This window comes from Triticum aestivum, chromosome 1D (assembly GCF_018294505.1).
Source record: "Triticum aestivum cultivar Chinese Spring chromosome 1D, IWGSC CS RefSeq v2.1, whole genome shotgun sequence".
In the NCBI taxonomy this organism is placed as follows: domain Eukaryota; kingdom Viridiplantae; phylum Streptophyta; class Magnoliopsida; order Poales; family Poaceae; genus Triticum; species Triticum aestivum.
The window spans coordinates 393,575,039-393,647,127 of NC_057796.1; the positions used below are offsets into that span (position 1 = coordinate 393,575,039).

At 48.0% G+C, this 72,089-nt stretch overlaps 1 protein-coding gene and 1 long non-coding RNA gene across 2 annotated transcripts; both read right to left on the reverse strand.

Annotated features, from left to right (window-relative positions):
• Window positions 1–28,719: 28,719 nt before the first annotated feature.
• On the reverse strand, window positions 28,720–32,444 carry LOC123182321 (uncharacterized). The gene is made up of 3 exons (XM_044594846.1): window positions 32,269–32,444; window positions 31,010–32,136; window positions 28,720–28,984 (listed from the first exon to the last, which is right to left on the reverse strand). The coding sequence occupies exon 2, from the start codon at window positions 32,114–32,116 to the stop codon at window positions 31,034–31,036; it is 1,083 nt and encodes a 360-aa protein (XP_044450781.1). The 5' UTR covers window positions 32,117–32,136; window positions 32,269–32,444; the 3' UTR covers window positions 28,720–28,984; window positions 31,010–31,033.
• Window positions 32,445–50,584: 18,140 nt separating this feature from the next.
• LOC123170780 (uncharacterized) lies at window positions 50,585–51,559 on the reverse strand. Its single transcript, XR_006485260.1, has 2 exons — window positions 51,174–51,559; window positions 50,585–51,008 (listed from the first exon to the last, which is right to left on the reverse strand). It is a non-coding gene; the product is annotated as an uncharacterized lncRNA (long non-coding RNA).
• Window positions 51,560–72,089: the final 20,530 nt, after the last annotated feature.

A 72,089-nucleotide genomic window follows, 5' to 3' on the forward strand; every position in this document is an offset into this window, starting at 1 on the left:
ATCTTTGTAAAGACCAAGAACATACAAGACTAGATGTGGACCAAAAGACGGAAATCCCTCGTCGAGCTCCTTCCGGGGACGCTCACGAGACCCCCGGCAAGGCCCTTGCCGGGGACATCTGCGGGGCCGCAGCCAGGCCCCCACCTGCCAAGGCTTGATACGTCCATTTTGCATCATGCTTTTATATCAATATTTATTGCATTATGGGCTGTTATTACACGTTATGTCACAATACTTATGTCTATTCTCTCTTATTTTATAAGGTTTACATAAGGAGGGAGAATGCCGGCAGCTGGAATTCTGGGCTGGAAAAGGAGCAAATATTAGAGACCTATTCTGCACAACTCCAAAAGTCCTGAAACTCCACGAAAGTTATTTTTGGAAATAATAAAAAATACTAAGCGGAAGAAATACGTCAGGGGGGGCACCACCTGTCCACGAGGGTGGGGGCGCGCCCTACCCCCCAAGGCGCGCCCCCTGCCTCGTGGGCCCCCTGTTGGTCCTTCAGTGGCCTTCTTCTGCTATATGAAGTCTTTCGTCCAGAAAAAAAAATCATAAGCAACCTTTCGGGACGAGACTCCGCCGCCACGATGCGAAACCTTGGCGGAACCAATCTAGGGCTCCGGCAGAGCTGTTCTGCCGGGGACACTTCCCTCCGGGAGGGGGGAATCATCGCCATCGTCATCACCAACGCTCCTCTCATCGGGAGAGGGCAATCTCCATCAACATCTTCACCAGCACCATCTCCTCTCAAAACCCTAGTTCATCTCTTGTATCCAATTCTTGTCTCTAAGTCCGGGATTGGTACCTGTAGGTTGCTAGTAGTGTTGATTACTCCTTGTAGTTGATGCTAGTTGGTTTATTTGGTGGAAGATCATATGTTCAGATTCTTTATGCATATTAATACCCCTCTGATTATGAACATGAATATGCTTTGTGAGTAGTTACGTTTGTTCCTGAGGACATGGGAGAAGTCTTGCTATTAGTAGTCATGTGAATTTGGTATTCGTTCAATATTTTGATGAGATGTATGTTGTCTATCCTCTAGTGGTGTTATGTGAACGTTGACTACATGACACTTCACCATTATTTGGGCCTAGAGGAAGGCATTGGGAAGTAATAAGTAGATGATGGGTTGCTATAGTGACAGAAGCTTAAACCCTAGTTTATGCGTTGCTTCGTAAGGGGCTGATTTGGATCCATATGTTTCATGCTATGGTTAGGTTTACCTTAATACTTCTTTTGTAGTTGCGGATGCTTGCAATAGAGGTTAATCATAAGTGGGATGCTTGTTCAAGTAAGAACAGCATCCAAGCACCGGTCCACCCACATATCAAATTATCAAAGTAACGAACGCAAATAATATGAACGTGATGAAAACTAGCTTGACGATAATTCCCATGTGTCCTCGGGAGCGCTTTTCTCTATATAAGAGTTTGTCCAGGCTTGTCCTTTGCTACAAAAAGGATTGGGCCACCTTGCTGCACTTTATTTACTTTTGTTACTTGTCGCTCGTTACAAATTATCCTATCACAAAACTATCTGTTACCTATAATTTCAGTACTTGCAGAGAATACCTTGCTGAAAACCGCTTATCATTTCCTACTGCTCCTCGTTGGGTTCGACACTCTTACTTATCGAAAGGACTACGATAGATCCCCTATACTTGTGGGTCATCAAGACTCTTTGCTGGCGCCGTTGCCGGGGAGTGAAGCGCCTTTGGTATGTGGAATTTGGTAAGGAAAAATTTATATAGTGTGCTGAAATTTACTGTCACTTGTTACTATGGAAAGTAATCCTCTGAGGGGCTTGTTTGGGGTATCTTCACCCCGACCAGTAGAGCAAAGAGTTGCTCCTCAACCTACTGAACCTACTAAAAATGAAAATGTCTACTTTGAAATTCCTTCGGGTATGGTAGAAAAACTGCTATCTAATCCTTTTGCAGGAGATGGAACATTACATCCTGATGAGCACCTAATCTATGTGGATGAGGTTTGTGGATTATTTAAGCTTGCAGGTATGCCCGATGATGTTTTTAAGAAGAAGGTCTTCCCTTTATCTTTGAAGGGAGATGCATTGACATGGTATAGGCTATGTGATGATATGGGATCATGGAACTACAAACGATTGAAATTGGAATTTCATCAGAAGTTTTATCCTATGCATCTTGTTCATCGTGATCGTAATTATATATATAATTTTTGGGCTCGCGAAGGAGAAAGCATCGCTCAAGCTTGGGGGAGGCTTAAATCAATGTTATATTCATGCCCCAATCATGAGCTCTCAAGAGAAATGATTATTCAAAAATTTTATGCTCGGCTTTCTAATAACAATCGCACCATGCTCGATACTTCTTGAGCTGGCTCTTTTATGATGAAGACTGTTGAATTCAAATGGGATTTATTGGAAATAATTAAACGCAACTCTGAAGATTGGGACCTCGACAAAGGTAAAGAGTCAGGTATGACACCTAAGTTTGATTGTGTTAAATATTTTATGGGTACCGATGTTTTTCCGTAAATTTAGCACTAAATATGGACTTGACTCTGAGATAGTAGCTTCTTTCTATGAATCTTTTGCTACTCATGTTGATCTCCCTAAGGAGAAGTGGTTTCAATATGATCCTCCCATAGAATTAAAAGTAGTTGCACCTATTAAAGTTGAAGAAAAGACTATCACTTATAATGATCCTATTGTTCCTACTGCTTATGTTGAGAAACCACCTTTCCCTGTTAGAATAAAGGATCATGCTAAAGCTTCAACTGTGGTTCATGAAAGCAATATTAGAACTTATACACCTCCTGAGCAAGTTAAAGTTGAACCTAATATTGCTATTGTTAAAGATCTCTTGGCTGATAATATTGATGGGCATGTTATTTATTTCTGTGATGAAACTGCTAGAATTGCTAAACCTTGTGCTAAAGATAAACCTAGACCTGTGGTAGGCATGCCTGTTATTTCTGTTAAAATAGGAGATCATTGTTATCATGGCTTATGTGATATGGGTTCTAGTGCTAGTGCAATACCTATTGACTTATACAAAGAAATTATGCATGATATTGCACCTGCTGAGTTAGAAGAAATTGATGTTACAATTAAACTTGCTAATAGAGATACTATTTCACCAATGGGAATTGTTAGAGATGTTGAAGTCTTGTGTGGGAAAACTAAATATCCTACTGATTTTCTTGTTCTTGGTTCCCCACAAGATAGCTTTTGTCCCATTATATTTGGTAGACCCTTCTTGAACACTGTTAATGCTAAGATAGACTACGAAAAGGATGTTGTTACTATTGGTCTAGGTGATATGTCTCATGAGTTTAATTTCTCTAAATTTCGTAGACAACACCGTGAAGAGGAATTGCCTAGTAAAGATGAAATTATTGGTCTTGCTTCTATTGTCGTGCCTCCTAGTGATCCTTTAGAACAATATTTGCTAGACCATGAAAATGAGATGTTTATGAATGAAAGAAGGGAAATGGATGAAGTGTTCTTTAAACAGGGTCCTATTCTGAAAAACAACTTGCCTGTTGAAATCCTAGGGGATCCTCCTCCACCCAAGGGTGATCCCGTGTTTGAGCTTAAACCATTACCTAATACTCTTAAATATGCCTATCTTGATGAAAAGAAGATATATCCTGTTATTATTAGTGCTAACCTTTCAGAGAAGGAGGAACAAAAATTATTGAAAACTCTGAAGAAGCACCGTGCTGCTATTGGATATACTCTTGATGATCTTAAGGGCATTAGTCCCACTCTATGCCAACACAAAATAAATTTGGAGAAAGATGCCAAACCAGTTATTGATCACCAACGACGACTGAATCCTAAGATGAAAGAAGTGGTGAGAAAAGAAATACTAAAGCTCCTTGAGGCAGGTATAATCTATCTCGTTGCTGATAGTCAGTGGGTAAGTCCTGTCCATTGTGTTCCTAAGAAGGGAGGTATTACTGTCGTTCCTAATGATAAAGATGAATTGATTCCGCAAAGAATTATTACAGGTTATAGGATGGTAATTGATTTCCGCAAATTAAATAAAGCTACCAAAAAGATCATTACCCCTTACCTTTTATTGATCAAATGCTAGAAAGATTATCCAAACATACACATTTTTGCTTTCTAGATGGTTATTTTGGTTTCTCTCAAATACCTGTGTCAGTTGATGATCAAGCTAAGACCACTTTTACTTGCTCTTTCGGTACTTTTGCTTATAGACGTATGCCTTTTGGTTTATGTAATGCACCTGCTACCTTTCAAAGATGCATGATGGCTATATTCTCTGACTTTTGTGAAAATATTTGTGAGGTTTTCATGGACGATTTCTCCGTTTATGGATCCTCTTTTGATGATTGCTTGAGCAACCTTGATCGAGTTTTGCAGAGATGTGAAGAAACTAATCTTGTCTTGCATTGGGAAAAGTGCCACTTTATAGTTAATGAAGGTATTGTCTTGGGGCATAAAATTTCTTAAAGAGGTATTGAAGTTGATAAAGCTAAAGTTGATGCTATTGAAAAGATGCCTTGTCCCAAGGACATCAAAGGTATAAGAAGTTTCCTTGGTCATGCCCGGTTTTATAGGAGGTTCATTAAGGACTTCTCAAAAATCTCTCGGCCTCTGACTAATCTATTACAAAAAGATATACCATTTGTCTTTGATGATGATTGTGTAGAAGCATTTGAAATACTTAAGAAAGCATTGATCTCTGCACCTATTGTTCATCCACCTAATTGGAATTTACCTTTTGAGATTATGTGTGATGCTAGTGATTATGCTGTAGGTGTTGTTCTAGGGCAAAGAGTTGATAAGAAATTAAATGTTATTCAATATGCTAGTAAAACTCTAGACAATGCCCAGAGAAATTATGCTACTACTGAAAAAGAATTCTTAGCAGTTGTATTTGCTTGTGATAAGTTCAGAACTTATATTGTAGATTCTAAAGTAACTATTCACACTGATCATGCTGCTATTAAATACCTTATGGAAAAGAAAGATGCTAAACCTAGACTTATTAGATGGGTTCTCTTGCTACAAGTATTTGATTTGCATATTATTGATAGAAAGGGAGCTGAGAACCCCGTTGCAGATAACTTGTCTAGGTTAGAAAACGTTCTTGATGACCCACTACCTATTGATGATAGCTTTCCTGATGAGCAATTAAATGTCATAAATGCTTCTCGTACTGCTCCATGGTATGCTGATTATGATAATTACATTGTTGCTAAATTTATACCACCTACAAATTATCAAAGTACCGAACGCAAATCATATGACCGTGATGAAAACTAGCTTGACGATAATTCCCATGTGTCCTCGGGAGCGCTTTTCTCTATATAAGAGTTTGTCCAGGCTTGTCCTTTGCTACAAAAAGGATTGGGCCACCTTTTTGCACTTTATTTACTTTTGTTACTTGTTGCTCGTTACAAATTATCTTATCACAAAACTATCTGTTACCTATAATTTCAGTGCTTGCAGAGAATACCTTGCTGAAAACCGCTTATCATTTCCTTCTGCTCCTCATTGGGTTCGACACTCTTACTTATCGAAAGGACTACGATAGATCCCCTATACTTGTGGGTCATCAAGTTCTCGAACCCGTAGGGTCCGCACGCTTAAAGTTCGGTGACGATCGGTATTATGAGTTTTTGTGTTTCGATGTACCGAAGGTAGTTCGAAGTCCCGGATATGATCACGGACATGATGAGGAGTCTCGAAATGCTCGAGACATAAAGATCGATATATTGGACGACTATATTCGGACACCGGAAGTGTTCCGGGTGATTTCGGTGAAAACCGGAGTGCCGGAGGGTTACCGGAACCCCCCCCCCCCCTCGGAGAAATAATGGGCCTTATGGGCCTTAGTGGAGAGAGAGAGAGGGCTGGCCTATGGCAGGCGGCGCACCCCTCCCCCTCTGGTCCGAATTGGACTAGGAGAGAGGGGCGGCGCCCCCCTTTCCTTCTCCCTCTCCCCCTTCCTTTCCCCCTCCTAGTAGGAGTAGGAAAGAGGGGAGTCCTACTCCTACTAGGACGAGGACTCCTCCTCCTGGCGCGCAATAGAGGGCCGGCCTCCCTCCCCCCTTGCTCCTTTATATACGAGGGCAGGGGGCACCTCTAGACACACAAGTTGATCATTGATCCCTTAGCCATGTGCGGTGCCCCCCTCCACCATAATCCACCTCGATCATATCGTAGCAGTGCTTAGGCGAAGCCCTGTGTCGGTAGCAACATCATCACCGTCAACACGTCGTCGTGCTGATGGAACTCTCCCGTGAAGCTCTGCTGGATCGGAGTTCGTGGGACGTCATCGAGCTGAACGTGTGCTGAACTCGGAGGTGCCGTGCGTTCGGTACTTGGATCGGTCGGATCGTGAAGACATTCGACTACATCAACCGCGTTCTCATAATGCTTCCGCTTATGGTCTAAGAGGGTACGTGGACAATACTCTTCCCTCTCGTTGCTATGCATCACCATGATCTTGCGTAGGAAATTTTTTGAAATTACTATGTTCCCCAACAGTGGCATCCGAGCCAGGTTTATGCGTAGATGTTATATGCACGAGTAGAACACAAGTGAGTTGTGGGCGATACAAGTCATACTGCTTATTAGCATGTCATACTTTGGTTTGGCGGTATTGTTGGATGAAGCGGCCCGGACCGACATTACGCGTATGCTTACGCGAGACTGGTTCTACCGACGTGCTTTGCACACAGGTGGCTGGCGGGTGTCAGTTTCTCCAACTTTAGTTGAACCTAGTGTGGCTACGCCCGGTCCTTGAGAAGGTTAAAACAGCACTAACTTGACAAACTATCGTTGTGGTTTTGATGCGTAGGTAAGAACGGTTCTTGCTCAGCCCATAGCCGCCATGTAAAACATGCAACAACAAAGTAGAGGACGTCTAACTTGTTTTTGCAGGGCATGTTGTGATGTGATATGGTCAAGACATGATGCTATATTTTGTTGTATGAGATGATCATGTTTTGTAACCGAGTTATCGGCAACTGGCAGGAGCCATATGGTTGTCGCTTTATTGTATGCGATGCAATCGCCCTGTAATTGCTTTACTTTATCACTAAGCGGTAGCAATAGTCGTAGAAGCAATAGTTGGCGAGACGACAACGATGCTACGATGGAGATCAAGGTGTCGCGTCGGTGACAATGGTGATCATGACGGTGCTTCGGAGATGGAGATCAAAAGCACAAGATGATGATGGGCATATCATATCACTTATATTGATTGCATGTGATGTTTATCTTTTATGCATCTTATTTTGCTTAGATCGACGGTAGCATTCTAAGATGATCTCTCACTAAATTTCAAGGTACAAGTGTTCTCCCTGAGTATGCACCGTTGCGAAAGTTCGTCGTGCCGAGACACCACGTGATGAGCGGGTGTGATAAGCTCTACGTTCACATACAATGGGTGCAAGCCAGTTTTGCACATGCAGAATACTCGGGTTAAACTTGACGAGCCTAGCATATGCAGATATGGCCTCGGAACACTGGAGACCGAAAGGTCGAGCGTGAATCATATAGAAGATATGATCAACATATTGATCTTCACCATTGAAAACTACTCCATCTCACGTGATGATCGGACATGGTTTAGTTGATATGGATCACGGGATCACTTAGATGATTAGAGGGATGTCTATCTAAGTGGGAGTACTTTAATAATTTGATTAACTGAACCTCAATTTATCATGAACTTAGTACCTGATAGTATTTTGCATGTCTATGTTGTTGTAGATAGATGGCCCGTGTTGTTGTTCCGTTGAATTTTAATACGTTCCTTGAGAAAGCAAAGTTGAAAGATGATGGTAGCAATTACACGGACTGGGTCCGTAACTTGAGGATTATCCTCATTGCTGCACAGAAGAATTACGTCCTAGAAGCACCGCTAAGTGCCAAACCTGCTGCGGGAGCAACACCAGATGTTACGAACGTCTGGCAGAGCAAAGCTGATGACTACTCGATAGTTCAGTGTGCCATGCTTTACGGCTTAGAACCGGGACTTCAACGGCGTTTTGAACGTCATGGAGCATATGAGATGTTCCAGGAGTTGAAGTTAATATTTCAAGCAAATGCCTGGATTGAGAGATATGAAGTCTCCAATAAGTTCTACAGCTGCAAGATGGAGGAGAATAGTTCTGTCAGTGAACATATACTCAGAATGTCTGGGTACCATAACCACTTGACTCAACTGGGAGTTAATCTTCCTGTTGATAGTGTCATTGACAGAGTTCTTCAATCACTGCCACCAAGCTAAAAGAGCTTCATGATGAACTATAACATGCAAGGGATGAATAAAACAATTCCCGAGCTCTTCGCAATGCTAAAGGCTGCGGAGGTAGAAATCAAGAAGGAGCATCAAGTGTTGATGGTTAACAAGACCACCAGTTTCAAAAAAAGGGTAAAGGGAAGAAGAAAGGGAACTTCAAGAAGAACAACAAACAAGTTGCTGCTCAAGAGAAGAAACCCAAGTCTGGACCTAAGCCCGAGACTGAGTGCTTCTACTGCAAACAGACTGGTCACTGGAAGCAGAACTGCCCCAAGTATTTGGCGGATAAGAAGGATGGCAAGGTGAACAAAGGTATATGTGATATACATGTTATTGATGTGTACCTTACTAATTCTCGCAGTAGTGCCTGGGTATTTGATACTGGTTCTGTTGCTAATATTTGCAACTCGAAACAGGGACTACAGATTAAGCAAAGATTGGCAAAGGACGAGGTGACGATGCGCGTGGGAAATGGCTCCAAAGTCGATGTGATCGCAGTCGGCACGCTACCTCTACATCTACCTTCGGGATTAGTATTAGACCTGAATAATTGTTATTTGGTGCCAGCGTTAAGCATGAACATTATATCTGGATCTTGTTTGATGCGAGACGGTTATTCATTTAAATCAGAGAATAATGGTTGTTCTATTTATATGAGTAATATCTTTTATGGTCATGCACCCTCAAAGAGTGGTCTATTCTTTTTGAATTCGATAGTGGAGATACACATATTCATAGTATTGAAGCTAAAAGATGCAGAGTTGATAATGATAGTGCAACTTATTTGTGGCACTGTCGTTTAGGTCATATTGGTATAAAGCGCATGAAGAAACTCCATTCTGATGGACTTTTGGAATCACTTGATTATGAATCACTTGGTACTTGCGAACTGTGCCTCATGGGCAAGATGACTAAAACGGCGTTCTCCGGAACTATGGAGCGAGCAACAGATTTGTTGGAAATCATACATACTGATGTATGTGGTCCGATGAATATTGAGGCTCGCGGCGGGTATCGTTATTTTCTCACCTTCACAGATGATTTGAGCAGATATGGGTATATCTACTTGATGAAACATAAGTCTAGAACATTTGAAAAGTTCAAAGAATTTCAGAGTGAAGTGGAAAATCATCGTAACAAGAAAATAAAGTTTCTACGATCTGATCGTGGAGGAGAATATTTGAGTTACGAGTTTGGTCTTCATTTGAAACAATGCAGAATAGTTTCGCAACTCACGCCACCCGGAACACCATAGTGTAATGGTGTGTCCGAACGTCGTAATCGTACTTTACTAGATATGGTGCGATCTATGATGTCTCTTACTGATTTACCGCTATCATTTTGGGGTTATGCTTTAGAGACGGCTGCATTCACGTTAAATAGGGCACCATCTAAATCCGTTGAGACGACTCCTTATGAACTGTGGTTTGGCAAGAAACCAAAGTTGTCATTTCTTAAAGTTTGGGGCTGCGATGCTTATGTGAAAAAGCTTCAACCTGATAAGCTCGAACCCAAATCAGAGAAATGTGTCTTCATAGGATACCCAAAAGAGACACTTGGTTACACCTTCTATCACAGATCCGAAGGCAAGACTTCTGTTGCTAAGAATGGATCCTTTCTAGAGAAGGAGTTTCTCTCGAAAGAAGTGAGTGGGAGGAAAGTAGAACTTGATGAGGTAACTATACCTGCTCCCTTATTGGAAAGTAGTTCATCACAGAAATCGGTTTCTATGACACCTACACCAATTAGTGAGGAAGCTAATGATGATGATCATGAAACTTCAGATCAAGTTACTACCGAACCTCATAGATCAACCAGAGTAAGATCCGCACCAGAGTGGTACGGTAATCTTGTTCTGGAAGTCATGTTACTAGACCATGACGAACCTACGAACTATGAGGAAGCAATGATGGGCCCAGATTCCGCAAAATGGCTTGAGGCCATCAAATCTGAGATGGGATCCATGTATGAGAACAAAGTGTGGACTTTGGTTGACTGGCCCGATGATCGGCAAGCCATCGAGAATAAATGGATCTTCAAGAAGAAGACAGACGCTGATGGTAATGTTACTGTCTACAAAGCTCGACTTGTTGCGAAAGGTTTTTGACAAGTTCAAGGAGTTGACTACGATGAGACCTTCTCACCCGTAGCGATGCTTAAGTCCGTCCGAATCATGTTAGTGTGACACCCAAAATTTTGGCCTTGTTTTATTTAAAATATTGCCAGGAAATAAAACTTTTCCAATTGTCAAGTTTTACCTTTTTTGATTTTGGATTTTTGCCTCTAGTGGGAGAAACCTTCAAGGGTATTGTTGGACTTGATTTCTCTCTATAAAAAAAACCATTATTTATCAGTGGATTTAAATGTTGCAAGATTCATTTATTCAAAAAGCTTTCTTTCTTTAAAATAATTTCCTTTTTGCATTTGGGGCCTATTTGCACTACAACCATTTGATAAATGCTCCTAAAAATTCCACCAAAATTTGGGGATGTCATGTGATGTTTCCACATCACTTTTATGCAAAGATACCTTCTGGCCATTGGAGATTTTGAGCTCTACACCAATTTTTCCAATCTGGTCCAGTAGGCACTTTTGCACTGCAACCCATTTAAATGTTTCTTCAAAAATTCTTCCAAGTGTTTGGAGATGACAGTGGATGCATGCAATTCATCTTCAAGCAAAAACCCAATGATGTTCTTTGGAAAATTTGAGTGGATCAACCTCTTTTGCATTCTGGTCCAATTTGATGATTTGTACTACAACCATATTTTTCCTTGCTCTAGTAACCCTGAGCTTTCTCCTGCTTGTAGCCCTCCCTACAAAACTCTTAAGTCCAGGAGATTGGGCTCATTGGAGATTTTTAAGTGCATGTTCTAAACCCCTTTTCTTTCTGCCCAAAACTGGAGTTTTGCAAAGCTTGCACTATCAACTTTCTGTGTTTTCCAAACTAACCTTGCCATCATCTCCTGCACCTAGAGAGACACTGATCTGGAGTTTTTGGCCACTCCAAGAATTGCCTATGTGCATCTGGCATTCTGTCGAACACCTGGAGTGCACAGCCACTTTTGGCAAGCTTTCTGGTTTGCACTGTGGACTTAAACCCCTGACCTTTCCACCTTGTCCACAGAGTGCCTTGCTACCCCTACCTCCATCCCGTGCAGCGCCAGCTCCACCCTCGAGCTCTAGAGCGCGCTGGCATTGCGTCGAACAGGTGCCGTGCGTGCTCTGGGCGCGCCCAGAGCGCACGTTTTGCACGCGCGCGCACTACGCCGACACGCCGCACTGCCGCACGCGACGCGACCCGACCCTGGCTCCCTCTGCATCGCTGAGCCGCGCACTAGCCGCCCCCCTGCTCCACGATCCCTCTGGCGTCCTGCTGCACCGCTGGCCGCGCCCTTGGCGGCACGCCGGCGTCGGCAGCGGATTCCGCCGCGGACGACGCCGCCCAAGCCACCAGCGCACGACAGCTGCCCCGGAGCACAGGCCGTGCTTATCCTCCTGCCTGTCGGAACGCGTTCGTCGCCGCCAAGATGCCCTGCACCTACAGCAACGGCTGTCGCCGGCGATCCTATCCTCTGCCACCGCGGGAACCTGCCTCGAGCGCTATATAAAGGGTCCCCGAGCCCCTCCGAGCACTCACGCGCCTTCAGACACTCCTCGTAGAGCTTCCCGCGTAGTGAATCGAGCTGTAGTGGCCGTCTCCCTCAACTCCGGCCAGCTCGGCCGCCGCTAAGCCCCAGCGCGATTCGTCGCCGCCGGCCACCCTTTTGCCAATCCAGCGCCACCAAGATCTTCCCCGTAGTCTTGCGGAGCTGCCCAGCTGCCCAAGCTCGATCGGAGGCCACCGGAGCAACAATGTCACTTCACCACCGTAGCTTTCCCCCGCCGCGGAGCTCGCCGCCGGCGATTCCTGCCACCTCCGTCGACCCAACCACCACCTAAAGGACCACCTCGGTCTAGCCGTTCCATCCCCGCCCTTGGATGCCCGTGAGGCGCCGCCGTTCGTCGCCGGCGATCGCCGGAGCCCCGCTCCCGTCGGGAAGAAGAGAAGAGAAGGAGGGAAGGAACGGTCAAACCTGACCAGTAGGCCCTCTGGACCCACTGTCAGTGACCCGCGCAGCGCCCCCTCTCTGTTTAAGTGGAGGCGCAAAACCCCGAATGCGCTTTCCCTGCTGCGTAAGCGTATTTCCCTCGAAGCGTTTTCCTTTTTCTGGTTTTATTTAAAAACAGATTTGACAAAACTTTGACTGGCTATAACTTTTAAAATAAAACTCCAAATGAGTTGATTCTTTTTCCTACCTCTCTCAAATTTCATCTAGTTTATTTTAAGATTTATTTCAAAAATATTTGAGACAGGTTTTGGTACTGTGTTTGAAATATTTGTATTTGTGTATTTTGCAAAATAGGATTTTTGGAGGAAGAGGAAAGCTTCCAATAAGTGCATCCTTTGCATACTCTTGAAGGCAAGCATTTCTGAACTCTGGCATAATATTTGCTGTGGTGTTTGGATACGATCACAGCACCTTTTGTCTTGGAGTATAAGTGACAGTTTATGTATCGATGTAGTCTCGTGCATGAGTGCACTTTGGAGTTGTTTGTGGCCAGCAATGGATACCCTGAGGATTTGGATCGCCCTCGTGAGCTTCTCTTGCACACCGGTAGGAAGCGGGAAAGTCGTGGTCTTGGGTAGACACGAGCTTGTCCCTAATCCCTCGTTGTGACGAGTATGCCCGGCATAGCATGGTGAGGCTCGAGGAGTGGTGATTTATTTCACTAGTGGTAATATTGTTGGTGGATACTTGGATCACCTGAGTCGGTTGTAGACCGAGTCTTGTTCAGTAGCTTCCTTTTGTCGGTACCACCACTTGTCCCTGCAGGGGACAGGGTATGGTTCAGTAGGTTGTCAACCCCTTTCCAAAGCACACACTGTACAGAGAGGCCGTGATGAAGGTCCCGTGGCCACGGATTAAAGCCTGTCATTCGGTCCGGGGGCATGGGTGTTTTCGGTTGTAGCTGAAGGGGATAGCTTCCCCAGTTTGCGCGCGGTATAAATTTTGTGATCCCATGCTACGTCGAGGTTGTAGCCTCCCCACTTAGAGTTTTGCTTGGCAGGTGTCGTGGGTGATTCCAGACACTGGTGAGTTAAGCTGGTGTGTGCAGGTCAGGCGTGTTTTCAATCAAAAGACCGTAGACGGAATTAGTCCCGAGGGACTGAGTAATCCCGTTACTCGTGGAAAATGGTACTCCCTCTGCAGAGGATGCATCCTGTTGGATAGTCATGTTCTTGAGTAGGACCACAATCTGAGTTAAATCTTTGTAACGGTATTCGGATGGAGATACGGCTTGAGTAAATCATCGGTTTTCGGAGGGAGAAACGACTGTACTAAATATTGTTTATGATTATGGCACATATGTATTGTGATCTTTATTGTTTTGGACTAACCATTTATATCTTGCATTTTTATTGAGTATCCCTGGGATGGTTCTACCTCCTGGATATTCACTGTGATTATTCTCGTATAAGCCCTTTCTGTGGTGTCGCTCAGACGCCCGACTGCGGCATGCTTGTTGTTCATTTATCTTTTATAAGCCCTTTATGTGGTGTCGCCCCGACGCCCGACTGCGGCATTATCAATTCTGCATTTTCCGCTCGAGTCATTCAGACACTCGTTTGGCACCAGTATTCTTATTTCTGCATTTTTCGCTCGAGGAGTCATTCAGACACTCGTTTGGCACCCAGTATTTTATTTTGGTATATTTTTATCCATATGCGTGCATCATGGCTTCTCGTATATTTTCGTGACGGATGTATGGTCGACTATTAAATCTGGAGTATGTTGGATATATTATACCCGTGTTCTTAATGTTTGCGAGTACATTCAAATGTACTCACTGGCTTGTCCCTGGCTATTGTCTTGGCCAGATTGCCTTGCGTGGAGGTATGCATCGCGGTGACACCCTCGGAGCCTACGTGTTGACGTGTGCAGCCTCGCGAAGATAGGAGTTATCCTGGTCAGCTGTTCTTGTGGGAAATGGAGTCCCATAGACGCAGATGTTTTCAATCGCTTCCGCCCTCAACCATTAGAAATCAAGTGTTGTACTCCCAGGCCTAGATGGTCTTGTACTACATATTTTTGTTCCTTGCTTGGAATCCTTGTATCAAGTTGGTACCTCATCAGCTAACAGTAATCCTGGGGCTGGTGAGCACACAGGCCGTTTTTCTGGGAACTTGTATCCCAAAAATCGGGTCGTGACAGTTAGCTATTGCCGCATTTTATGATTATGAAATTTGGCAAATCGATGTAAAGACTGCATTCCTGAATGGATTTCTGGAAGAAGAGTTGTATATGATGCAACCTGAAGGTTTTACCGATCCAAAGGGTGCTAACAAAGTCTGCAAGCTCCAGCGATCCATTTATGGACTGGTGCAAGCCTCTCGGATTTGGAATAAACGTTTTGATAGTGTGATCAAATCATATGGTTTTATACAGACTTTTGGAGAAGCCTGTATTTACAAGAAAGCGAGTGGGAGCTCTGTAGCATTTCTAATATTATATGTGGATGACATATTGTTAATTGTAAATTATATAGAATTTCTGGATAGCATAAAATGATACTTGAATAAGAGTTTTTCAATGAAAGACCTCGGTGAAGCTACTTACATATTGGGCATCAAGATCTATAGAGCTAGATCAAGACGCTTAATTGGACTTTCACAGAGCACATACCTTGACAAAGTTTTGAAGAAGTTCAAAATGGATCAGGCAAAGAAAGGATTCTTGCCTGTGTTACAAGGTGTGAAGTTGAGTAAGACTCAACGCCCGACCACTGCAGAAGATAGAGAGAAAATGAAAGATGTTCCCTATGCTTCAGCCATAGGCTCTATCATGTATGCAATGCTGTGTACCAGACCTGATGTGTGCCTTGCTATTAGTTTAGCAGGGAGGTACCAAAGTAATCCAGGAGTGGATCACTGGATAGCGGTCAAGAACATCCTGAAATACCTAAAAAGGACTAAGGATATGTTTCTCGTTTATAGAGGTGACAAACAGCTCATCGTAAATGGTTACGTTGATGCCAGCTTTGACACTGATCCGGACGATTCTAAATCGCAAACCGGATACGTGTTTATATTGAACGGTGGAGCTGTCAGTTGGAGCAGTTCTAAACAAAGCGTCGTGGCGGGATCTACGTGTGAAGCGGAGTACATTGCTGCTTCGGAAGCAGCAAATGAAGGAGTCTGGATGAAGGAGTTCATATCTGGTCTAGGTGTCATACCTAGTAAATCGGGTCCAATGAAAATCTTTTGTGACAATACTGGTGCAATTGCCTTGGCAAAGGAATCCAGATTTCACAAGAGAACCAAGCACATCAAGAGACGCTTCAATTCCATCTGCGATCAAGTCCAGGTGGGATACATAGAGATTTGCAAGATACATACGGATCTGAATGTTCCAGACCCGTTGACTAAGCCTCTCTCACGAGCAAAACATGATCAACACCAAGACTCCATGGGTGTTAGAATCATTACTATGTAATCTAGATTATTGACTCTAGTGCAAGTGGGAGACTGAAGGAAATATGCCCTAGAGGCACTAATAAAGTTATTATTTATTTCCTCATATCATGATAAATGTTTATTATTCATGCTAGAATTGTATTAACCGGAAACATGATACATGTGTGAATACATAGACAAACAGATTGTCACTAGTATGCCTCTACTTGACTAGCTCGTTGATCAAAGATGGTTATGTTTCCTAACCATAGACATGAGTTGTCATTTGATAAATGGGATCACATCTTTAGGAGAATGATGTGATTGACTTGACCCATTTCGTCAGCTTAGCACTTGATCGTTTTAGTTTACTGCTATTGCTTTCTTCATGACTTATACATGTTCCTATGACTATGAGATTATGTAACTCCCGATTACCGAAGGAACACTTTGTGTTCTACCAAACGTCACAACATAACTGGGTGATTATAAAGGTGCTCTACAGGTGTCTCCGAAGGTACTTGTTGGGTTGGCATATTTCGAGATTAGGATTTGTCACTCCGATTGTCGGAGAGGTATCTCTGGGCCCACTCGGTAATGCACATCACTATAAGCCTTGCAAGCATTGTAACTAATGAGTTAGTTGCGAGATGATGTATTACGGAACGAGTAAAGAGACTTGCCGGTAACGAGATTGAACTAGGTATTGAGATACCGACGATCGAATCCCGGGCAAGTAACATACCGATGACAAAGGGAACAACGTATGCTGTTATGCGGTTTGACTGATAAAGATCTTCATAGAATATGTGGGAGCCAATATGAATATCCAGGTTCCACTATTGGTTATTTACCGGAGACGTGTCTCGGTCATGTCTACATAGTTCTCGAACCCGTAGGGTCCGCACGCTTAAAGTTCGGTGACGATCGGTATTATGAATTTTTGTGTTTTGATGTACCGAAGGTAGTTCGGAGTCCCGGATATGATCACGGACATGACGAGGAGTCTCGAAATGGTCGAGGCATAAAGATCGATATATTGGATGACTATATTCGGACACCGGAAGTGTTCTGGGTGATTTCGGAGAAAACCGGAGTGCCGGAAGGTTACCGGAACCCCCCCCCCCCCCGGAGAAATAATGGGCCTTATGGGCCTTAGTGGAGAGAGAGAGAGGGTTGGCCTAGGGCAGGCCGTGCGCCCCTCCCCCTCTGGTCCGAATTGGACTAGGAGAGGGGGCGGCGCCCCCCTTTCCTTCTCCCTCTCCCCCTTCCTTTCCCCCTCCTAGTAGGAGTAGGAAAGAGGGGAGTCCTACTCCTACTAGGAGGAGGACTCCTCCTCCTGACGTGCCATAGAGGGCCGGCCGGCCTCCCCCCTTCCTCCTTTATATACGGGGGCAGGGGGCACCTCTAGACACACAAGTTGATCATTGATCCCTTAGCCGTGTGTGGTGCCCCCCTCCACCATAATCCACCTCGATCATATCATAGCAGTGCTTAGGCGAAGCCCTGCGTCGGTAGCAATATCATCACCGTCAACACGCCGTCGTGCTGACGGAACTTTCCCGTGAAGCTCTGCTAGATCAGAGTTCGTGGGACGTCATCGAGCTGAACGTGTGCTGAACGCGGAGGTGCCGTGCGTTCGGTACTTGGATTGGTCGGATCATGAAGATGTTCGACTACATCAACCGCATTCTCATAACGCTTCCCCTTACGGTCTACGAGGGTACGTGGACGATACTCTTCCCTGTCGTTGCTATGCATCACCATGATCTTGCGTGTGCATAGGAAATTTTTTGAAATTACTACGTTCCCCAACAGTTTGGAAGTTAGCGCATTGACTTCAACATCACCATGGCCCCCAAGAAAAAGGGGATCACAGCAATCGGGTCGTCCGGAGCCGGCCCGTCCGCGCCAGCGCGAGTAGGCGACCGGATGGCCATAGATGGTGTCGGGGACGTGGCCCGCGAGCATCCACGACACTCTGGCAATCGGAGCCAAGCGAGCGGCGTCGTTCGAGTCTAAGACGACGAGCCGCATGCCGCTGGGTCCGGGGGCGGGGCCGTGCTGCCCACGGGCGGCGCGGCAACCTCTACGGTGCCCTAGCTGGCACCCGTGTCGCAGCCTTCCCAGGCCGTGCGCGATGAGCGACACTGCGACGCCGGAACTCTCAGGCACCGCCGCGGGAAGAGCCCTGTGCACCACTCTCAGAACGCACCAGGCCGACGTACGCGCCCGGATGCCGGCGAAAGCGGCGTGCGACCATGAGACCGTGACAGAGCTCCTTCTAACTTGGTTAGAAGTCAGAGCGCGTCGCGGTCCACGTGGCTTTCGCCACCGCCCACGCCAGCAGAAGCGCTGGCGCGCGTGCAACTGCTCCTCGACTTCCCCCTGCTGCGGAGAAGCTCAACGAGTGGGGGGCCACCATCCGAAGCCTCATTAGCTTCGCCAATAAAGATGAGCCGCTCCCAGTGGGACCCTCATGCCGGCGTACTGTCGAGCCAGAGCATGCCTGCGGTGGGAGGACCGGAGATGTTGCGACCACGGTGCACTCTCCTCCCCCACGGCCGCGACAGCAGCCACCGGCTCGTCGGGCCGATGCCTGTGACAACGTTTCCACAGCGTCGTCCGACCCGCGAACCCGCTGTGACCAACATCGAGTTCTTCGAGAGCGAGCTCAGGAAGACGCTCGAACTACCATCGAGCGACAGCGGGAGGTGCGCCATCGGTCAGATCGGCGTGCGGGGCTTGCTATGGACCACCCAGCGCCGGGGGGCTCTGGCGACCTGCCTTACGAGGTGGGTTGTCCGGCCTTTACCCGAGAGCTGCGGCAGTTCCAGTGGCCCTCCCACCGCACGTTCAAGCCTGATGTTGGGGAAAAGTACAACGGCAAGACTCACCCGTCGGAGTTCCTCGGCATCTACACCATCGCGATGCAAGCCGCCGGGGCTCGCGATGACAAGGTGCTCACCAACTACTTTCCATTGGTGCTTAAGCCCAACGTCATGTCGTGGTTGATGCACCTGCCGGTAGATTCCATCTCTTCCTGGTCGGATCTGTGCCACGAGTTTGTTGGCACCTTTACCGGAGGCCACCAAGCTCCTGGCCAGGCAAGTGACTTGCATGTCATCCCCTGGAAGGATGGCGAGTCCATGCGTAAGTACATACAAAGATTCAGCCGTGTGCAGTACACCATCCCCGACGTTCATCCCGCCGCTATCATCAGTGCGTTCCATCAGAATGTACACATCCGCAAGATGCGTGAAGAGCTGGCAATGAACAAGGTCAAGGATGTAGCCGAACTTTATGTTCTAGCTGATAGATGTGCTCGGGCTGAGGAAGGAAGGAAGTACCCCGGCGAGGACACCGGCGCAGAGACCGACTCCACGGACGAAGACGCCGCCGCCCCGGCGAAGAAGGGTCGGCGCTGCAACAGGAAGCGTAAGGGCAAGACTGTGCTTGTCGTTGAGGGATCCGGCGACCCCAGCGCCGCCAAGAAGGCCAAGGCTGACGACCCCGGCAAGGAGGTTGCCGGGTGTGCCGCCTGCCGGGCCTTCGCGGCCGCCGACAAGCCAGGAGGCTCCGACAAGCAGTACTGCAAGATCCACCGCACCAAGGGGCATGACCTCCAGAACTGCCGACAGGTTGAGCTGCTTGCAGAAAAGCAGAAAGCTGAATATGAAAGGCGGGACAAGGAGAAGGGTCAGGATGGCGCTGAGGGGTCCAACAAGAAGCGTGGCGGCCAAGGAGGTCGCCGTAGCAAAGATAATCAACAAGAGAGGCCCGCTCGGGGGCCGCAACAAGAAGGAAGAAGATGATGATCATGACGAGGACGACGAGTCCGGCGAGCATGAATTCCAGAAAGCTACGGAGGCCATGTGCGTCGATGGTGGCGCCTCGCTGCACACCTCTCACTACCAACTGAAGTAGTGAGCGCGTGAGGTCACTGCGGCGGAGCCATCGTTCGATGCCCAGAAGCCACTGAAGTGGTCCCGCATGCCCATCATTTTTGACACCGAGGATCACCCTGATCGCACAACTGCGGCCGGGTGTTTGCCATTGTTGGTTTCACCAACAGTACGCAACCTCAAGGTGACAAAAGTGCTGGTTGACTGTGGGGCCGGTCTGAATTTGATCCCGCCCGCTGTGATTAAGAAGCTACAGATTCCTGATGGAGATCTCGAGGAGACGGGAATGTTTCAAGGGGTCAACCCGGGAAGGAGTCAGCCGAAAGGTAAGATCACGCTACCCGTTACGTTTGGGGGCGAGCTGAACTATAGGACGGAGAAGATCGTTTTTGATGTCGCCGAGATCCCCTTGCCGTACAACGGGATCCTTGGCTGCCCAGCACTGGCCAACTTCATGGCGGCATCACACTACGCCTACAACACGATGAAGATGCCAGGGCCGCTGACCATCATCACCGTCCCCTCTGACAAGAAAGACGCGCTCATCTGCGCCGACCAACTCTACCGAGAGGCAGTTGCAGCAACTGCTGCCAAGGCACTTGCTCCTGCTGCTGAAGCCCCGGGAAGGAAGCAGGCCGGCAAGACCCCTTCTGGCGAAACCCCTTCCGACGAAACCTCTTTTGGCAAGACCTCTTGCACCCACTCCGGCAAGCGCGCCTCTTTGAAGTGTTGCACTCCCGTTGAGGACGTGCCAGAGAGCTCCATCGGGAAGGGAAAGAAGTCCAAGGCTGCACCACCAGAAACCAAGAAGGTGTCCGTCAATGACGACGGCACGGGCGGGGCTTTCACTATAAGCTCCACCCTCGACAGCAAATAGGTAAGCGCGCTCATTGCCTTCCTGCCGGTGAATGTTGATGTGTTTGCGTGGCAAGCATCCGACATCCCCGGCGTTCCCAGGGAGGTGATTGAGCACCATCTTGCTGTCTGTCCTCATGCGCGGCCCGTCAAGCAGAAGGTCAGGAAGCAAGCTTTGGAGCGACAAGAGTTCATCATCGAGGAGATCAGGAAGTTGGAGGCGGCAGGCCTGGGTAGAGGAGTGCTCCACCCTACGTGGTTGGCCAATCCAGTGGTGGTGCGTAAGGCAAATGGGAAATGGAGGCTATGTATTGACTACACAGATGTCAATAAAGCCTGTCCAAAGGATCCTTTCCCTCTGCCACGCATCGACCAGATTGTGGACCCCACTGCCGGGTGTGACCTGCTGTCATTCCTTGACGCTTATTCAGGATACCACCAGATCTCCATGATGAAGGAAGACGAAGAAAAAACCGCGTTCATCACCCCATGTGGTACATACTGTTTTGTACGAATGCCTTTCGGGTTGAAGAGCGCTGGGTCAACGTTTGCCCAAGTGGTCCAGATTAGTTTTGAGCCCCAGCCACATAGAAATATGGAAGCTTATATGGACGACATAGTGGTCAAAACCAAGGACAGGGCCACGCTCGTGCAAGATTTAGAAGAAACATTTGCAAATCTGCGCAAGATTAACCTCAAACTCAACCCAGAGAAGTGTGTGTTCGGTGTCCCATCTGGCAAACTCCTTGGGTTCTTTGTGTCTCAACGTGGGATCGAAGCAAATCCCGACAAGATCAAAGCAATTGCGCAGATTGAGGCACCAAAACGGGTCAAAGACGTCCGTAGACTCGTCGGCTGCGTTGCTGCCCTGAGTAGGTTCATCTCCAAATCTGCTGAGCGCGCCCTCCCCTTTTTCAAAGTTTTGAAAAAGGCAGGTCCAGTAAAGTGGACTTCGGAGGCAGAGGTTGCGCTGCAAGATTTGAAGAGGTACCTCTCCTCCACGCCAACACTAGTCGCGCCTAAACCACAAGAACCGTTGCTGCTGTACTTAGCAGCAACGAATCAAGTGGTTAGCGCCGCGCTGGTGGCGCGGAGGGAACTTGGGGAAGAAGCAGCAGTAGAAGCAGAGCCGTCGGATGATGGGCCGGAGCCCTCCCCGGCAAGGCCCGATTCCGACAAGATAGAGTCTGAGCAGATGGGCGAAGTGGGACAGAAGAAGAAGGTGGTGCAGCACCCTGTTTATTTTGTTAGTTCCCTCTTACAGGTGGCTAGGTCAAGATATTCTAGTATGCAGAAGCTACTTTTCATCCTCCTTATGGCCTCGAGAAAGCTGCGTCACTATTTCCAAGCGCATGAGATCACCGTTGTCACCCGCCTCCCCTTGCAACGGATTTTGCACAACCCAGATGCGACGGGGAGGATTGTGGAGTGGGCATTGGACCTGTCGAGCTTTGGCCTCAAGTTTGAAAGTACTTCAACGATCAAGAGCCTAGCCTTGGCAGAATTCATAGCGGAATGGACCGCAACGCCTGACGAAGAGGTTCAAGAAACCACCCTTCCCGGCATGGAGAATTGCCGCGATTGGGTTATGTACTTTGATGGTGCTTTCTCACTACAAGGTGCTGGTGCCGGCGTGCTACTCGCCGCGCCCACCGGAGAGCACCTCAAGTACATAGTCCAGATGCAATATCCCCGGGAAAAATCAATGAACAACACGGCGGAGTACGAGGGATTGCTTGCCGGTCTCAGGATCGCGGCAGACCTCGGAATCAAGAAGCTCATCATCAGAGGCGATTCGCAGCTCGTCGTTAAGCAAGTTAACAAGGATTACCAGAGCCCGTTGATGGAGGCCTACGTGGATGAAGTGAGGAAGTTTGAAGAGTGTTTTGACAGATTGCAAGCGGAGCATGTTCCCCGAGCGGAGAACGGCATTGCTGACAACCTGTCGAAGCGCGCTGCCCTGAAGTTGCATGTGGAACCAGGTACCTTTGTACTTCAATTAACTCAATCGTCCGTCGAGCCATCAGCAGGACAGAACAAGCGAAGGAAGGCATGCCCTAGCAAGTACTTTCCTGCTGAGCTCCCAGGAGCCACCGGCAAGGACGTTGCCGGGTGCCCCAAGCTTGCCGGAGAGCAGAAACCCCCGGCGGAGCCCCGAGCTTTGACCATAGAGGCAGCTGCCCTTGCGGCCGAAGATGTTCCTTTAGTCCTAGCCGTCGAGCCTCAGGCTCCGGTATGGGCACAACACACCGTATGTTTCCTCCAAATAGGGGAGCTTCCTGAGGAACAAGCAGAAGCAGAGAAAGTAGCACATCGGTCCAGCATGTACCAGTTTGTGGATGATGCCCTATACAGAAGGAGACCGAACGGCATGAAGTTGAAGTGCATTCCTCAGGAAGATGTACTGAGGCTGTTGGCAGAGATACATGGAGGCATGTGTGGCTCCCACATAGGGTCGAGAGCCCTTGCCGGCAAAGCATTCCGACAAGGCTTCTTCTGGCCCACCGCCCTCCAGGATGCAACTGCCCTAGTAACCAAGTGTGAAGCGTGCCAGTTCCATTCAAAGAAGCTTCATCAACCAGCCCAAGCTCTTCAGACAATCCCTCTTTCCTGGCCATTTTCGGTCTAGGGGCTCGACGTACTGGGCCCTTTTCCCCACGCTGTCGAGGGCATTGAGTACTTGTACGTCGTGATCGACAAGTTCAGAAAGTGGCCGGAAGTGGAACCAGTGAGAAAGGTGATAGCATAGTCAGCCGTCAAGTTCTTCAAGGGGCTAGTCTGCCATTTTGGTGTGCCCAACAGTGTCATCACCGACAACGGCACGCAGTTCACGAGCCACACCTTCATGCAGTACATTCAAGACCTCGGCACCAAGGTCTGCTTTGCTTCTGTTGCTCATCCCAGAAGTAACGGCCAGGCCGAGAGGGCGAATGCAGAAGTGCTGCGAGGCCTCAAGACTAGGACTTTTGACAAGATGCACGAGTGCGGAAGGCGCTGGGTTGATGAGTTGCCAACAGTTCTTTGGTCGATCAGAACGACACCAAATCGAGCTACTGGCAGACACCCTTTGCCCTGGTTTACGGGGCAGAAGCAGTTCTCCCCATGGAACTCATATACGGGTCACCTCGAGTGCTCGCTTATGATGAGCTTGAGCAAGAGCAGCTGCGCCAAGAGGATGTGACGCTCCTTGAGGAAGATCGTCTTCGGGCTGCTGTGCAAGCCGCTCGCTCCCAGCAGGCCTTGCGTCGCTATCATAGCCGCAAGGTTCACGCCCAAAGCCTTGAGGAAGGCGACCTTGTTCTTCGGCGGATTCAATCCGCCAAGAATTCAAACAAGTTGACGCCAAAATGGGAAGGCCCTTACCGGGTAATACGAGTCACCAGGCCCGGCGCAGTCCGCCTGGAGACCGAAGATGGCATTCCAGTGAGCAATTCCTGGAATATCGAACATCTTCGCAAGTTTTACCCCTAAGGCGCGGTTGCCGGGAGCCCCGGCAACCCCCATTTTGTACTAGCCTTGCCGGCAAGGCATGTAACTCTATGTAAAAAGCCAGGCTCAGACCCTATGCACAGTCAGGGAAAGGAATCCCTTAGTATGTATAGTTTCCTCTCGATTCCCATGTTTTTGTGTATACATATATGCATGCTTGTCCAGGGTACTGTACTGCTTTTTGATTCCAATAAATGTTAGTGGACCACCGAGGTTCCATGCTCTTGCCCTCTCTTCTTTCCAGCCACGGGAAGGGCACGCGATCCCGCCAAGGACCCAGCTCCGGCAAGAAGTCGAGAAGACCACCCGGCACGGCGATCCCCGGCAAACCAAATAGATAAAGTTTACCTCTCGCCCATTCGTGTTCGTAACCTATGACTTGTGCATTAGAAAACCTCACCACTCTTCTTTAAATACTCGGATGCTCCCATTTCCGGCCCGAACGCTGCTTCGGTCGGAGTGGTCGTATTAGCCCTTGCTAAAAGGAGGTGGACGGGGGGCTGGACCCTTTGTATGTAACCCGGCAGATATGATTCTCCGGCAGGCGCAAAGGGCGCCGGCAGGGCAGCTTGCCGGGGGGACTCGTTTAGTTACATTAAGGAGGTGTTTCGCCTCTGCACGAGCATAACGCGTGCACGGGTTCCTGGCAAGGCTAGACTTTTTCATTGACATGCTGATGCAAGAACAGAGGTTACAGGACACAAGCATGGACTCAAGAGATTACATTATCTAGAAATAAAGATTTGGCAAGTGCCTACAATTTAAAAGAAAGATAGGTGCCCCGTGATCTCCGTTCTTGCCCCTTTCCTCCCAGGTGCGGCAGGTGAAGGCAAAAAGGAAGCGGCGGGGAACGCGCCGATGGAGAGCTTGACGAGGAAGACCCTCGGCAGGGTGCGTGGCCGAGGGAGGAGGGCAGCGCGGTCAGTTGGAGTCGGAGTCGGCGTCCTCTCGCTTGACACCCTCGTCGCCGTTGTCGCTGTCCTCCTTGTCACTCCCACTCGAGGAGGAGGTTTCATCGTCAGTGGAGCTCTCCACGCAACACCTTAGGCGAGTTCCCAAGTGCCCAAAAACCTTGACGGAGAGCAAGCCGTTCTCCATCAATTTGAAGTGGAGGACGAGCCCCTCCGACAGGCTATGGGCACGGGCGAAGGTTTTCCACCCGCGGCGGAGATACATGACATGAGGGGCGAGGAAGTCGACATCGACCCGCATGCTGCCATTCCCGTAGCCCCTCATATGCAGCCTCAAGGCTTGTGCAACCTGATGAAGAATTCATGGGGCTGGTCTCCGACATGGCCCTCCATTGGGGGAGGAGCCGCTGGCGGAGGCGCGGCCGGTGCGCCACCCCGTCCTCCACGGCGGCCTCGGCCTCGCCCCTCCCTCTTCCTCTCGTGGCCGGCTCCGCCGCCACGAGCTCTTGGGGAGGGGGGCACGCTGTCGAGCAAAGACCCTCGTCGCTGCCATCGGAGCGCCGGCGCGCCCTCTCGCCATTGCGAAGGGAAGGAAGGAGTCAAGATGGAAGGGGATGAATATTGAAGGATTGAAGGATGCTATCCCCCTCCCCTTCTTATAAAGGGGCGGGGTCGGGGCTCGACCGCCCCGCTTAACCAATCCAGCCGCCAGGGGCGCAGGGAATCGGGACCGACCCGCTGCTCCAATCAGCGATGACCCGGTTTCCCGCCTCACCATTAAGGCCCGTGCCCTCCGTGTCCTCCGCCTACCCTCCTTGTGGCATGGAGGACACGTGGCGAGAAGGCCAGAATCGAGAAGACAAGTGAAGCGACTGTTTTCCACCCCGTGGTCGTGGGGCGCGGGTGCCTTGAAGGCCACGACCCGAGTCCACTTAGTAAATGAGCCGCGCCCCTGCGTTTTCCTCTTTTTATGGGGAAGGTGCGAGCCGCCTCTTTACTATCTGCCACGATGTGATGTAAGCAGGCCGCAACCGCCCCACGCACGACCCCCACGTCACGCATTCAACACGAGTCATGGGGAAGCACAACTGGCGAGGGAGTTACTGCGGTAAAACTCTGCCACGCGTACCCGCGCACCGTTCTGGGCCTGGCCCAATAACACTCTGCGCTTATATGTGGCCCAGGCCCAGGGGCTCCTGTCGGTGTATAAAAGTAGGGGTCCTTTTTGTACCCCTTTACTTGTGCACGGGCAGTCGCAGCCACACGCCTGCGGCCACGCTTGGCGGAGCAGAGGAAGCGAAGACACAAGACTACCAGAGCGGCGCCAAGCCGAAGGCGCGAGAAGCAGAGGGATGGGGTGGGCTTTCCCCGGCAAGAGCCTTGCCGGGGGAGCTTACGTAGCCCCGGCAAGAGTCTTGTCGGGGCAACTTTCCCAACACCAGTAGAGCCGCCACCCTTGAGCCTAAGAGTTCCGACACCGTCGACAACATTGGAACCAAGGCTCGGGAGGCGCCTGCATGGTGGCATGCGGATCTTTGTAAAGACCAAGAACATACAAGACTAGATGAGGACCAGAAGACTGAAATCCCCCGGCAAGATCCTTGCCGGGGACGCTTATGAGACCCCCGGCAAGACCCTTGCCGGGGACACCTGCGAGACCCCGGCAAGACCCTTGTCGGGGACATCTACGGGGCCGCAGCCAGGCCCCCACCTGCTAAGGCTCCACCATCGTTCCAACACAGTAGTCAACCCGCCAGCGAGGCAGGCACCTGCGTGGCGACGTGCAGCTTCTGGGCCAACTCAACGAGCACCTGCGTGGTGGCATGCAGATCTTCGTGAAGACTCCGCCACCGCACCAACTCAGCAGTCAGCCAGCCAGCGCGGTGCTGCACGCCTAGTCAGCTTGGACGCGCGTCAGTGCGAGGCGAGGTGGCGACGAGCGAGACGAGCTTCCTTGTCGTCCCCGATAAAGTGAGGGGGGACGTCGGCAGTGCATTAAATGTGTTTGTCCTACGGTACCAGGCGATAGACTTGTATACGGTACAAACTTTCCACCTCCTGTGTGCCACTATGGCGACCCCTTTGGCTATAAAAGGAGGCTCGAGGCATACTAGAGAAGGATTCAGACTTTTTGGACCCTGCACGCTTTGTAGCTAGTCCAAGAACACCAGATAAACACAAACCAGCAGGAGTAGGGTATTACGCATCACTTGCGGCCCGAACCTGGAAAAACTCCCCCGTGTTTATCTTCTAAACCCGCTCTTTCCATAGCCCCGTGCCCGCCAACCATAGAAGGGATTCCCTGTGATTCCATAGGTGTCCTTTCCACCGACAGACGGAGGGAGTAGTAGTGAAATTACACCGAATAACTAAATTAAATTGCAGTGACAAAAACACCAACAGTCCAAGCAGGGTGAGTGATTTTATAACACTTAGTGGCAAAGCTAGAAACAGAGCATGACTAACTTAATGCATGCAAAAAGTTCTCCAATTGGAACAAAAAATGTTATAGTAGAAATTATATATTTGACACTAACATACTTATTATATAGTCTACTGGAGAACCAAAAATACACAAGGTTGAAGGTATGAAGGCAAATTCATAAATAAATAGCATAACCAGATCTAGCTAAGTTCTCTCAATGTTTTTATGTGATTTGAATATGCAAGTATTATAACCGTAAAAGCACGGCAAAATGATGCTCTCTTCATTCTTGAGCGCACGGCCGAGACCGTGTCGCTTCGTACTGCCGAGACCGTGTGTAGAGAGCTGGGAGTTGTGAGGGGGGATAACAGAATTAAAACAGAAAAAAAAAAAGACAGTTTATGGCTCCCGCGTTGCTGGGCCGTCCCGTCATGGGCTGGCCTACGAGGTGTGACGCCCCTGCTTTTTTTATTTGTCTTTTCTATTCTTATTTCTGTTTTAGTTTTTTCTTCTTTAAATTAATTTGGGAATTCCAAATTATAAAAAAATTCCAGTTATAAAAAAGTTAGAGAAATTATAAAATGTGAGTGAATTCAAAAAATCTTCGGGAAATCATAAAATTTTCGCTGTTTCAAAAAATGTTGGTGATTTTATGAAACTGTTCGCAAATTATAAAAAATCACAATCTGGAAAAACATGTGGCGGAGTAAAATCATGTTCATTATTTTGAAAAAAAATGATTGTGTATTCAAAACATATTTTAGAATCTGGAAAAAATGTCCATGAAATTTTAGAAAATATTCAAAAATCAAATGTTTTTTGCAAAATTCAAAATTTATCCCCCAATTAAAAAAGTCATCAATTCAAAAAATGTTAGCTGACTCAGAAAATATTCATGAATTCAAAAACTATTGATGCATTTCAATAATTGTTTGTCTAAACAAAACAAATGTTCGTGATTTTTTAAAGATGTCCTAATTTAAAAAAGATGTTTGTCGATTCAAAAAACTGTTCGCCGATTCAGAAGTATTTTATGTCTAGGATTTGATTAGTTTTTGGGAAGTCTTTATATGTGTAGGCATTGGGAGTAGTATGTGATCGATGAGATTTGTTTTTAAAGATTTAAAATATTCCCTTGCACAAGACAATGGCAAGTGTGTCGTCCAGTGTCAAGTCATTGCCTAGGGATTTACCACGTCGAATGCATTGCAATCACGTGGACATTGTGTCCATCATCAACGAGAGTGAGAAGAAAGATATGTGGCAACATGATGAGCCACCATGTTAAAATAGAGGACACTCATCATACTTATTTGGTTAGCATGTATTTTTTGTGTCTCCCGTTGTAACACATGGGCACGTTTGCTAGTAATGCTAAAGGGACAATAGATAGTTTTTTAGCATATATATTATACATAGGTTAATAATCTTCAACCCTGATCTCTACATCACAAGATATATGTGACGACCACAGATAGACATGAAACTAATTCCGTCAGAAGATAAAAGGGGCAACACAAAAGCATCTTCAGTTTTTCAGCCCCCAAGTCGTTGCTGAATGCATTGAACACTTTATCCGCCGTTCCTGCCAAAGTTCTGCTGACAGTCCATCGTCGAGTAGCATACCTGTATTGGTGATAAAAATGTGATTACAAGCTGCCCCAAAGTTATGAATATGAAATAAAAACAGAATTTCTAGAGAGGAAACTCAAGAACATACAATGATTTAAGATTACGTGCTAAAAGTCTTACAACACAAGTCATCCGGGTCACAAAGAAAGCGACGGCAGGAAATACCAAAAGCAACACAAATGCATATCAACTCAAACCTGGCCAAAGGGCATCCGACTGACTCTAGAACACACAGCCGCTAAACGCATGTTACCTAATAAAAAAAATCTTGTTTTCACAACATATGGTTTGAAATTGTGTGGGCTTCTATATTAAAATGCCCCTGTACTCCTTCACAGTATATTCTTTGTAACTACGAAGTACAAGTCGCCAAAGACTATTGAGGAGCTATGTGTTTCCTCATTAGGAAACTCTATCAGATTTATGGAACAATATCGAAGTTAAGTTTCAAGCACTATGAAATACTGTGTTTTTTTTGAGAGAGAGAGAGAGAGAATGCTGCAATTTATTAATTAGTATACATCAGTACATAGAGTTTGCCTGATACACTCTGGAGTAGAATAGTACACAGCTTTTGAACTGACAAACTCACAGGACCTAGCTAGTATATGAGCAACAGCATTCAACGACCGCTTGACATGGCAGAAGGAAACTGAAGAAAAACAAGCAACCAAACGCTTAATATCTGACACCACTACACCCACTTCAGACCTGTCCATGGATGAAGAGTTCATTCTTTGTACTAAGGAGAGGCAGTCTGAAGCGAAAATGACAGAGGTCAGCCTCTCATCACGGGCGAGAATCACGGCATGACGGAGCGCCCAGCTTTCAACAAGTTCTGGCTGTACCATCCCTTTAAGTGGCTCAGTGCAAGCGACCAAGCATTCGCCTTTGTGGTTCCGAATCAGGATGCCAATTCCCAGTTTGTGCAGGTTTGAGAAGATAGCTGCGTCGACGTTAATAAGGACTGATCCGGGTGGCGGCGGAGACCATCTAACCGATGAACTTGATGGTGTCTCACGACTGTGTCCCGCAACAGTCTTAAAAAGATGCAGCAGAACCAAATCAATATGAGCATGGATCTTTGAGGCAACACGGTGTGGATGGATATTATACTTTCACCATTTCTTACCGCATTCCTTGCTTCCCAAATATGCCATATGGTGATTTCCAAGAAATGGTGAAAGTATAATATCCATCCATGGCAATCACCGTATGGCATATTTGGGAAGCAAGGAATGCGGTAAGAAATGGTGAAAGTATAATATCCATCCACACCGTGTTGCCTCAAAGATCCATGCTTATATTGATTTGGTGCTGCTGCATCTTTTTAAGACTGTTGCGGACTGTGTTTGTTCAGCGCTGCACAACTGAGCACAAATGACTTGCGTATGGTACCTTCTGCTTGGTGCCAAGCCCGGGTGCAAACAGGATGTAGTATGTTTGATCTGTTGATAGCATCTTCTGGGGCAATGAGCACAACGGCTGCTTAATGCTGCATGTTCAACTTCCTAGGGTAGAGTCATGCAAAACTGAACCATTTATATTCCATAGACCATACTTCTATTGATCAGCTTCAATGGTAAGAAACTACAGAGTCATGCAAAACTGAACCATTCATATTCTATCCTTCTATTGATCGGCTTCAATGGTGCTGCTTCTAAGAAACTACATGCACGGTTATCATGGTCTGTCCAACAATGGCTTATTGAACAGAATTGAAAGCTTAAGAACAAAGCATATGGTTAAAATTCTAGATCTCAAAAGAAATCTAAACCAACTCAAAACAATCAATCTAAAAAGAACATTTTATTTTGTTTTGTCCCACGAGGATAATTCACCAGATGGAGGCGAAGGGTAAGGGTGCGAGCGTAAGTTGGGGCCAGTAAAAACAAGTCAACAAGCTACATAACAAAAGCACAAGCACCAACTACTGTAGGGCACGGAAACAACAATTGACAGATAGAAAGTAGGACAATACACAAGCGAGCCACTGGTCTTTGATCTAAGAGAACTCACTTGCCATAGATGAAGTACAAATTATCACAGCGGTATGACAAGGTCACGGCCGAAGACGTAACGCTCCGACTTGTGCTTAACCATCCGGAGATGAGCCCACCCAGCCTTTAACAATTTGACGCCCTCGAGAACAGCAAAACTCTCTGTTTTCTCAAGGGCATAGCCATACACATCCTCAATGCTCTCCTCTGGGCAGGTAAGAAAGAACCTGGCAACGCAGACTTGACCGGAGCCGAGCGGCACAATGCTGGCGTCTGTCAGGGTCCAATCTTCTGGCCTGTTCACGTCTGTCCACACATCCTGCAGCACGGGCGGCCTCAACTCACACGAGGCAGTGAGGTCCGATGTGCAGAGCAGCAAATCGTCGGGTGTGAAGCCAAACCAGAGGTTGTGCTCAGGGATGTACTCGGCGCGACCTCTGAACGGCAGTGCCCAGTTGCCTAGTTTGCTCCACGCGCCACTCGCGATGTCATACGAGTATGTGCCGGCGCCAGATGTGGATATCCAGATCTGTGAATCGTCAACCACGGCGTAGGCACTGATTTCAAAGGGCATTGGGGCATCGCGGCAGCTGGATCGATCCACCCCGTCATCGTCGTCGGCAAAGAAAGGCGGTGGCTGGAGGGAATACCAGCACCAGTCTTGGGCGTGGCTAGCAGGCAGGCGGGTGTTGAGGAGAGCCTGGAAGCAGCCCCGATCGGGCAGCCGGCCAGGGTTGCCGCTCATGACGTATAGGCTGTCGCCCACGGCAACGGAGATGGGGTCGATAATGGGCTTGCGCATCTTGGGCATCCCAGTGCGGAGCAAGCGCGAGTCGTGGTTGTACAAGAAGCTCCTGCCGATTTGGTCCACGGCGAGGAGGTTTTCCCGGCCGGGGCCGAAAGCCATGAAATTCATCCACGCCTCTTCGCCCTTCCTGCAGGGCCAGTCGAATGACAGGGACGGCGGAGGCAGCGGGGCGTCCGCTGGCCGTCGATGAACTGCTCGAAGCGCTGGCCGTGACCGGGCTGGGCGAAATAAGTTTGCCGGGTTCAAGCAGTGAAGGCTGAAGTGTCTGGGGCCGCCGTTGCAGCTCATGGCCAACAGATTCACAAACCGGCTGCCCATGGCGATGGCGGGCGGACCTCCTGATAATCAGAAGAAAGAACAAGGAACTCGTTGAATGTTTGTGATGATGATTCTCGTTTCTTCTCTTGGTAATATCAAAGAACCATGTACAGTACAGACACGGAGATTATCATCAGAGATTCGCCGAGTACCTGAGGAGTGGGGTTGGGATCCAATTGAACCCGACAATTTCTGGAATGGAGACTATCAGCTCTCAACAACGCAGCCAAGAACAAGATCGATATTTTGTTGGCGAAGAATTGGGGATGCTTGGGGAGGAGCGATGTTTTATACTAGTGGCGGCTCAAGGAAGACTGAAGAGGGAGGAGATCCGGTGCGATTCCTACCCTAACGCCTTCGACCGTCGGTTGCTGGGCCAGATAGGGCTAAGTGGGCCAAATCGGCGATTTCCTATTTTCTTTTCCGTTTTTATTTTCCTTTTTCCTTTCTTTTTTTTTCTTCCTCCTTAATACTCCATGTCTAATTGTTTCAGCAGACCGTTGTACATTTTTTGTGTACATCGGAAGCATTTTTTATGCACATTGAACATTTGTCAAATACGTGATTAATATGTTTTCAAATACATGTTTTGAATAAGTGTTAAAAAAAATCAAAATACACATTATAACATTTTCTGAATGATATGAAACTTTTTTAAACTACGCTAATATATTGTTTACAGCATGTAAAAAATTAAAAATGTCATGAACAATTTTTTGAAACATGATTTTTTTTTAGTGTAGCATACATTTTTAGTGGTGCTAAATTTTTCTAAAAATCATATGAACATTTTTTACATTGTATAAACATTTTAAAAGATATCATGTACATTCTTTTGAAACACGTGAAAATTATTTTAAGATAAAGTATGCTTTTCGTCCCTCAACTCTTCATGGAGTCTAGATTTCGTCCCTCAACTACTATACCGGACAACTTGCACCCCCAAATATTGAAACCGGACAAGTTTCATGCCTCCTCTCGATTTTGACCGATTGGTGTTGACTCATGCCTCCTCTCGATTTTGACCGATTGGTGTTGACTCGCGCTGGTTTTGAACGCTTCATGCTAACATGGCAAAAAAGGCCCCCAAATTGACCTCTCGATCCCTCTCCCCAGATCCCCTCTCTCTCGTACTCCCCCCTCTTTCCCCCCCCCCCCCCCCCCCCCCCGCCCCGTGACATTTGGGGGCAATGAACACATGGAAGAGCAAGCTGGCAGCGTTGGTGGTCTCGGTGACGCGAGGGAGGCGCTAGGAGATGTGAGATCAACGCCCACTACTAGAAAATACCTTATAGGTAGAGGATTAACAAGTAGTGCGGGGATAATGGGCCGCACTACTACTATTTAGCACTAGCGCGGGCCTCAAACCGGCGCTGCAGGTGCGATTTAGAAGTAGCGCGGAACGCCGGTTCTAGCGCTACTATTATGTTGGCCCCGCTGTGTCCCCACGGGCTGGCCAAAGTAGCGGCGCATGTCGTGGACTAGCGCTACTGCTAAACCCACTGCGCTGGTCTAAATGGAAATGAATTTCTAAATGGTCCCCATAGATATTTTTTTAAGTTCTAGCATTTCTTCAAGTTGTAGGTCTAAATGGAAATGAATTTCTAAATGGTCCTGCTATATGCATGTTTTATAGGTTTTCATAGATGCAGTAGTAGTAGATAAGTAGCTTTGAAAATGTGAAGTTATTATTTTTTGTGAAATAAAAATGTGAAGCTAGTGTTTTTTAATGAAAAATTGAAGCTAGTATTTTTTGACATTAGAAAGGAGCAACAATAGTTGACTATAGTAGGTCCTTTGAATGATTTTGAAACGTGGGAGAATAGGCATTACAATTTCTTCGCTCTCTTGTGATACGATATAGAACTTGAAAAATTGGTGGGAAGGAAATTAAAACAAAATCACAATTTTGAGTTGGAATCACATTTTCGCATTTGCTAGTTCTACATGGAGAGGAATGTTGAATGCTCATGTGGTGCAGGGTAGACCACCGCCGAGCCGCTCGACAACGCCGAGAAGATGACCGGCGACACCCGCATCCTCGACAGACATCTAGTGAGTAAAGATGGTCTATTTGGACATGTGATACATGGAATAGTGTTGTGTAGTACTAGTGTTGTCACACATTGATATTTTGGAAATATGATATGATGGATATGTCTACTACAAGTGTATGTGTTATCTTCGATTTTATTTTTTGCAGGGAACACCTCCGAATGGCCTATGTTTTGCCGGAATATTGATTCATTTTTGTTTCGGCAAATTTCAGGCGCTCAATATGTCCTTAGCAAAGGTCATGCCGGATTTTTCCGTGAATTTTAGCATGACTTGTGCTAGAATGTAGGAAATATTGAGTGCCTTGGATTTGTCGGAAAGAGAATTAAACGATATTTTGGGTTGACTTTAAGTCTGTCGGGGCTCCTTACATGACAGTCAAAATATCAGTGAGGGAGAGTGTCCACCATATATGAAAGAAGAAGAATGACGACTATTGTCATGGGGGTCGCTCTTCCTCTTCCTTCTCATGATAGACCTTTTGGTAATGCACGGGAAGGAAGAGAAGAGCGACCATCACCGATGGTCAAAAAATCAGTGAGGGAGTGTCCACCATATATGAGAGACGACAAATAATCCCGACTGTTGTAGTGGGGTAGCTTCTTCTTCATTCCAAGGTGCTAGACATTTTGGTGTAATGCACGTTGGAATGAAAGGATGATCTACCACCACCGACGGTCGCAAATGTCAGAGAGGAAGAATCCCGGCTGTTATCGTGGGGGTCGCTTCTCCTTCGTTGTCGTGTGCTAGACATTTTCGTGTAATGCACTTGGGGATGAACGGAGGAGCGACCATCATCGATGGTCGAATATATCAGAGAGGGAGTCCCCACCATATACACCACGTGAGATATGAGTTTTCAACAAAAGTCTCGATAGACCGACAGTCAACCCGTGATGAATATTAATGATCTGTGTGTTGAGTTCATGTTGTTTGCCGTTGATTTGTAACTTTGACTTGTGAACACAGGAAATGTCTGATGACGATATGATCCCTGAGTACGACTACTACGAAGACGCATGGGGTATGTGCGATAGGATGCCTCATCTGCAAAATGGTAGGTGCTTCACCATCGTGCTGAAGGAGACTTTCGACGTTTTTACGGTACGTAATAACGACAAGTATTTTTCCGTAATTAAGCAAGACTTGTGATTTTTGGCTTCAACGTGTAATTTCCATTTTTTTTACAATTCGAATAGTTCATCGCATGTCATGCAAGACCGTATGTCTTGGAAAAGCTGGGTTTCGAAGATAGGGAGAGAACAGAGACGAAGAGAGCTCACCTTAGGACAGAGCATGGTTTCACTTTTCTGGTTAAGCTACTTGTAGAGGACTTTGCAAGGCCTTGAATTTAAGGAGGATATGAAAATAACCTTCGATATTCGACTCGAAGATGAAATTGACGATAATATCAACATTTGGGTGGATGTGGACACACTTCCAATTCCACCTCTTCGTGAGCTTGTCAAATAAATGTGTTAAGTAATTTATATTGTTTATTTAAAAAATCATTGACGACACATTTTCATTGACAACTTATTTCCATTCTTCAAGAAATGTGCGAAAGATAGTATACAAAACCTACTACACTGATGGCTTTGAACTAACTTATGAGGAGAGAGATCATCTTGTCTTATTTATTATTGATGTTGAGACTTTCAATAATAATTATGAAATTCCTCCACATTATGGTCAATACGTGCCACTAGTCCACGTGTTGAACTACGGAAACATCCATGGAAATGGCATGGTAAGATTTTTTACTATTATGACACTAGTGCATCCTTCTAATTAAAGCTAAACTATGCTTACTACGTTATTATTGTGCTCTTCAACAGAAAATCCCGAAGGATTATGTGCCTCATATGATGCATACGAAAGGTCACATTGATATTATGAGTTTACGGCCAAGTCTGCCTACGGTTCTCCATTGTGCATACATGATTTCTAAAAGAGATGAAGACCTCACAATCAAAGAATGGAAAAAAGTTATGAATAATCACAGGGAGCTACTTGGAGGCAAGATGGTGTGAAGCCCACGAATTGGAGACGGGATAATGTCCATTCTCCATAATGGAGAATCGGGAGCTATCCTGTTTTATGCTATTTTACCTTAGAGAGGGTAGCAGGTCCTAGCTAGCTAGTCCTCATGATCATGTGAGAAGGAGTTGTTATTATGATTATGCTAATGAGTGATGTGCTATAATGATGAGTTGTTAGATGCCTATGATGATGATGAGTATGCCTTGTTCTTATGATAACGATGACGAGTTATTATTATGATGATGATGCTGAGTTGTTATATCATTATGAGCATGATGAGTTATTATATCAGTGGGTGAAAGAGACGTGGTTAGATCCAAGTGGAGGCAACATGGTGCAGATCCAAAGTACTACCAATCATGATCATAAAATCATATGATGAGACTACATGATCTAACCACGTCTCTTTCACCCACTGATATAATAACTCATCATGATCATAAAATCATATGATGAGACTAATGTATAAAACCTATACAAATACAACGCCAATACGGAAAAGAAAATAAAAATACAGGAAATTTTAGCAGTAGTGCTGGTTGAACACACGCTACTGCTAGGTAGGTGTGGCACCCGAGGTGGGCACAACGCACCTGGGCGCGCCCTGGTGGGTTGTGCTCCCCTCAGAGCATCCCCCAGGTGCTTCTCCGGCCCATTGGATGTCTTCTGGTCCAAAAAAAATCCATAAAAGTTTCGCTGCGTTTGGACTCCGTTTGGTATTGATTTCCTATGATGTAAAAAACATTCAGAAAACAGCAACTGGCACTTGGCACTATGTCAATAGGTTTGTACCAAAACATGATATAAAATGATTATAAAACATCCAAGAATGATAATATAACAGCATGGAATAATCAAAAATTATAGATACGTTGGAGACGTATCAGGCACTGTATTGTTGCCCTCAAGGGTAAAAAGATGGGGTTTTCATCATATTGCTTGAGTTTATCCCTCTACATCATGTCATCTTAAGCAAAAAGCTTAAGGCATTACTCCGTTCTTATGAACTTAATACTCTAGGTGCATTCTGGATAGCGGTCGATGTGTGGAGTAATAGTAGTAGTCAGAATCGTTTCAGACTACTTGACACGGACGTGATGCCTATATTCATAATCATTGCCTTGGATATCGTCATAACTTTGCGCTTTTCTATCAATTGCTCGACAATAATTTGTTCACCCATCGTATTATTTTCCTTCAAGAGAGAAGCCTCTAGTGAAACCTATGGCCCCCGGGTCTATTTTCCATCATATATTTTCAGATTTATAAACCAAAAATACCTTGCTGCAATTTATTTACTTTTATTTTGTTTTACGTTTTAGTAATCTTTTATATCTATCTCTATTAGATCTCACCTTTGCAAGTTACCGTGAAGGGATTGACAACCCCTTTTATCGCGTTGGGTGTAAGTGTTTGTTTGTTTGTGCAGGTGCATAGATTGTAGACTTGCGTGTATCTCCTACTGGATTTGATACCTTAGTTCTTAACTGAGGGAAATACTTAGAGCATCTCCAGCCGCGCCCCCAACAGGCCCTCCCCAGGCGTTTTTGCCACGTCGGCGCCCAAAAATCGGCCCAGTCGCGCTCCCAGGAGCTTGTCTTTCGTCGGCTTGGGCTGAAATCGGCGCCGGCGGCCCCAGGCCGAACCCGGCGCGCTGGAGGCGCTCGGGGACGCCGGGGCAAGGGTTTTGGCGCGAAAGCGCGGCGGGCCCGCCGAGTCAGCGGCACGCACCTCGTCTTCCCCAGAACGCCTCGGTTTCCCACGGGGAATCAATGGCAAGGCTGCCGCCGGTCAGCCTTGCCATTGATTCCTCACGGGCGGCGCGTCACGGGCTGGCAGGCGCGGCGACGCATCCCCTTCCGCCATGCATTCACACGACCTGGGCTATAAAACCAGAGGCTTCCCCTCGCCGCTGGCCACACCAGCCCGAGTCCGCCAAGCCCAAACCAGCCGCCGTCCCTCCGTCCGTCGGTGAGCTCTGCCGCTCTCCCCTTCCTCCCCTTCCCCTTCCCCTTTTCCATGGCCGAACGCTTCCCCGGCGACGCCGCGGCGGCCAACGGCTTCGGCCGCCGCTCGCTCCAGGAGGGCGAGGCGTGGCTTCTCTTCGAGGCCAACATCCCGGCGCTGCCGGACATGCGTGCCGGGCCGACGGGGTGGAGGCTCAGCAACGGTGGCGTCCCCACCCCCCGGTGCCCGACGTCGACGCGCGCCCCGGCCTCTTCGCTGCTGAGGTCGACTGCGTGCGGTCGTCCCTGACGGAGGAGCAACGCGCCCTCCCCCAGTACGTCGCCGACAACCACACGGCGTGGGCGGACTATTTCCAGCGGCGGCAGGCACAGCGGCTGGTGTCCACGAACGGGGCGCCGGTGGTCGGCGGCCTCAAGAACAGTGACGGCCGCCGCGTCTGGTGGGGCGTCCCCGGCCGCACCCTGCACGAGGTGATGGAATACCTCGAGGGCGGCAATAACCCGCCGCTGGCATACCCTACCGCGGCGGCCGTCCCGACCCCCCGCCGGAGCGCTGGGCCATGGGTGCCCAGGAGGTTCGCCGGCTCCTCCTCCTCCCACTCTTCCTCCTCCTCCCGCTCCTCCTCCCACTCTTACGGCTCACCGGCGCTCCTCGGCGTCAAGGCCGAGCCCGTCGCGGAGACGCCGCTCGGCCGACGCACCCGCAGCGCTGGCATCTTCATCAACGAGGGCGGCGGGCACGCCTCCTCCTCGGCTCCTCCGCGCTTCGTCAAGCCAAAGACGGAGCCGGGGCTCGCCGCCGTCAAGCCGGAGCCAGGGCTCCCCGTCGTGAAGACGGAGCCCGGGCTCGCCGGCGGCGTCAAGGAGGAGGAGCTCGACGACGAAGCGTCCCTCAAATGGGCGTGCGACGACTGGGCGCACACAGAGATGGAGCGCCAGTGCGCTGCCTTCACGCGGTTTGAAGCTCGTCTCCGTGGCCGGGACGAGGGAGGCATCATCGTCCTCGACGACAGTGACGACGACGATGACACGCCGCCGCCGCCGGTCCGCCATGGAGACGCCGGGCAGGGGTCCAGCAGGGGCGGCCGCGCCATCAAGAAGGAGAAGGCCGACGATGACGACGAGGAGGACGGCGGCAACGTTGGCGACTTCACCGCGCTCATCGACTTCTTCACCCCGTAGATGTTTTTTAATAATCTATGTAAACTCCGAACATGTTGAATATGAATGTCAAGTTTGCCAAATTTTAGCCGAACTTTGCCGAATTCAGATTTTTAAACTAAAAAAACGCGTCTGGGCGACCCTGGGGCGAGCGGCTGGGAACCCGCTCGCCCCCCCCCCCCCCCCGCTGATTTTAGCGCCGGCTCGCCCCCAGGGGGCACGTAAAATCGCCGCCTGGGGGCCCAACGGCTGGAGATGCTCTTATCTCTACTTTGCTGCATCACCCTTTTCTCTTCAAGGGAAAAACCAACACAAGCTCAAGAAGTAGCACGAAGCCGGCTGGAGACCGGTCTTGGATCAGATCTTTTTCTACTTCAGTCAGCCTTTCACCGGGTGAGAGCCCGACCTTTGGCTCCTTCATGTTCATCAATGATGGGGCAGTCCGGGTCGACATCAACCCACCGGCTCGCCCCGCACAAACCATCTACATCGGCAACATCGCTTTCATCACAAACGCTTGCGGTGATCTCCGACTGTGCCTACCACATATTCGGCACGAAACATGTGATGAGGTTCCGATATCAGCGACCTCCCCATTCGGCCTTGACAAGCCCTTCTCGTTTGGATTAAGGAACGTGGGGCTACTTATTGGCACATGCTTCATCAACAGCTCCAGAAAAATGTATAGTTCGTCGCCATGGTTTGCGACAACTGCCATATCGACCACACGCCAGAGGACTGTTTCCTCCGCAAAACAATTTCATACTGCAACATCGACATGGCAGACCTATTATCGCTATCCGATCAAGAGGACGCCAACAACAAACTGACCTCTCCAAAGGAGGACGAAGCCGGTGGCGACACGACTCCGCCAAACGAGAGCAGACCCCGAGGACATGCATAGGCGGGACCGCTACCGGCGTTGGATGATGGGGAGATGGGGAGGGCGGTGTCGAACATCTTGGGTGGCCAACAACGGCGTGTAGTAGATCAACGTTGGGTCGAACTCGAAGGACGCGATGGTTGGCCCTCCATGGATCTCTGCTTGACCTACAGGAGCATGCGACGGCGGTCCTTAGCGAGGTAGGGAGGTGAAAAAGAGAAAGGGGAAGGAGGGAGGAGGGAGGGTAGAGGCTGCTCGTCATCGCTGCCGGACAGCGATCAGGAGCTCCTCTCCTGGCGACTGGAACCAAGCGGGTTGCGCGGCTACGGGCTACTTCTGGGTGCTAAATGGGCATTAAGGGGCCTCCTCGTGCCAGGCGGGTTGCGGCGCTGGTGGGAGGTTGCTGGGGGTGAACTAGGGCATTGGGTGCTGCCCGGTGGGGGCTGGACTGGGTTAGGGTTTCATCTCGTTGGGGAGATCCTGAGGTGGGAGACGACCTGGTGGCCGCTAGGGTTGGGGATTAGGGTTAGGAGGCTAGGGTTTTTCCATTTTTTGTAGGGGTTTGGCTACCTTATATAGAGGGGGTAGGAGGCTAGGGTTTGTCCATTTCTTGTAGGGGTTGGCTACCTTAAATAGAGGGGGTAGGAGGCTAGGGTTTGTCCATTTTTTGCAGGGTTTGGCTACCTCTTAAATAGAGGGGGTAGGAGGGTTTTTGGGCTGATTTTAGAGGCTCTTGGGCTTAGAGAAAAGAGGGAAGTGGTTGGGCCGATTGCAATTTCAGAGGCTCTTGGGCTTACAAAAAAGAGGGAAAGTGGTTGGCCTGGCAGCAATTTTTTCTTTCAAAACGCATTTATTATTTAAACGGTACTACGCCTCGCATATTCAAATGTTCGTGTAGCAAACAGACTCCGAATTGGACGAGATTCGACGTGCAGCTGAAATATAACATAACAAGATCACACGCAACCTTCTAACTAATTTCAATAATATTTATTTTACATTTATAAAATAATTTCAATTAGTGTCTCGTGGCCATGTGCAAGTGTCTGGTTGGTCTCCGAGCAGAAAGGAAAAATTTCAAGGGTACTATTCACCTTTCCAAAGAACAACGAAAAACAAAATAGGGCTATAAGTTTAATAAAAAAACATCCGGATAATCTGACACGAAGGCGACGTGCTAACGCTGCAATGATGATGACTTCATGATGATGCACAGATAATAATAGGCAAATATAATAACTAGATTATTCTCGGCAGTGACAACATCTAAGAGTAATTGTGGACTGCCTAAAAAACAAGTCTGTGAAGGTCTTGGAGATTTGCCATGAGTGATTGGCGTAGTCATAGTTGACTGTAGCTAAAGGAGAATAGGGCGAAGACTTTGTCTTCCGAGTTAAATCTTAGTGTTTCCAACCAGACGTAGAGCTATGCCAACAACTTGAACTAGGTGAACAAATCATTGTCTTCACCAAGCCTTTGGGTTCTACTTCCTCGCTCTGAATTTACTATCGTACTTTGTATTGTGAAGTTCTTACTCCCTCTATGTTATCCTCTGCGAAGACTATGATGCATTCCTTTCCACTCTCTCGCACTTGTTATGTTTTGGTTTTCCTTCGACGTGTCATATGCTACCTTGCTTTTACTTTTGTATGTGACATGTTAGTTTGTTTTACTATTAAGTGCTTTTTTGTTTGAGCAGTTTGTCTTCTCTACAACATTCTTTTGACTTAGTATAAGTTGTTGGTGCACAAAGGTAAGACTAGTTTGTTTTAAGTTTTGTGCTTGACAAATTAAACGTTAGTTTTATTTCGCATTTGTTCAAGCCTAAACCGTAATTATTTTAAAGCGCCTATTCATCCTCCCCCTCTAGGCGACATCCATGATCTTTCACCCGTGAGGCCTCATCTAGTTCATGAACCTGGACAAGTCAAGGGCGTCGTCACCAAACACATATTTCCACCTTGACGATCACATGTTCTTCACCAAACTCACCATCCTCGCCCACTGAAGTTTCTGAAAAATCACAGGCTGAATCTCTCCTGTTGATTTTTATTTTTGGGACTACCAACTTATGTTTTGAGGGTGTTGGATCGGAATCGGGACGGTGGAATATGATTGGGCAGCTACTACAAATCATCCGGATGATTTGTGTCAAAAATAAGCCGCCTCCACAACCGTCCAATTAGACGCTCCGCAGCCGTATGATCAGCCAGCTCCCATGGGCAGCAGCACTTAGCGCAGCAGCTCGATGGCAACACCTCACAGTACCAACTTACGCCAGAGCTCCAACGACCCCGCGGCGCCTCACTGCAGCTCCGGCGGTGCCCGGCGGCGCTTCATTGCAATCTCACCGGAACTCCAACGACCCCCGCGCGCCTCACTGCAGCTCCAGCTGTGCCCGACGATGCTTCACTGCAGCTCCGATGGCGCCCGCCTGCGCTTCATTGCAACCTTGTCGGAGCTCCAACGACCCTGCACTGCTGCTCTGACAACACCCGGCGGCGCTTCATTGCAACCTCGCCGGAGCTCCACGACCCTCACGGCCCTTTACTGCAGCTCCGGCGGTGCTTCATCGCAACAACAACGGCGTCCGGCGAGCTCCATTGTAGCCCCGCGCGGTGCTCCAACGCAACGCCGCGGCGTCCGGTGAGCTCCATTGTAGCCCCGGCGGAGCTCCATTGCAACTCCGTCCGAGCTCCATTGCAGCCTGGTGGAGCTCCAACGCAACACCGACGGCTCCTCTGAAGCTCCACTGCACCTTGGGCGGAGCTTCAACGCAGCACAGGCGCGTCCAAGAAGCTCCATTGCAACTCCGACGAGTTTTCATTGCAGCGCCCGCTATGCTCTCGGCGGCCCGGCGTTGGTCCGACAGCTTCAAAGGCAACATCACCGGAGTTGCAGAGCCTCCGCTCCGCCACTCGCCATGGTCACCATCGCAGCACCGTGCGACGCTCCATTGCAGCTCACAAAGGAATTCATGGCAAGCGGTGGGCGACGTAGAAGCTACTCGCGATTCATGGTGTCCGGCGCGGCGGTGCTGCATCGCAGCACCGGCTGCCTCCTTCGCGACGGCTTTTGGTGGCGGGGCTTGCAGTGTCCCTCGGGGAGGGGGGGGGGAGGGAAGGAGGCGGAGAAGTCTCCGACAGCGGCGACGGCCGGCTCTGCTTCGTCCCCGGACGAGAGGGAGAGAGACGCTCGAGAGGGAGACGCTGATTGAGAATAGGGCACGTGGAGAGGGGGTGGAGTCGTGGAGACGATAAGGCTGGGTTGATGCGGTGGGCAGGCCCACGAGGGCACGTGTCGACCGGAGGAGTAGGTTTACGGGAGAGAGATATCATCCGGTTGATTCTGATAGTTTTCCATATGATTGGCACACTTCCGGTTCTAGGCTTCTAGCGGACAACCGTATAATAGAGCTTAAAGCCACCTCCTGTTTTTTTTTTTTTTTTTTTGAGCGGTACCTCCTGCTAACGCAGGAAATTTTGGCGGGGAAAATGATGACGTGTGCTTTTTTTTGAGCGGTACCTCCTGCTAACGCAGGAAATTTTGGCGGGGAAAATGATGACGTGTGCTCAGCGCAGGCTCCGCAGCCAATGGGGAAACGCGGTCCAAAGCCATATATGCATAGACCAGGCCCTGGTAGACCAGCGTCACCGACCGGTGGGTCTGAAAGAACTCTAACGTGAGCACGCAGTGGAACAACCCCACGCAGCTTCCATCCATGGCTGCCAGCACCAGCCCCCATATCTCTCCCAACTGTGTGCACCGAGTCCACGTGAACCGAGGCCCCTTTACCATCGGAATCATCCTACGCTCTCTCTCTCCCTCTCTCTCCACCATGTCGCTGCGGCGCCTCCTAGGCCTCCCCGCCGCCGTCTCCGGCCGCCTAAGCCGCTCCCTCTCCACCTCCACGGCCGCCTCCTCCCGCCCTCCCTGGATCCTGGTCGACCAGGCGACAACGGCCACCGAGTCGGCAGCACTCGGCGCGTCCGTGCGCATCGTCGAGCCCCCGCGCTTCTCCGCCCTCACCGTCCCGGCGCTCCTGGTCGACACCAGCGCCGGCCCCGACCCCGACAGCGACGTCATGCAACTCCTCGTCGGCCGCGTGTGCTCCGCCAGCGCCGACGGCCTCCTCCTTATCACCATCTACGATGCCCGCGCCACGGCTCCCATCCTCGCCACGCAGGGCGCCAATCATGTGCGCCGGGCCACCGGCCTCGACCCCGAGCACGACCCAGACACCACGCGCTTCCTCTGCAACCCTCTCACCGGCCAACTGATCCGCCTCCCGGCCATGGACCATCGACGTCGTCCCGAAGAAGCTCGTGTGCGGCCCTCACATGGGCGTCCTTACCCAAGCCGGTCGCGGGCACGGGCCCGCTGACAGGCTCGCCGTCGCCGAGCTGCAGGGGAACAAGATGCTCCGCTTTCTCTCGGACACGGGCAAGTGGGACATGGCGGTCACCGCGTGGTGCCAACTCCCGCTCTGCCGGCGGTTTTACTCGGAGTCGGGCTGGATGATTGGCGATAGGTTTCAAAGAGCGGGACTGTGTGAATGCTGGATGATTGGCGATACACTATCTTTGCTTCCATGATATTGTACTAACAGAAGTTGCAATATAGGAGTAAGATACGCTACCAATTTTATCTAAAATTGTAACCGTGCTACTAATTAATATCATTCTCTTCTTGGGTTAAAAATGGTGGTAGCACTTGGAACTCTTGTTTTCAATCCTGAAACACCATATTGTCAACCTGAAAGGCTGAAACTTCTGGCCCCTGCCCGCAGAGGTAGCTGAAATCGTTAGATGGTAAAATTTTGCATTCAGATTACATGTGCCTAGAGGCTCATGTGGTACTTTGCATTTCCATTAAGTTGTTTTGCTGGTCATCTACTACAGAATTTTTTTGTTTAAAGCATCCCAATGGTAGGATTTGCTCATCAGTGTGTGCTAACTCAGATAAAAGCCATCCTATTTATATTAATCAAACGTTTAGCACTACTGGGCCAGGCATCAAATTCCTCTTTATATGAGCAAGACAGTAATAACTTGGGATGGATTCCTATATACAATGCTTAGATACATACTGCACGTATACTCTAAATTGTGTTACTATTTAATTTGTTCAAGTTGATGTATATGTTGATCAAAGGAATTTGTTTTCAGGCAAGACTTTGGCAGATGTTCTAGTTCGTTCAGATAGACACCACACAAATTGAAAAGTGTGCCAAGTTACCAGTTAATGTCTCTGGGTACTATATATCTCTCTGCTCATGCTTCTATATATATATTGATCCATCATTGGCTGTATGTCATCCATGCACATGTTTAGGGGTTTGTTTTCTTTCTTTTTACATATATCTCTGACTCAATCCATGCAATTCATGATTTGGAAGAGCAATCTTGTGCACTTTTTGCCAATTAGTACTAGTATATACTGTTGCGGTATGTTTGGCACTGGTAAGTTCTAGTTCATGTTTTATTGGCACTGGTAAGTTCTAGTTCACATCTCTGTGTATCTATGCCAAGCGTTGTCATTGATTGTTTTATCATACACATGATCAAATATTTAATCATGTCAGATGTTTCTGTAGAATGCCAAGCATGCTAATCGAACTTGTTCTTCGAGTCATACAGTGTTGTGGCAGCACCATAAAGTGTTGCTGACAACTATGGATGTCTTTTAGCATGGACCTTTTATCCAGGAGAATTAGTGTTTCCTGAACTAAATTTCATTATCTAAAGGAGTGCTTCTGATCTAGCAGGCATTATTAACATATCAAGTGCATAACTGCAAACTGGCCCATATATCGTTTATATAAACCTGAAGAATGCCTAGCCTTGTCACCGAAATGTCCAATAACCCGCCTTTTCCTTTTCCTGAAATATTATAACCAACTGATCAAATCTTGAAACTGAAACTTGCTATTTCATACGCTCTGTACCTCTCCTGCAAATCAAAATGATAGCTCCCTATTCATTTCATTTTAGAAAATAATATGTGCTTGGACTATATAGTAGCATTTCTGTTTACTCTGAATTTTCCCTGCCATTCGTTCTGTTTATATGTTTATGTTCAAATGCATCTGATGTTTGTTTATTTATTTTCAGGTTTCTTAAGGCTAACGATCAAGCAGTAGGTGAGGGTGGCAGTTTGCGGAGCACTCATTTTGCAGGAAATTCTGGAGAAGGTTGTGTGTTTTCAGAGTTTGCTCATGAACTTGTTTTTGTGGAAAATCTGGGAGTTGGTTCAGACTTTAAGTTCATAGTAGAACATCCTTTTGGTAGCAAGTGTTCACTAGTGGATATGCTTAGCTGTTACTAATACTTAAACTTGCTAGTATTAAGTTGCAGTTGATCTATTGCTACTGTTGATTAAGAAGGCATTGAAAAGTAAATCCGCTAGTATTATTTGCGACTAGAAGATGGCTTCGCAGTATGAACTCCTTTCAGTGAATTAACTTCTCCAGATATAGATGCACTTAACTGAAATGCATGAATAACGAATCTAGCTAGCCAGCAATCCTATATTTTACATTTATATTGTTCGTACAATATTCGTGCCGGTTCTTGTAATTTTGAAGCTGCCGATTTTCCATTAATTGTAGTTAGTACCAGGGCGTGTCTACTAGTGAGCTAGTACTGTATGGGTGATGTATGAGGCGTGCGTCTTTGTGATCTGATCTGCCGGTGAACCGAGTAGCAGAGCATGTACTGCGAGTATACCTGGCATGGGAAACCCGGTCTGATCCGGCCCGGCCTGAAATAGCCCAACCCGGCCTGGCCCGACCTTGCCCACAGTTGGGCCTGGCCGCCTGGGCCTAGTTTTTGAGCCTGAATGCCAGGTCAGGCCGGGCTTGGGCTTGACATACGTGCGTTTTAGGGAAGAGGCCCAACGGGCTTTTCCATCGATGGGCCGGGCTTGGGCCTGATATCTAGGCCCGGCGGCCGGGTCATGCCCGGGCCTGGGTTTTCTGCTGCGGGCCTTTTTATGCCCGGCCTGACTTATGGCTAGGTATAACTGCAAGCGAGGGACTCACGCTCCATGGGCTTGTCATTGTAGCATGGACGTCGTAGGTTAGCTTCTTCCCCAGCCAGGCCAACCGCAATATCCGCTTATGGAGCCAAAGAGGCACTTCATGGTGTGTCTACTCTACTCTAACGATGATATCTTATGTTTGACACGGAAGATAAACTTTGAGGTTGAGGAAAGGGAGTCATAAGAAAATATTTGTCTTTTCTTAATTAAGAGATGATCTCTTAGCAACAATATCTCTGACCATACATTTTGGATCTAATTATTACTATATAAGACTAATAAGTAACACATTATACACACCCACACACTTTTTATTGTTTTTTTAGATTATGTGGCAGGCTTAGAACAAAATTGGCTTAACCATCACTGTACATGTCCTTAGACCTACAACTGGTGCTGTCGTAGCCGTGCAAGCAGCTCCTATTCATCGTGTTCTTGTCAACCGTGCTCAATAGCAAACCATGTCTTCCACTTGAAACTTTAAGCCCTTCCTCAGATAGACATGGAAGATTGTTCAACTACCATGATAAACAAAGATGAGTTCACTCTTCTAGTTTAAAAGGGAAGAAAACAGAATGTGTGTTCACAAATTATCGTGGCTCTAGTATGAATTTGAGGTTTTAATTATTTTATCTTAAACAAATGTGTTGGGTCCTCTAGAATGCTCCAAAACTCTACTCGTTGGCATGGAGCTCGGTGATGGTATCGACGGTGACTTTGGAGGGCATTCACTGCCCCCTCTTGCTGGCAGTCACGGCCGCCGGAGCAACAACACCTTTCCCCTTGCCAGCCATCTTTCGTGTGGAGGAAGGGAATGGGAAAAAAATGGAGCGTAAAGCAAATCTCAGAGTGCTTTAACTTGCGAGAGTTCTTGGCGCTAGAGCAAGGAATGAGAGCGTGGAGTAAATTAGGTTCGTCATTTCCCTTTTATCTACACTACTATTAAACAAGAGAACATGGCGGACGAAAACTCTGCCAGGCCCACGCTCCCACAAGAGAAACAACCCACGCCCGCGCACAAGGGAAACAATCAAACCCACGTCCAATTTATATGGAGAGAAAAAAAAACAATCGCAAAAGGGAAACCACACGTCCGTTCCGCATGCATTGTTCAACAATACAGAAAGAAAGTTGCTAAATTAGCGGCAACCACTTTATTTTTCCCCGCCGCCGCCGTCGTTCCGCGTTGCCATCCAGGCGTACAGGTTAACCCGCGGCATCGCTGCCCTGGGCATCCGGCGAGGCACCCGACCACGACGGCGACGACGAGCTCTTCGCCGACACAGGTGTCGCGCCCAGACTAGCTGAACTCCGTTGTCGTCCAGATGTCCAGGTTTACCTGCGCCATCGCTGCCCTGCGCAGACGGCAAGGCACCAGAGGACGGCCGCAACAACGAGCTCTTCGTCAATACAGGTACCGCCCAGACTGTCTGAACTTTGTTGCCATCCAAGCGTCCAGGTTGACCTGTGCCATCGCTGCCCTGCGCAGACGGCGAGGGGCCTGACGACGGGTTCGACGAGCTGACCTGCCCTGCGTCATTCACGTCCGAGCTCTTCGCCAACAAAGGTGCCGCCCAGACTGTCTGAACTTCGCGAGGCTTTTACATGCCGCCGCCACCCAGACTGTCCCGTGCCATCGCCGCACTGCGTATACGACGACGTCACAGCGCCGATGAACTGCTCCGCAGGTGCACGCTTATTTGCCAACATGTTGCCAGTGTGATCCATTTGATTGATCCTCTTGCTTTTCTGCGTATTATAATGATAAAAAACATGTTGGCATTCTATAATTCATCAAAAACAAGAATGACTCTTATGGCATGAGCATATGCTAACATGATCCCTATTGTACGTACTTGACCTAAACCTGAAATCGTACCATGAAGCCTTGGCAAATGCACATGGTACTGACCTCACCTAAAAGCCTCACCAAGCTGCATATGGTTCACCCATTGCTCAGTTAAAGTAATATGAACATAAAAAAAGCCACACTCTGAGACCTAGATGAATAGTATTACAAACTACTACATGCTGTTACATTATGCCAAGTATATTAATGCAAACTGAATTAATTTGGGTAGCAGACCTAGATGAATAGTATTACAAACTATTATATTCTGTAGCATTACGCAAGTAAATTAATGCAAATTGAATTCATTTGGGTAACAGACCTAGATGAATAGTATTACAAATAACTACATCTTGTAGCATTATACTAAGTATATTAATGCAAATTGAATTCATTTGGGTAACCAGAGGTACCACAAGAAAGCTCTGAAGGTAAACAGTTGGTGGGAGTTGATAAACAAAACTCTACTATGTCTGTATTCCGGTAATACTATTCCTTCAAAGATAGTTGTATGATAACACTCTTACATTCACAGGGTTGAAGGACTTCGTATGGCCCCTACCACTCTCAACTGCTGAATTGTGTCATGATTTGCAGACCCTAAAGAAATAAAAAGGCAGATGGATAGAGAGCAATATGCACAAAATAGGGATGAGATTAATAAGAGACGGCGTGAGGCCTAGAAACAGAAAAAAAATTGCCGCTGCCAAGATCAATGGCCTAAATAACAGAGTACACACACAGTTGGCTATGTCACAAGGTAACAATGATCAACTTCATGATATATGGCCCAGTTGTATTACTATATAATGATCTATTCTTCATATATTCAGACCGTAATGAGATTAATAATCGGATGGAAATGGAGTGGTATGCACAAAATAGAGAGGAAATATTAAAGCGACAACGTCAAACCCGCAAGCAAAATAAGCATATTGCTGCCGTCCTCAATGGCAGTAACATTGTGTCACACATGCCAGCTACCGGACAATTGGCAGTCACACAACTGCAGAACATAACATGTGCAGGTGGTGCAGTATCAAATTCCATGCATTTCAACAGAGACATCCTCGACGAAAAAGAGAATATTTATGAAGATGATGAGTCCAATTGGTTGCACAGAAATGATGCGTACCAGATGCAACGAATTTCAAGACAAATGACACTCACCCAAATGTCAAACTGTTTGAGAACCCCCAACTCAGTACATTCGTTGACCTACATATCCCAGAAGAGTCTTAAAAAAAAGGTTAGTTCATCGATTTTTTAATGGTGCTAAATTATCAAAAGTGTTTATTTCTTCTTTCTTTGGGCACTCTATAGTTGATTCAGGTACAAAGCCTTTTTATGGCATCAAACAACATCTACCAATCCAACATAATAATGATCACTCACACATTCAGTGATCAGCAAGTAAGAAAGTACCCTCTCTAATCACAAAAAGTCTTGTCTTTGTGACTGCATCCAAAGAAGTAGCACTATTTCTATTACCCGATAAATTGATATACTCTTTGTTGCTACAATTGTAGTCCAGTGTCTACGCACACAAGGTGCACATAAAAGAGGAATTGGGTCTTCTTATACATTTTTTGTTTTTCATTTTCCAGTATATAAATGAGGTCATCTTCTTCTATTATTAAATTTGCATATTAGATGGCTGTAGGTTAAGTATTGGACGTACTTCATAGCCTCCTCTCGCAGCACTGCTCCAGAAATACAACAAGTTACACAGTGTCCAAAACTGAAAAGCAGTAAAATCCATTCACAGGAAATCAGGTAACATGGGGCTGAATTTGATTTTATAGGGCTACATGTAACCTGCCATGCGAGGATATGTGCTCTCGCATAGTGACCCTGCGACTGCGAGCCCGCTGTTCGGCTATCCTCTCACCTCTGTAACCCGGCAATCAGAACTCAATTCAGAACGAGATGGGAATTCAGTCGGATTTCCGACGAAGAACAAGAGTTCAAAGTTTTAGCACTGATGGGCGCAAACTAGCCATCTGCACATCAGAAGATCCACCAGTAACAAGGAGAAGCAGGGCAGCCAGCACAAACCTCCCGTGTCGCCTCTCTGCCTCCCCGCGGCGGCCCGGGACCGTTGTGTGGTGGCGCGCCAAGCGTCCCCGGCGACCCCTCCGTCCGCGCCCCTCGCGCTACTCCTCTCCCTCCGTCTACGCTGCCGGCTCCTGCGCCACTGCTCCTGCTCCTCCCCCTCCTCCGCGGTCGGGCGTACCGAGGCCGAGGCGGCGACCGGCGCGCGCGCGTATATGCGGCATCGGCGTTGTATTTGGCGTTGCCCACGACGGTGCGGATGGCGGAGGCGTTGGCGCAGGAGCAGCATGCCCAGGGACTCCTTCGCCGTAACCGCCGGGAGCACCGAGGACGGTAGCGGCGGCTTTTTTCCTGAGAGCGGCGGGGAGACATTGGAAGGGATAAGGTATGTGAAGTGTGTGGGTGTGGAGAACTGAGAGGAGGCAGCGAGGGGCGTGTCCAAATTTTTTTTCATCGATTCCTTTTCTTTTTATTATCACTGGCCTTTTTCATCATTCTGTTTACAGTGATGCTACACACACGACACCGAATGCACGATTTATACACGATGAGTCAGCTCGGCCTTTCATTATGTCTGCGAATCTACTTTACAACCGACAGTTCTGTGGCCGATCCTTGCACAACAGTCAATCCGGTGGTGTGCTGCAGTTTTAGTTTATGGTTGGATGGTTGGATATGTAGCATCGTCCAAACATCGTGCAATAAAGTCGTCTGCATAGTAGCTCTCTTATGTCTGATGCATGGATCAGTACCCTAGGATTAGTTGTCGTACAAGAATCGGCTGCAAACTGTCGTGCGTAAAGTAGTTTTGTTCTGTTTGTATTACTCCCTCTGTTAAGATCTTACATTATGGAACGGAGGGAGTAGTTATCTAATTTTTCTATTGGAAGTTGACGTGTGGGTGCAATCTTTTTACAGGATTCTGTCATGATTGTTTTCATAGTTTATAGAACTTTTTGTTGAGGATAAATCATGTAGGTCATTTTGTGGCCTCTTGATGTTAAATTTCATGGAATACTTATGGGAGATATTTCGACACTTTTGAAAATATATATTTTGCATCATATCATAATACTTATTATTTTATGAAGTAGCACTATTTAAAAACTAAGCCGTATTACTTGACTTTAGTTTCATAGGGCATATTTAGAACAAAATTAGTTGTTATTTTAGTAGATTGAGAATCGAATAATGATGATATAAGAAATCCGAGTAAATAGCATAAAACTACTACTTTACAGGCTATGGTTCCAAAAAACTACCGGTTTTTAATTTTTCTCAGATAACTACCAAACGAGGGGTCGGCTGTTTCAAAAAACCCCAATCGTCGAGTGCTTAACTATTGATCATGATTATGACAGGTCGGACCCGCACCTAAACTCACCGTCAGTTTGACCATTTAGTTTGACCGTTACCTGACGTGTGGGCCCCACACGTCAGTGTCTCTTCCTCCTGCTCTTCTCCTTCCTTCTTCTCCTCCCTCCCCGCAGCCCCGCCTGCGCCAACGCGGCCATGGCTACCGGCCCTCGCTGCTGCCCACGCTGCCCCCTTCCGCGCGGCCATGGCGACCGTCTCTGCGCGGAGGCCGGCCACGCCACACGCCAAGCCAGGGAAGGAGCGCCGTGCGAGGAGCAGCCGGCACCCAGGAGCACGGGCCGCCGCCAACCACGCGCCATGGCCAGGGGCTAGGACTCCGGCCGCCGCGCCCAGGGGCTGGGACTCCGCCCGCCACCTTCGGACTCCATGGCCGCCGTGCCCTGGAAAGAGGGAGAGGGAGAGGACACACGGCGGGGAGCTCACGAGAGGGAGAGGACGCACGACGGCTGCGGCGGCGCTGGAAGGGAGCTCCGCCGCGACGGGAGGGACCCGATGGCTTTTTTCAATTTGTTTGGAGGACCTGATTGCTTTTTTAAGTTTGCAGGGACACTGACATATGGGCCCTAGATGTCATTTAACGGTCAAACAAACGGTCAAACAATCAGTTTTCTTACATGCGGGCCCTAACTGTCATAATCACGATCAATAATAAAGCACTGGACAATTAGAGTTTTTTGAAACAGCCGACCCCTCGTTTGGTAGTTATCTGAGAAAAATTAAAAACCGGTAGTTTTTTGGAACCATAGCCTGTAAAGTAGTAGTTTTATGCTATTTACTCAAGAAATCCGGATCCTTAGGCATGACACATATGCACATGGCTCAATATCAATGACTCACTAAAGAGAAATAAGATTTAAAATAGATGTTTCTATTATAGATTATGATACGTGCATTGCGCGTGCAAGTCTACTAGTAGGTAAGTAAAAGACCAAGGGTCACCACGGCGGGCAGTGAAAATCGCCAGTTCCCAATACATCGTGCAATATATGCACGCAAGAGTTGAGGGATTTTGTTAATGATATCCCTGAAAACCCGGGCACGATCCATTTATTGATAAAACGTGCAAATAGAAATGGCCTTGGGCCACGATATACCCAGTAATGACTATTGATGAGACGATTCAATTCTATGGTAAGCGGTGGTGGTTCAGTTTCCGGCTGAAAGATGTCAGCGCTCAATCCACTACGCCCACATGACAGGCCTTCATGGCTAAGCTAAGGGAGTCTTCGAACCCGGTTAAAGTAAGTTGTGTCGAAAATGACCTTGTTATAAGATGCCGCTCGTTGCCTAGAGTAACGATAACGCAAACTTATGCGTGGTCCTAATTGAAGGAGAATATGGTGAAGCATAAAAAGACCTCGGATCCGAATATATCCTCAGATTTAAAAGCCGATGTGGAAAGCTGGAACTCACCTACGAAGCCGAAGACCAGAAAGATGAAGTTGTCCCAAGGGAGGAGCCAAAGCCCTCGGCTTGAAGACTAGTTCAGGGCTACTGACAATGTCCTGGATTAGGGGTGCACACCACTCAGCTCGCCATTCATGGGCCTCGCCGAGGACCCACCAACAACTAAAGAATGGGCCATGCAGACCATGGCCCTCGGCGTACTCAAGATGGAATCCTCCGAAAATTTGGCGTACACGTCGAGGCATATTCAAATGATTGACATATTATCCGTAGTTATACCCGATATACTTGTAACCTTAGATAACCCCGGTGCCTATATAAGCCGAGGGGTTTAGTCTGTAGAGGCAAGGTTTTTAGATTAGAACACATTCATATGATCTCAGGGTAGATCATCATGTACTTTGTACCCCATCCACAATCAATACAATACAAGATGGACGTAGGGTTTTACCTCTTCGAGAGGGCTCGAACCTGGATAAATACAGTGCCCCCTTTACTTCATGTTACCGTCGTACCAAGATCACCAGCTCAGGACCCCCTACCCCAGATTGGTTAGTTTTAGCACCGATAGGAGGGGGGCGGGTGAAGGAAATATGCCCTAGAGGCAATAATAAAGTTATTATTTATTTTCTTATATCACGATAAATGTTTATTATTCATGCTATAATTGTATTAACCGGAAACATGATACATGTGTGAATACATAGACAAACAGAGTGTCACTAGTATACCTCTACTTGACTAGCTCGTTAATCAAAGATGGTTACGTTTCCTGGCCATAAACATGAGTTGTCATTTGATTAACGGGATCACATCATTAGGAGAATGATGTGATTGACTTGACCCATTCCGTTAGCTTAGCACTTGATCGTTTAGTCTGTTGCTATTGCTTTCTTCATGACTTATACATGTTCCTATGACTATGAGATTATGCAACTCCCGTTTACCGGAGGAACACTTTGTGTGCTACCAAACGTCACAATGTAACTGGGTGATTATAAAGGTGCTCTACAGGTGTCTCCGAAGGTACTTGTTGGGTTGGCGTATTTCGAGATTAGGATTTGTCACTCCGATTGTCGGAGAGGTATCTCTGGACCCACTCGGTAGTGCACATCACTACAAGCCTTGCAAGCATTGTAACTAATGAGTTAGTTGCGAGATGATGTATTACGGAACGAGAAAAGAGACTTGCCGGTAACGAGATTGAACTAGGTATTGAGATACCGACGATCGTATCTCGGGCAAGTAACATACCGATGACAAAGGGAACAACGTATGTTGTTATGCGGTTTGACCGATAAAGATCTTCGTAGAATATGTAGGAGCCAATATGAGCATCCAGGTTCCACTATTGGTTATTGACCGGAGACGTGTCTCGGTCATGTCTACATTGTTCTCGAACCCGTAGGATCCGCACGCTTAAAGTTTCGGTGACGATTGTATTATGAGTTTTTGTGTTTTGATGTACCGAAGGTTGTTCGGAGTCCCGGATGTGATCACGGACATGACGAGGAGTCTCGAAATGGTCGAGACGTAAAGATCGATATATTGGACGACTATGTTCGGACACCGGAATGGTTTCGGGGAGTTTCGGACATATACCGGAGTACCGGAGGGTTACTGGAACCCCCCCCGGGGAGTTTAATGGGCCAAGATGGGCCTTAGTGGAGAAGAGGAGGGGCGGCTAGGGCGGGCCGCGCGCCCCCTCCCCCTCTAGTCCGAATTGGACAAGGAAGGGGGCGGCGCCCCCTTTCCTTCCCCCTCCCTCCTTCCATTCCTTTCCCCCTCCTACTCCAACTCGGAAAAGAGGGAGTCCTACTCCCGGTGGGAGTAGGACTCCTCCCTAGCGCGCCCTCCCCTGGCCGGCCGCCTCCTCCCCCTGGTCCTTTATATACGGGGGCAGGGGGCACCTCTAGACACAACAATTGATCTCTTGATCTCTTAGCCGTGTGCGCTGCCCCCTCCACCATATTTCACCTCGATCATATCGTAGCGGTGCTTAGGCGAAGCCCTGCGTCGGTAGCATCATCATCACCGTCACCATGCCGTCGTGCTGACGGAACTCTCCCGTGAAGCTCTGCTGGATCGTAGTTCGCGGGACATCATCGAGATGAACGTGTGCTGAACTCGGAGGTGCCGTACGTTCGGTACTTGGATCGGTCGGATCATGAAGACGTACGACTACATCAACCGCATTGTGCTAACGCTTCCGCTTTCAGTCTATGAGGGTACGTGGACAACACTCTCCCCTCTCGTTGCTATGCATCACCATGATCCTGTGTGTGCGTAGGAATTTTTTTGAAATTACTACGTTCCCCAACAGTGGCATCCGAGTCTGGTTTTATGCATAGATGTTATATGCACGAGTAGAACACAAGTCAGTTGTGGGCTATACAAGTCATACTGCTTACCAGCATGTCATACTTTGGTTCGGCGGTATTGTTGGATGAAGCGGCCCGGACCGACATTACGCGTACGCTTACGCGAGACTGGTTTTACCGATGTGTTTTGCACACAGGTGGCTGGTGGGTGTCAGTTTCTCCAACTTTAGTTGAACCGAGTGTGGCTACGCCCGGTCCTTGAGAAGGTTAAAACAGCACCAACTTGACGAACTATCGTTGTGGTTTTGATGCGTAGGTAAGAGCGGTTCTTGCTCAGCCCGTAGCAGGCACGTAAAACTTACAACAACAAAGTAGAGGACGTCTAACTTGTTTTTGCAGGGCATGTTGTGATGTGATATGGTCAAGACATGATGCTATATTTTATTGTATGAGATGATCATGTTTTGTAACCAAGTTATCGGCAACTGGCAGGAGCCATATGGTTGTCGCTTATTGTATGCAATGCAATCGCCCTGTAATGCTTTACTTTATCACTAAGCAGTAGCGATAGTCGTAGAAGCAATAGTTGGCGAGACGACAACGATGCTACGATGGAGATCAAGGTGTCGCGCCGGTGACGATGGTCATCATGACGATGCTTCGAAGATGGAGATCAAAAGCACAAGATGATGATGGCCATATCATATCACTTATATTGATTGCATGTGATGTTTATCCTTTATGCATCTTATTCTGCTTTGATTGACGGTAGCATTATAAGATGATCTCTCACTAAATTTCAAGATAAAAGTGTTCTCCCTGAGTATGCACCGTTGCCAAAGTTCGTCGTGCCGAGACACCGCGTGATGATCGGGTGTGATAAGCTTTACGTTCATCTACAACGGGTGCTAGCCAGTTTTGCACACGCAGAATACTCGGGTTAAACTTGACGAGCCTAGCATATGCAGATATGGCCTCGGAACACTGAGACCGAAAGGTCGATCGTGAATCATATAGTAGATATGATCAACATAGTGATGTTCACCATTGAAAACTACTCCATCTCATGTGATGATCGGACATGGTTTAGTTGATTTGGATCACGTGATCACTTAGATGATCAGAGGGATATCTATCTAAGTGGAAGTTCTTAAGTAATATGATTAATTGAACTTAAATTTATCATGAACTTAGTACCTGATAGTATTTTGCTTATATATGTTGTTTGTAGATAGATGGCCCGTGCTGTTGTTCCGTTAAATTTTAATGCGTTCCTTGAGAAAGCAAAGTTGAAAGATGATGGTAGAAATTACACCGACTGGGTCCATAACTTGAGGATTATCCTCATTGCCGCACAGAAGAATTACGTCTTGGAAGCACCGCTGGGTGCCAGGCCTACTGCAGATGCAACTGACGACGTTAAGAACGTCTGGCAGAGCAAAGCTGATGACTACTCGATAGTTCAGTGTGCCATGCTTTACGGCTTAGAACCGGGGCTTCAACGACGTTTTGAACGTCATGGAGCATATGAGACGTTCCAGGAGTTGAAGTTAATATTTCAAGCAAATGCCCGGATTGAGAGATATGAAGTCTCCAATAAGTTCTACAGCTGCAAGATGGAGAATAGTTCTGTCAGTGAACATATACTCAAAATATCTGGGTATAACAATCACTTGATTCAACTGGGAGTTAATCTTCCGGATGATAGTGTCATTGACAGAATTCTTCAATCACTGCCACCAAGCTACAAGAGCTTCGTGATGAACTATAATATGCAAGGGATGGATAAGACAATTCCCGAGCTCTTCGCAATGCTAAAGGCTGCGGAGGTAGAAATCAAGAAGGAGCATCAAGTGTTGATGGTCAATAAGACCACCAGTTTCAAGAAAAAGGGTAAAGGGAAGAAGAAGGGGAACTTCAAGAAGAACAGCAAACAAGTTGCTGCTCAAGAGAAGAAACCCAAGTCTGGACCTAAGCCTGAGACTGAGTGCTTCTACTACAAGCAGACTGGTCACTGGAAGCGGAACTGCCCCAAGTATTTGGCGGATAAGAAGGATGGCAAGGTGAACAAAGGAATATGTGATATACATGTTATTGATGTGTACCTTACCAGAGCTCGCAGTAGCACCTGGGTATTTGATACTGGTTCTGTTGCTAATATTTGCAACTCGAAACAGGGACTACGGATTAAGCGAAGACTGGCTAAGGACGAGGTGACGATGCGCGTGGGAAATGATTCCAAAGTCGATGTGATCGCCGTCGGCACGCTACCTCTACATCTACCTTCGGGATTAGTTTTAGACCTGAATAATTGTTATTTGGTGCCAGCGTTGAGCATGAACATTATATCTGGATCTTGTTTGATGCGAGACGGTTATTCCTTTAAATCTGAGAATAATGGTTGTTCTATTTATATGAGTAATATCTTTTATGGTCATGCACCCTTGAAGAGTGGTCTATTTTTGTTGAATCTCGAAAGTAGTGATACACATATTCATAATGTTGAAGCCAAAAGATGCAGAGTTGATAATGATAGTGCAACTTATTTGTGGCACTGCCGTTTGGGTCATATTGGTGTAAAGCGCATGAAGAAACTCCATATTGATGGACTTTTGGAAACACTTGATTATGAATCACTTGGTACTTGCGAATCGTGCCTCATAGGCAAGATGACAAAAACGCCGTTCTCCGGAACTATGGAGCGAGCAACTGATTTGTTGGAGATCATACATACTGATGTATGTGGTCCAATGAATGTTGAGGCTCGCGGCGGGTACCGTTATTTTCTCACCTTCACAGATGATTTAAGCAGATATGGGCATATCTACTTAATGAAACATAAGTCTGAAACATTTGAAAAGTTCAAAGAATTTCAGAGTGAAGTTGAAAATCATCGTAACAAGAAAATAAAGTTTCTACGATCTGATCGTGGAGGAGAATATTTGAGTTACGAGTTTGGTCTACATTTGAAACAATGCGGAATAGTTTCGCAACTCACGCCACCCGGAACACCACAGCGTAATGGTGTGTCCGAACGTCGTAATCGTACTTTACTAGATATGGTGTGATCTATGACGTCTCTTACTGATTTACCGCTATCGTTTTGGGGTTATGCTCTAGAGACAGCTGCATTCACGTTAAATAGGGCACCATCAAAATCCGTTGAGATGACACCTTATGAACTGTGGTTTGGCAAGAAACCAAAGTTGTCGTTTCTTAAAGTTTGGGGCTGCGATGCTTATGTGAAAAGGCTTCAACCTGATAAGATCGAACCCAATTCGGAGAAATGTTTCTTCATAGGATACCCAAAGGAAACTGTTGGGTACACCTTCTATCACAGATCCGAAGGCAAAACATTCGTTGCTAAAAATGGATCCTTTCTAGAGAAGGAGTTTATCTCGAAAGAAGTGAGTGGGAGGAAAGTAGAACTTGATGAGGTAACCATACCTACTCCCTTATTGGAAAGTAGTTCATCACAGAAACCGGTTCCTGTGACACCTACACCAATTAGTGAGGAAGCTAATGATGATGATCATGAAGCTTCAGATCAAGTTACTACCGAACCTCGTAGGTCAACCAGAGTGAGATCCGCACCAGAGTGGTACGGTAATCCTGTTCTGGAGGTCATGTTACTAGACCATGATGAACCTACGAACTATGAAGAAGCGATGGTGAGCCCAGATTCCGCAAAATGGCTTGAGGCCATGAAATCTGAGATGGGATCCATGTATGAGAACAAAGTGTGGACTTTGGTTGACTTACCCGATGATCGGCAAGCAATTGAGAATAAATGGATCTTCAAGAAGAAGACGGACACTGACGGTAATGTTACTGTCTATAAAGCTCGACTTGTTGCGAAAGGTTTTCGACAAGTTCAAGGGATTGACTATGATGAGACCTTCTCACCCGTAGCGATGCTTAAGTCCGTCCGAATCATGTTAGCAATTGCCACATTTTATGATTATGAAATTTGGCAAATGGATGTAAAGGCTGCATTCCTGAATGGATTTCTGGAAGAAGACTTGTATATGATGCAACCTGAAGGTTTTATCGATCCAAAGGGAGCTAACAAAGTGTGCAAGCTCCAGCGATCCATTTATGGACTGCTGCAAGCCTCTCGGAGTTGGAATAAACGCTTTGATAGTGTGATCAAAGCATATGGTTTTATACAGACTTTTGGAGAAGCCTGTATATACAAGAAAGTGAGTGGGAGCTCTGTAGCATTTCTAATCTTATATGTGGATGACATATTGTTGATTGAAAATGATATAGAATTTCTGGATAGCATAAAAGGATACTTGAATAAGAGTTTTTCAATGAAGGACCTCGGTGAAGCTGCTTACATATTGGGCATCAAGATCTATAGAGATAGATCAAGACGCTTAATTGGACTTTCACAAAGCACATACCTTGACAAAGTTTTGAAGAAGTTCAAAATGGATCAAGCAAAGAAAGGGTTCTTGCCTGTGTTACAAGGTGTGAAGTTGAGTAAGACTCAATGCCCGACCACTGCAGAAGATAGAGCGAAAGTGAAAGATGTTCCCTATGCTTCAGCCATAGGCTCTATCATGTATGCAATGCTGTGTACCAGACCTGATGTGCGCCTTGCTATAAGTTTAGCAGGGAGGTACCAAAGTAATCCAGGAGTGGATCACTGGACAGCGGTCAAGAACATCCTGAAATACCTGAAAAGGACTAAGGATATGTTTCTCGTTTATGGAGGTGACAAAGAGCTCATCGTAAATGGTTACGTTGATGCAAGCTTTGACACTGATCCGGACGATTCTAAATCACAAACCGGATACATGTTTATATTGAACGGTGGAGCTGTCAGTTGGTGCAGTTCTAAACAAAGCGTCATGGCGGGATCTACGTGTGAAGCGGAGTACATAGCTGCTTCGGAAGCAGCAAATGAAGGAGTCTGGATGAAGGAGTTCATATCTGATCTAGGTGTCATACCTAGTGCATCGGGTCCAATGCAAATCTTCTGTGACAATACCGGTGCAATTGCCTTAGCAAAGGAATCCAGATTTCACAAGAGGACCAAGCACATCAAAAGATGCTTCAATTCCATCCGGGACCAAATCCAGGTGGGAGACATAGAGATTTGCAAGATACATACATATCTGAATGTTGCAGACCCGTTGACTAAGCCTCTTCCACGAGCAAAACATGATCAACACCAAGGCTCCATGGGTGTTAGAATCATTATTGTGTAATCTAGATTATTGACTCTTGTGCAAGTGGGAGACTGAAGGAAATATGCCCTAGAGGCAATAATAAAGTTATTATTTATTTCCTTATATCATGATAAATGTTTATTATTCATGCTAGAATTGTATTAACCGGAAACATGATACATGTGTGAATACATAGACAAACAGAGTGTCACTAGTATGACTCTACTTGACTAGCTCGTTAATCAAAGATGGTTATGTTTCCTGGCCATAGACATGAGTTGTCATTTGATTAACGGGATCACATCATTAGGAGAATGATGTGATTGACTTGACCCATTCCGTTAGCTTAGCACTTGATCGTTTAGTATGTTGCTATTGCTTTCTTCATGACTTATACATGTTCCTATGACTATGAGATTATGCAACTCCCGTTTACCGGAGGAACACTTTGTGTGTTACCAAACGTCACAACGTAACTGAGTGATTATAAAGGTGCTCTACAGGTGTCTCCGAAGGTACTTGTTGGGTTGGCATATTTCGAGATTAGGATTTGTCACTCCGATTGTCGGAGAGGTATCTCTGGGCCCACTCGGTAATGCACATCACTATAAGCCTTGCAAGCATTGTAACTAATGAGTTAGTTGCGAGATGATGTATTACGGAATGAGTAAAGAGACTTGTCGGTAACGAGATTGAACTAGGTATTGAGATACCAACGATAGAATCTCGGGCAAGTAACATACCGATGACAAAGGGAACAACGTATGTTGTTATGCGGTTTGACCGATAAAGACCTTCGTGGAATATGTAGGAGCCAATATGAGCATCCAGGTTCCGCTATTGGTTATTGACCAGAGACGTGTCTCGGTCATGTCTACATTGTTCTCGAACCCGTAGGGTCCGCACGCTTAAAGTTTCGGCGACGATTGTATTATGAGTTTTTGTGTTTTGATGTACCGAAGGTTGTTCGGAGTCCCAGATGTGATCACGGACATTACGAGGAGTCTCGAAATGGCCGAGACGTAAAGATCAATATATTGGACGACTATGTTCGGACACCGGAATGGTTTCGGGGTGTTTCGGACATATACCAGAGTACCGGGGGGTTACCGGAACCCCCCGGGGAGTTTAATGGGCCAAGATGGGCCTTAGTGGAGAAGAGGAGGGGCGGCTAGGGCTGGCCGCGCGCCCCCTCCCCCTCTAGTCCGAATTGGACAAGGAAGGGGGGGGGGGCGGCGCCCCCTTTCCTCCCCCCTCTCTCCTTCCCTTCCTTTCCCCCTCCTACTCCAACTAGGAAAAGAGGGAGTCCTACTCCCGGTGGGAGTAGGACTCCTCCCTGGCGCGCCCTCCCCTGGCCGGCCGCCTCCTTCCCCTGGTCCTTTATATACGGGGGCAGGGGGGCACCTCTAGACACAACAATTGATCTCTTGATCTCTTAGCCATGTGCGGTGCCCCCCTCCACCATATTCCACCTCGATCATATCGTAGCGGTGCTTAGGCGAAGCCCTGCGTCGGTAGCATCATCATCACCGTCACCACGCCGTCGTGTTGACGGAACTCTCCCGTGAAGCTCTGCTGTATCTGAGTTCGCGGGACGTCATCGAGCTGAACGTGTGCTGAACTCGGAGGTGCCGTACGTTCGGTACTTGGATAGGTCGGATCGTGAAGATGTACGACTACATCAACCGCGTTGTGCTAACGCTTCCGCTTTCGGTCTACGAGGGTACGTGGACAACACTCTCCCCTCTCATTGCTATGCATCACCATGATCCTGTGTGTGCGTAGGATTTTTTTTGAAATTACTACGTTCCCCAACAGCGGGAGGGCAGAGGTTACTCTACCGGAGCTCGGATGGCGGCTCCTTGGCGCAGCCGGATGGCGACGAGGAGCTCATCTCCTAACGGATGGGTACTGAGGGGTTTGCGTGGCTGTGGGCTACTTCTGGGCACCAAATGAGCTTTGTCGTGGAATTGTCACGGCAGATGTCCTTGGGCTAGGACTTAGTCGTGGAGCCATCGCAACTAGGAAGCTTGAAGGGGTTATGCGGGACAAGGAACACGAGGGTTTATACTGGTTCGGCCCCTTACGGTGAAGGTAAAAGCCTACGTCCAGTTCGAGGTGTTATTGATTAGGGTTACGATCGCCAGGGAGCTAAACAGCTATGCCCGGCTCTCGGAGAGATCGTTCTCGCCCCTAAACCGCTGCCGGGTCGTCCCTTTATATAGGGAGGCTGACGCCCAGCAGCCCTTAGAGTCCCGGCCGGCTCATAAGAGTGTCCGACTCGGACTCTAAACAATACTTGCCTTACACTACAAGTCTACTATAACAATGATTGTAACTACGGGCTTTAAGCCATATCTGGGTCTCAGCCCATCTCTGGCCCATTATCCTGAAACTTAGCTCCGGGCTTCTGGTAATGATCCTTGGAGTAACCCGGCCCTCCTGGCGGGTGACCCCCAGGTCTATATCCTCAACATTAGGCCCCAGATTGACTTGAGCCGGCTCATGTCAATCTTCAGCTCTGCAGACAGAAAAAAAATCTCCGGCTTATCATTCATGTGAAGGTCATAACCCGGAGTGACGTCATCCTCTGGACTCCGGGTAATCCGCCGTGACGTCATCCTCCATTAAGTCCGTTTTTTACTCCGCCAGATCCGCAACGGATCTTTGCTTTTACTGTCCTTCCGAGAATCGAGGCGCCGTGAGGGGGAGATAACCACGCCGTGGCCTCCTTAAATCCCGCGCCCACTTATGACTCGGCCTTATAAATAGGCCGGCCCAGCACCTTCTTCTCACACTCTCCCTCTTCCTCCTCGTGCCATCGCTCCTCTGCTCGAGCTCCGTCACTGCCGCCACCGTCGCGCCCCTGGTCTTCATCAACCCGGCCGCTGCATCACCCTGATTCAGACCAGACTCACGGCGGCGACCTCCGCTCCTTCCAACTCCGGTAAGTCTTCTTCGCTCTGCCAGATAGATCTACTTGTAGGGTTCATCTTGTGTTCTTCCCCATTGCCGCAAACCTCCGTACTTCTTATAGTCACCACACTTAGTTGATTTGTAATCTCACCTAGAGTCAGTGCGGAAGATGTTTGACATCCGTTTCTTCTGCAAAGAACCTTCTTTTTACTGCATAAGAACTATGTTCCACCTCAAGAACTTCTCCTGCCTCTGTTTTTAGGTCTAGAAAAGTTTCATTTCACCCGACCATTTTGATCCAAAAAAGTTACTGCAATATGTGAAATCTGTTTTACCACACTTAGTAAAAACTGCAGCCCTTGAACCTTGGCGGCTTACACTTCCGACTTAAAGAACACGCGCGCCGAAAAACTTTCCGGTTTAAAGAGAACCATGCTCTGTAAACTCTTCCGGCTTAACTGTAGTAAACCGTAGATGATCAACTTATCCTGAAAGCCCCGACGGCTTAGACAACCCATCGTATCAATATATATCATTAGTCCCCTTCATAAGCCGTCATTGTAGTTTGAATGATAAACTCCGGCTTATAATTAACCCGGACACCTTTCTCTTTATCATAGAACCACCAACCGTCACCATGCCTCCCAAGGCTCCCATCACTTGCAACTGGGTGAGATCCAACGTCACTGATGAAACCCTGGCCAACTTTGTTAAGTCCGGATATCTGCCCAGGAAGGAAGTGATGTCCTACCGTGCCCCTGACCCGTCCGAAGAGAGACCTCAGCCGAGGGACGGGGAGGTAGTGATCTTTGCAGACCATATGAGCCAGGGCTTTGCACCGCCCGGCTCAAAATTCTTCCGGGACGTGCTCAACTTCTTTGACCTTCGGCCTCAGGATATAGGACCCAATTCCGTATCCAACATCTGCAACTTTCAAGTTTTTTGTGAAGTATATCTTGGAGAAGAGCCGAGTCTGCTGCTCTTCAGAGAGCTGTTTTATTTGAACCGCCAAACCGAGTGCGCAAACGGCCCAAGTCTGGAGTTAGGCGGCATCTCCATCCAACGGCGCAGGGACTGCCTATTTCCTTACGCAGAACCGCCAAGTCACCCCAAGGACTGGAACATGACTTGGTTCTACTGCCAAGACACGTCCCCGGCTGATGAAAGCCCGCTGCCCGGCTTTCGCCCAACGCGCCTGGAGCCGACTCATCCGCTATCCGACAAGCTGTCTGCCGCGGAACGCCAACCTCTGCTTCCAACGATCAATAAGATCAAGGCCCTGCTAGGCAACGGTCTGAACGGAATAGACCTGGTCCGGGTCTGGATCTCTTGGCGGGTGATCTCATTGAGCCGCCGCCCCGGCTTAATGTGTGAGTACACCGGGCGAAAGGATGACCCGCAGAGGCACAGTCGCAATGATCTTCCAGAAGACGTTGCTGAAGAAGAGACCAAGGCTCTGCTAAACGAGAGCCTGGCAAACTGTGGAAGAACCGGGCTAGCCCCGTTCTGCAAGACCAATCCAGCCCCAGCGGTAAGCCGCTGACTTTAACCTTTCCATTTTGTTTTACCTGTCCTTTTACTAAGAGCTCATTACTGTATTTCGCAGGCTGATGATAAATTCTGGCGGGTCAGGTACGACCACGAGGCGGCCAAGAAGGCCAGGAAGGCGAAGAAAACCGCCAAGAGAGCCGCCCCTCGCAAAAAGGGAAACAGACCCACTGCTTCGGAGCTGCTGCAATTATGCGATAGCTCCGAGTCAGAGGTAACCCTTAAACCTTTTAAATTCTTGCAGTATATGTTGTCTGATGCTGTCCGCCTTATCAACACTTGCTTATTGACAGGATGACACCGGCGCCAGTAACCCGGTGGTCGAAGAGGTAACATCACTTTCCTCCGGCTCGGAGCCTTTACCACAGCTGAAAGTCCGAAGGGTAACCCGGAAAGTAAGCTTTTCCCATCCATTAGCTCACCGAGACCCTCAATTTCTTTTGAAGCAGCAGGTTCACGAGAGCCGGCGTCACACCCGGGCCCGCAAGGACACCGACCTCTCCACCGGGTTACCCGACGCAACGAGGAAACGCCGCACTGAGGTTTTTTCTCACCTGTACCCTTTTCATCCGTTGGCGGGTGTCATCCGTCAGCCACTCAACTCTTCTGACTCCAATTACCAGGAGACCTCCCCCTCTTCGGGTGACTCTATGTAGTCAAGTCTGCCGGCCTTCAAGACTGCCCCCGGGTAATAACAATCTCCTTACATTATCTGTCTGTACTTACCCTTTGTATGCCTAACACTTCTGCCTTTTCAGTGCCCAGGCAAAGCTCACCAAAAGAGCAAAGAAAACAAGGTCAGCCGGAGTGCCAGACTTGCCTGAGCCGGAGACGACGGCTCAAGAGCCGCCAGCCGCCTCCGCCCCCGAAGCCACCATTCCCATGGACACGGCGCCTGAAGCCCCTGCCCCGAGCACCAAGAGAACAACCGAAGCATCAGCTAACCCGGAGGCGTCCGGCTCAGCCCCACCAGCTAACAACCCGGACGTGGTAATTACCCGGACGGAATATGTTGAGCCGGGGAGGCCGACCGCACTGGCCAAATGCTCCGCGAAGGGGGAGTTGCTGCAACCCCATCGGGTGAATCTGGATCTCTCCAGCTACACCGATTTAAGCATTGGAGAGCTTGTCTCAGGCTATATCAGCCAGGTTCACAAGAGCCGAGACGCCAAGATCGCCATGGTCAACCAGATCCAACAGAAATCTGAGGTAACCTTCTGCTGTTTTCTTATTTCCGCATAGTGATCCTTGTCATTCTAGCCCCCAAGTCTAGGACTTATACTTGAACATGTTGTAGACTTTAGATTCCGGCTTACTGAACTGAGCCGGCCGTACATAGATAGATACGTTCAATACGCATTAGCCCCCAAGTGCCAAGTGTCTTTGCTTGGAAAGCGCTTGGGACTTTATAGAATGACTGTTAATAACCCGGAAATATATGCAGGCTGTTGGCAAGAAATTAGAGTCGGACCTGGCGGATCTCAAGAGCCGGCTGAAGGCACAAGAGATGGAGACCCGGAAGGCAAACGCCAAGTTTGTCTCCAGCATCGCCGCTCAGGAGAAATTAAAGACGGAATTCGACGCTGAGCGGAAGGCCTGGGCTGAGGAGAAAGCTGCACTGGTGACCCGGGCAGAACAGGCGGAGAAAGCCCTCACTAAGAAGAACGCTGAGCTCTCCGGTCTAAAGCGCCAAGTGTCCCAAATGGTAGCTGCCATCTTCGGTAAGTCGCCTCACCGGCTTTCATTCACGTTGGAATGTTTACATCTCTTAACTCATCCTTATCACCGGATCATCTGATGTTGTTAAACAGGTTCCAGAAGCGCCAACTTGAACCAGAGCGTGGTCACCAAGTTAAAGGCCGTGTACACCCTGGTGGAACAGCTCTACACTGGGTCACAGCGGGCCTTAGCTGTGGTGGCCCTGTCGAATGAAGTGCCGACTCATCTGGCCGAAGTCCTGCGCCGGCTCGCAGTTCTGCCGCAGCGGATCCAGGAGCTACGACGAGCATCCGCGAGATTCGGAGCAATCGCCGCACTGAGCCGGGCCAAAGCCTTCTTGCCGGAGCTAGACCCGGCAGACATCGCCCTGGGTTACCCCAGCCTGAAAGAAGACGGCTCAGCGTTCGACCAGAAGGACTTCGCGGCTTGTGTGAAGGCTGTGCGCCCGGTGGCCACCATCATCAGGAACGACACCGATTTAACCAAGTATCAGCCGGGATACAACGCGGAGAATCAGAGGATTCCAACCCCTCGCTATGAAGCTATCAATCTGATTCCCCCGGCTCGCCAGCACACCTTCGCCCCGGAGATTAACCCGGCCGGGTTAATTGACGAAGAAGCTCAGTTCGAAGCTCTCAGTGGTATCAACTGGAAGTCATCGACCTTCGAAGCCTTGGGATCAGCCGGAGCAGAAGATGAGCCGGGGAGTTCGACTCAGCAGGCGTCATAAACCGGCTAGCGGCTCACCAAACAACGCTCCTCCCTTGAAACTTTGAAAGTTTTTTGTAATAGAATAGGTACAACAATTTATCTCTGCCGTGCCATCGTGCACGTAATGAATGCTGAAATCCTTTGAAGTCATTCTTTTTGATGCCCCTCCGGGTTATAATTATCCTTCATGCTTCTCAACCTTTTAAAAAAGTACCTTTAAGTATCTGCATAAGAAGGCAAATCACAAGTCACAAGGCGGCTTACCGCCCTGAGAATCAGGTGTCTGAGATGGATAACCCGGAAATTCAAACCAAAAAGACTGGTCCTTAACTATATTCCGAACATAGTCGTGATAACACACTCAACATCTTGTAAGCATACTTCCGGGTTAAATAACCCGGGTAGCATGGTTAGTATCTGAACTCGAATTTACTTGTCTTGATGACATCCATGATGCTCAACTAATAAGATAAACCAAAATTAAGCCGGCAAGTGAAACCCGGCAGTACATACTTTGACATGATCAGAGTAAACTTGTGGTAAAATCTAAAAATTTAAGGGCTTCCGGTTCGAATACGACCAGAACCTCGGTCCAAAGGGGTCAAGCTAAGATTCGGATACGATCATATAGCCCCCAGTGGGTTCGGCGATGCCAATCAAGAGGGTATCGACAGCTATGTTCTCTTGGGTTCGAATACGACCCATGTTTGAACAGGAAGCCCCCAAGTGATTCTGAAAATTGTTTAACGACGCTGATTCGAATACGATCCACGTCGGTTCTCAGAGGGGTTAAGCTATGATTCAAATATGACCAAAGGCAACCTCCCAATGAGCTCGGCACGTTGCCAATCAAATGGGTATCGACAGCTATGTTCTCTTTGGTTCGAATACGACCCATGTGTGAACAGGAAGCCCCCAAGTGACTTTATTGCTTACAGCTAGATTTGAAGATGATCATAAGCCGGATCGTCTGTAAGTCAGTATGTAAAAAACAACACACATACTTGGGAGAGAGCAAAGGACAGAGGTCCTGCTTTATTGCTTTATCATAATATATACATGGCTGAGATAAATATGTACATCACAAGAGCCGGTAGCTCAAGTGTAGTAAGGCCGAAGCTGAGCTATGTTCCACGGCCGACGGGTTTCCTCCTCAGATTTACGCGAGTCCTTATGCTCTCGGATATCAATGAGGTAATATGACCCGTTGTGCAAGTTCTTACTGACCACAAAAGGCCCTTCCCAAGGTGGGGATAACTTGTGTGCATCCGTTTGATCCTGGATGAGCCGGAGCACCAGGTCGCCTTCCTGAAAGACCCGTGACTTGACCCGGCGGCTATGATAATGGCGCAGGTCTTGTTGGTAAATCGCTGAACGGGCGGCTGCCACATCACGCTGTTCGTCCAACAAGTCCAGAGCATCTTGGCGCGCCTGTTCATTATCCGTCTCAACATAAGCCGCCACACGAGGTGAATCATGACGGATGTCGCTGGGGAGAACTGCTTCTGCTCCATAAACCATGAAGAAAGGCGTGAAGCCTGTAGACCTGTTAGGAGTAGTGTTGATGCTCCATAAAACGGAGGGCAACTCCTCCACCCAACAACCCGGCGTCCGTTGCAAAGGGACCAAGAGACGGGGTTTGATGCCCTTCAGAATCTCCTGGTTAGCTCTCTCAGCTTGACCAGTGGATTGGGGGTGTGCCACTGAAGAAACATCAAGCCGGATATGCTCTCTTTGACAAAACTCCTCCATAGCGCCTTTGGACAGATTAGTGCCATTGTCTGTTATGATGCTGTGTGGAAAGCCGAAGCGGAAGATCACCTTTTTCATAAACTGAACCGCCGTGGCCGCATCACACTTGCTAACTGGCTCAGCTTCCACCCACTTCGTGAATTTGTCCACTGCCACCAAGAGGTGGGTCTTCTTATCCTTGGACCGTTTAAAAGGCCCGACCATATCAAGCCCCCAGACCGCAAAGGGCCAAGTGATCGGGATCATCCTCAATTCTTGAGCCGGCACATGAGCCCGTCGGGAGAACCTTTGGCAGCCATCACATTTACTGACCAAGTCCTCTGCATCAGCGTGAGCCGTCAGCCAATAAAAACCATGACGGAAAGCCTTGGCCACAAGAGACTTTGAACCGGCATGATGGCCACAATCCCCTTCATGGATCTCGCGCAAGATCTCTTGACCTTCCTCAGGGGAGATACAACGCTGAAATGCCCCTGAAACACTGCGATGATACAACTCGCCATCGATAACAATCATCGACTTAGCCCGCCGGGTTATTTGCCTGGCCAGAATTTCCTCTTCAGGCAACTCTCCCCGGGTTATATAAGCCAGATATGGCATTGTCCAGTCTGGTATGACACGAAGAGCTGCCACCAGTTGCGCCTCCGGGTCAGGGACGGCCAAATCTTCTTCTGTAGGCAACTTGACCGAAGGATTATACAGGACATCCAGGAAAGTGTTAGGCGGCACCGGCTTTCGCTGAGAGCCGAGTCGGCTTAAAGCATCAGCCGCCTCATTCTTCCTGCGGTCAATGTGCTCCACTTGATATCCCTGAAAATGCCCGGCAATGGTATCAACCTCGCGGCGATAAGCCGCCATTAGAGGATCCTTAGAATCCCAGATGCCTGATACTTGTTGAGCCACCAAGTCTGAGTCACCAAAACACCTCACCCGGCTTAAGCTCATCTCCTTAGCCACCCGAAGACCGTGGAGCAAAGCCTCGTATTCAGCCGCATTGTTAGTGCAAGGAAACATCAACCGTAGCACATAATGGAACTTGTCACCTTTAGGGGAAGCCAAAACAACACCAGCCCCCGAGCCCTCCAGCTGCCTGGACCCATCAAAGTGAATAGTCCAATAAGTGTTATCCGGCTTTTGCTCGGGTACTTGTGACTCTGTCCAATCATTGATGAAATCCGCCAAGGCCTGAGACTTGACAGCAGTGCGTGGCACATATTTAAGGTCATGAGGTCCAAGTTCTATAGCCCACTTAGCGATTCTCCCTGTAGCCTCTCTGTTTTGGATAATATCACCAAGAGGGGCGGAACTGACCACAGTGATGGGATGGCCCTGAAAATAATGCTTAAGCTTCCGGCTCGCCATAAACACCCCATACACAAGCTTCTGCCAATGTGGATACCGCTGCTTGGACTCAATGAGCACCTCACTGACATAATAAACCGGCCGCTGAACCGGATGCTCCTTACCCGCCTCCTTGCGCTCCACCACAATAGCCACGCTGACGGCTCGTGCGCTTGCCGCTACATACAGTAGCAAGGGCTCCTTATCAACCGGAGCAGCAAGGACGGGGGGCTCTGCCAGTTGCTTTTTCAAATCCTCGAAGGCGGTATTAGCTGCATCATTCTAGACAAAGTTATCCGTTTTCTTCATCAACTGATATAAAGGCATAGCCTTCTCACCCAAGCGGCTTATGAACCGGCTTAAAGCAGCGATGCGACCTGCCAAACGCTGAACATCAATTATACATGCCGGCTTAGCTAGAGAAGTGATAGCTTTGATCTTCTCCGGGTTAGCTTCAATTCCTCTGTCAGAAACCAAGAAGCCCAATAGCTTGCCCGCAGGAACACCAAAAACACATTTGGCCGGGTTAAGCATCATTTTGTAGACCCGGAGATTATCGAAGGTTTCCCTTAAGTCATCTATCAGGGTTTCCTCCTTGATGGACTTAACCACAATATCGTCCACGTAAGCATGAACATTGCGCCCGA

Coding starts and splice junctions, on each gene's coding strand:
- LOC123182321 (XM_044594846.1), bottom strand. CDS start 32,116: ATGGGCAGCCGGTTTGTGAATCTGTTGGCCATGAGCTGCAACGGCGGC.